General features: G+C 40.4%; 1 long non-coding RNA gene across 1 annotated transcript; it reads right to left on the bottom strand.

Annotated features, from left to right (window-relative positions):
• Positions 1–29,595: 29,595 nt before the first annotated feature.
• LOC311593214 lies at positions 29,596–65,765 on the bottom strand. The gene is made up of 3 exons (XR_014777615.1): positions 65,641–65,765; positions 41,872–41,987; positions 29,596–30,049 (listed from the first exon to the last, which is right to left on the bottom strand). It is a non-coding gene; the product is annotated as an uncharacterized lncRNA (long non-coding RNA).
• Positions 65,766–72,089: the final 6,324 nt, after the last annotated feature.

Below are 72,089 nucleotides of genomic sequence, written 5' to 3'. Positions count from 1 at the left end.
ACCATCCTTGCATATATACACGAAGGATTCTAAGTAAAAACACCATGGAGTATTTCTAGTACATGTATATATCCATTGCTGTACTATTCACATAATGCAGAAATGGAAACAGACTGGGTATCTACAAATAGAGAAATGAACAAATAAAATGTAATAAATATATACAACAGAATTCTATTTTGCCGTAAAGGAGAGAAGATGGTGATGCATACTAAGCAGTAGAGAGAACTGGAGAACCATTATAGTAGGCAAAATAATCTGGAGGCTGAAAGATGAACTTCATGTTTTTCTCTCAGAATCTTTATTTAAATTTTTGGAATGAGTTATGAAACTTTAAAGGTGACCATGAGAGGGGAGGGAGAGAGTGCGTAATAAGATAAAGGGAGGAGATTAAAATATCTATGACATAAAGACAGAAGAGGAAACTTTTTATGGTAGGAAGGGGACCAATAAGAGAGACTCCGGGGAGATGAGATAAAGTAGTGGGGGAAGTAATGAATAAAAAGAAGGTGTAATGAGCTACTTGTATAAACATGCCATACTGAACCACATTGCTTTATATACCAATTTTAAATTTTATTAAAAATATAAATAAATGAAAATAATAGTGAGTCATAAAATATTTTAACCACTGTGTAACCTGTTGTAAAAACATAGTACACACCTGTGTCGTCTCATAAGACTAGGTAAGGACTAAAGTTTCCTCTAAATAGATTACAATAGTGTCCTCTAGTACTCGTTAGGGGTTGGAAAGTTAGGACAGGAAGAGAAGACACCAACTGGTAGCAGAGGTCCAGGTGAGAACGGCTGGTATCCTGGACTGTGTGTAGCAAAGGAGATCAGCAGTTGCAAGACTGAGGACGCACTTGGGAGGTAAATACCAATGGAGTTAGCTATGTTAATATATGCTAATACTCTAATATATCATATGTAAATATGTGAAATCTTTCCATATGTTATATATTTTCATATATATAATATATTATGAGGAAATAAAGGAGTGAAGGACTCTTAGGGTTTGGGCCAGAGCAAGGATAATGATGTCCTTGGTGGAAGCTGTGGGGACAGTGTTTAAACACACATATTTAAAACTGATAATTAATTAATTAATTAACTAAAGACACTTTAAAAACTGATAATTCAATTTTTACCTTTCATGTTTGAGATGAAATTTAGAGGAAAGTTTATTTTTTAATCTAATATTCTTTTAATTTCTTGTATTTTAATTATTTATATTTATTTATTATTTATTTTGATGAGCCAATTAATTTAACTATGTTTAATTATAGGAGCATGAGTGATAGATTATTCATAGGAGCATGTGTATCTTTTTTCTTTCAAATTTAATTTTTCACATATATTTATATATTATTACACATATATACAATAAATGACCCAGCAAGAAGAATCATGAAACAATCAAGAATTATATAAATGTTACATTCATAGTGTTTTGGCTATTTGTATTTGGCAACTTTGAAGAAGACATATTTCCTATTTGGGGGCATCTAAAATTCTGAATGTAAATCAATCATATCTCATCTCTATCAACTTAAAATATCTGTCTAAACCTAAAATCATCTTAACCCCTAAACAACTAATCTTAATTGTAAAACTAAACTATATGACTTCAACTCCATCAGAGGCTTGCAAAGGAATAAAATTAATTACTTGCAGAGACAGGAAGTGCAGGTTAGCAGCTTCCAAAATGAAAAAGTGACAGATAGTTTGCTCTCTGACTTGTCACGTAAAACTCTCTATAGCAGTGGAGCACCATCTTCAGCCTTCTGTCCCAGTATATCTGACATGCATATTTGTGAGACAGGAGCTATCGAGGACTTGCTTACCCTGTCTTGGCAGAGTTTGGCCATCAACTCTGCCTACATCTAAATTTGCCTATGTTTAGGCAGAATTCTCTCTGTGGTAGAAACAAGGACCTTTTGTACAAGGGCTGGCTTGCCACATTTGCAGCCATTTACATAAAGAGGTTCAATAATGCTCATCATCTTCTTTGAGGTAAGTTGGGTGTTTCCAGGAGTTAACCTGTCTTGTTGGCCAAGAATCTTTAAAATATAAAAGCATCTTTAAATGGCATATTCCGTATGTCTCTGAGGTTTTTGATGACACTATCTATTTTACCTTATCTATCTACAGAATCATATCTATCTGTGAAACCTAGGATGGATATGGTGATAAAAATGGACTAGTAATTGACTTGATCATGATTTGATCAACTAACAATAAACTTGTATTACTTAATTATCTTAAGCAGCCTTCAATAGCACTTTCAAAGTATTGAAAGTAAATCTTGTATTATAATTGAGTTGTATGGGTACAATACCACATATTAGAGTGTGTGGATGTGTGTAAATGTGTGTGTGTGTGTATGTATGTATATAACATGTGTGAAGAATAATCTTAAATTTGAATTTATATCAAGTATCAAAATTAAACATATTTTGTATCAATATACAAAATTCTATACCAGTTAATTAAGAATAACCTTGTAACAAGGCAGCAAGTTGAGTAGATTCAATACTCCTTTTTGCCCTATCATCCCTATGAATTTCTATATTCCCCCGTCATCCTTTTCAACCGCAATCTCCAAACCTAAGAAATAAAGATAAGGAAAAGAGGGATATCCCCTAGCCCAATCTTGTTTTCTCTCTGAATAAAACCAATCATAGCTTATAACCAACTCCCAATAAAAATAAACATCTGCGGCCCAAGAAAGCAACCAAAAACCTACCTAACCCCCCTTAGGGGAAACGGTATATCTTAGTTTCTTCTGGCTCTTGGTTTTGTTGAATCCTTGAATTGTTCTCTTTGCTTCTAATTTATTGATATCAGCTCTAAGTTTGAAGATTTCCAGCCATCTACTCTTCCTGGGTGTGTCTGCTTCTTTTTGTTCTAGAGCCTTCAAGTGTGCTGTTAAGCTGCTAGTGTAGAATCTCTCCAATTTCTTTTTAAGTGCACTTAGTGCTATGAACATTCCTCTTCGCACTGTTTTCATTGTATCCCATGAGTTTGGGTATGTCGTGCCTTCAGTTTCATTAAATTCTAGGAAGTTTTCAATTTCTCTTTTTATTTCACCCTTTATCTAGAGGTCATTGAGTAGGGGAGTTGCTCAGTTTCCATGAGTTTGAAGGCTTTCGGTTGTTGAGTTCCAGCTTTAATCCATATTGGTCTGATAAAATTCAAAGGATTATTTTGATTTTCTTTTATCTGCTGAGTTTTGCTTTGTGACCAAGTATATGGTCAATTTGGGAAAACGTTCCATGTGGTGCTGAGGGGAAGGTGTGTTCGTGTGTGTGTGTGTGTGTGTGTGTGTGTGTGTGTGTGTGTGTGTGGTGTGTATTTGGGTGAAATGTTCTGTAGCTATCAGTTAGGTCCATTTGCTTCATGACATCTATAAGTTTCATTGCTTCTCCATTTAGTTTCTGTCTTGATGATCTGTGTATTGGGGAGAGTGGGGTGTTGAAGTCTCCTACTATTAATGTGTGGTGTTCATTGTGTGATTTGAGCTTTAGTAACATTACTTTTATGAATGTGGGTGCTCCTGTATTTGGGGCATAGATGTTCAGAATTGAGACATCATCTTGGTGTATTTTTCCTTTGATGAGTATAAAGTGTCCTTCCCCATCTATTTTGATTAGTTTTGGTTGAAACTGTACTTTATTAGATACTAGAGTGGCTACTCTGGATTGATTCTTGAGTCTATTTGCTTGGAATACAGTTTTCCATCCCTTTACTCTGAGGTAATGTCTATCTTTATTGCTGAGGTGTGTTTCTTGTATGCAGCAGAATGATGGATCCTGTTTTCAGATCCATTCTGTCATCCTGTGTCTTTTTGTAGGGGAGTTGAAGCCATTAATATTGAGAGATATTAGTGACCAGTGCTTGTTAGTTCCTTTTATTTTGATTTTGGTGGTGGTAAAGTCTATGTATGTGTGTGTGTGTGTGTGTGTGTGTGTGTGTGTGTGTGTGTGTGTGTGTTTCCTTTCTTTCAAATTTGTGGATGTGGAGTTATTTATTTCCTGTGTTTTTCTGGGTGAAGTTAGCCTCCTTGGTTTGAATTTTTCCTTTTAGTGCCTTCTGTAGAGCTGGATTTTTGTCTAGGTACTGTTTAAACTTGGTTTTGTCATGGAATATCTTGTTTTCTCCATCTGTGGTGATTGAAAATTTTGCTGAATGTAATAGTCTGGGTCTGTGGTCTCTTAATGTTTGCATGACATCTGTCCAGGCCCTTCTGGCTTTCATAGTCTTTGTTGAGAAGGGTGTAATTCTGATGAATTTACCTTTATATGTGACTTGGCCTTTTTCTGTTGCAGATTTTAATATTCTTTCTTTGTTCTGTACATTTACTGTTTTTATTATTATGTGGTGGGAGGATTTTCTTTTCTGGTCCAATCTATTTAGAGTTCTGTAGGCTTATTGTATGCTTATGGGCATTTGTATCTTTAGGTTGGACAAGTTTTCTTCTGCGATTTTGTTGAAAATATTTTCTGGGCCTTGGAGCTTGGAGTCATCTCTTCTATTCCTATTATTCTTAGGGGTCTTTTTAATACTGTCCCAGATTTCTTGGGTGTTTTACATCAGGAATTTTTTAGTTTTAATGTTTTCTTTGAGTGATGTATAGTTACCTTCAATCGTATCTTCCACACTTGAGATTCTCTCTTCCATCTCTTGGATTCGGGGGTCTATGTCTGTGGTTCCTGTTCTCTTCCCTATGTTTTCCAACTCTAAGATTGCCTCACATTGCATTTTCTTTGTTGCTTTTAATTCCCTCTTTAGGTCTTGAATACTTTTATTCATTTCTTTTATTTATTTCTTTTTCATTGAATTTACCTATAATTCTTTATAGGATTTGTTCAGTTTCTTCATCTGTTTGAATGTATTTTCCTGTACTTCTTTGAATGATTTATTTTCCTCCTTCAAAGCTTCTATCATTTTCATCACCTCAGATTTAAAGTCTTCTTCTTATGCTTTATGGGTGTTCATATCTCCAAGGCTTGCTGTGGAGGATTACTGGTTTCATGTTATATGGCTCTGGGTTTTGTTGCTTGTCTTCTTGTCCTAGCCTTTCAGCATCTGGTTGTCTCTGGTGTTAGCAGGCTCAGAGGTTCCTACAATGAGGTTGCTGTCTAGGTCCCACATGGGCCATGCACATTAGGAGCAAACAAAGAGATCTCCAAGCCAAAGGTTGTTGCTAGGACTCTCCAGAGGACTCTTCAGGATGCTGGACAGTGGATGTTGAAGCCTGCATTCCGCTCAGCTCTGCTAGGTTCCCTTTCTGTATCCCAGTTAGGTCAGGTAGGAGAGGAGCAGGCTGAGAGAGTTCCAAGCCCAAAGCTTCTCAGGTGCCCTACAGTCCTTTTTGAGATGGCAGATCTCTGCCTATCTGCTCTGTGTTCAAAATAGGCTAAGCTGGTAAGCAGTTGGGAGGCTGGGAGAGATCCAAGCCCAAAGCTGCTTGGGTGTTCCACAGATCTTCTCAAGATGGCAGCAAGTGTGGGTTTTGGCCCATGCCAGACTCAGCTCTGCCTATCTGTTCTGTGTCCCAGATGGGCCAGGTCAGTAAGCTCTGGGCAGGTGGAGAGAGATTTGAACCCAGAGCTGCTTGGGTGCTCCACAGTCTTTCTCCAGATGGCAGGACTCTGCCTATCCGCTCTGTGTCCTAAATGGGCCAGGCTGGTATGCAGCTGCTGGGCAGAGAAAGATCTGAGCCCAAGGCTGCTCAGATACCTTACAGTCTTTCTCACGATGGTAGCTAATGTGAATTGTGGCTGGTGCCCAGACTCAACTCTGTCTGTCTGCTCCATGTCTCAGATGGGCCAGGCTGGTAAGCAGCTTGGAGGGTGGAGACATATCTGAGCCCAAAGTTGCTCAGGTGCTCCATAGGCCTTTCTGAGATGGTAGGGCTTTGCCTATCTGCTCTGAGGCTCAGATGGGCGAGGGCAGTAAACAGCTGGCAGGCAGAGATCCCAGCCCAAAGCTGCTTGGGTACCTCTCAGTCATTTTGGGGGATGGCCACTAATGGATTGTGGCCAGCACCAGGACTCAGCTCTGTTTGTCTGCTCTGTGTCCCAAATGAGCCAGGCCAGTTCTCAGCAGGAGGACAAATATAAATCCAAGCCCATAGCTGCACAGGTGTCTCACAGTCCTTCTCAAGATGTCTGCTAATGTGGTATTTCCCCAGGGACTTTTCTGTGGGTTGGTGGGTGGCCAGGGGCCAGACCAAGTGTGGACCCCTATCACCTTGTAAACAGCAGTACTGGTGTTTTGCAGCTCTCAGTTTGGTCTTTAGGTCACTGCACAGTTGTAGCTGTCCTCCTGATCAGACATGATGTGTGATTGACGCTGCCACCTTGGACTTCCTCAAGCAAGTGCATTTTGCTGGTGGCTAAACTACTGACAAAAATGTCTCTCCATTTTTGGTGAGACATAACTATGACTTTATGAGTTTTTTTTTCTATTAGGAAATATTTCTGTGGTCCCATTGATTTGAAAGTACAGGTCACAGCTGCTTATTTAACATCAATGACAAGAAGGGACCTTGTGAACCCCTCTTCTCAAATCCCAATACATATCACCAGTTGTATAATCCTTTTAACCCCTAGATTCTGAAATAATGAGATCGCTTTGCTAAATATTAACCAAACTAGGAATGGCTATCAAAATTGAATGAACAACAAAGGAAGGACAGTAGGGCCTGTGGCACACTCAACATTGCACCAGCAAAAGCCAAAGGTCCTTATGGAAATATGAACCTCAGACAACTTTCAGAAGAGCATGTTTAAAGAAATGCCACTGACAGGTATTACAGAACAATGTTCAGGAAAGGATCCATGAGTCAAATAAGCTTACCCTATCCTGGCTTCACATTCTAAATCACATGGAAGATAGAAGTTTGTCAACATGAAAAGAGACATCCATTAACCCTGTACAATTCTCTAGATTAAAAATAAGTATCTCTGACCCTCACCCCTCTGCAGGCTAGACAAGAGATTCTTTTCTGATGTGATGCCATTGCACCCTCTGCATAGCATGTAGTTCACTGTTTGAAGTCTATTCTCCTGTTGAACTAGCCACCCCAAGAGGGTGATGTCTGTGTCTACCACCACCATGCCCTAAGGCCATCCAAATAGACAAAGAAGATACAGATCTATAGATGTTCAATATTTCTATCCTGTTGGGGGAAAGCTATTCCTTTGGTTGGAGACAGGAACTCAAACACCTTAGCTAAGGAAAGAAGAAAAGCAGAAACCTTTAAGCTATTCAAGTCAGCCCTTTTATTCTGATTTCATGAATATCAAACAGTCTTCATTTAAATATGACTTTATGGATGTTTCTTTTCTTTTAGGAAATACTTCTCTGGTCCCATTGATTTCAAAGTACAGGTCACATATCCCTTTTTTTTTTCTTTTAATAATATTGTGGCTTTTCCCTGAAAGATGGGTTCTCTTTGAACTGCTTGGCAGCTCAGGATCTGATTTCATAGTCAACCAAGGCTGCTTATGCAGACCCTTTGGGAAGTGGCCAATTTGGCACTCCCAGGAGCAACTTGACCTCACTGCACTTCATACAATGCAAACATCCACCTTATGAATTCACACTCTGTGGCTGTTTCACTACTGACTTAGTAAGAGAGAAGAAAAACATTACCTTTTCAAAACTGAGTTTGAAAGAACCATTATTTTCCTTTGTTTACTCTGGGACCTTCACTGCCTTAGAAATTTTATCATATTTTAGTCCAAAACTATATAAAGTGAAGCATACCTCCAATTTAAAGAGAAAATTCCATTTTTCATGATATTGATTCTATTTATAAAAAGCCTTTCTGAAAAACAAGCATTCTGTGAAAATATTAATGCTTATAATGCATTGGCTGGATTTATAATTGGACCTTCTTTTCAATCATTCAACATAACACTTATGAAAGACTATTGGTAGCCCAAAATCATATGTCTTAAATTGACTATGTAATTTTGTATGTAGATGAAGTCATGTTATTTTAAAGATATCTCTCCTTTGGCTGTATTTGTGGAACCAAGAAGTATGCCATGTCACAAAGCAAGTGACACAAAGACTGAGGACTTTCCACTGCTATTGTTCCATACAGCCATTCCATCCCGGCAACATGTCACATATTCATGAACACACACACACACACACACACACACACACACACACACACACACACACACCATATGCTCACACCACACACACCACACACACACACACACACACACACACACACACACACACACATACACTCACACCACACACATGCATGTTTAACAAAATTACAGGAGCCAAAATTAAAGTATTCCTAACCTCTTCACAAATGGAGTTAAACAATCATCCTCCTGGACTATCATCTCCCAGTAGTCTTTCTGAGAAGAGAACATTTGGAATATTAAGTTAGAAAGATGGATCTAGCAATATGAGCACTCATTGCTTTTCCTTTAAAGAATCTACTTTAAAGGGATTTTTGACCAGTACTTTTCTGGAACTTTCAAATGTAATATAGAGTTGTAGTTTGTATTCCCTAATACTTGTTCTTGAAGGACAAACCATTTTCTCCATCTCACCTCCCCAGTTACTGCTAGCTTTGAATAAGGCACGGGAAAGCATGCAGGTGGTGCCAAAGAAGTGCAGGAGTGCCCTCTCGTGGGTCTAGCTAGACACTGCAGAAACATGAAACTCCAGTCACTAAACACTCAAGTTGGTGAATTAATTTTTTTTTCCCCTTGATTAGGTCCTTTTTTTTTTTTATTTTTTTCTCCTTTATTAATTTATTCTTGTTACATCTCAATGGTTATCCCATCCCTTGTATCCTCCCATTCTTCCCTCCCTCCTCTTTTCCCCTTATTCCCCTCCCCTATGACTGTTCCTGAGGGGGATTACCTCCCCCTGTATATGCTCATAGGGTATCAAGTCTCTTCTTGGTAACCTGCTGTCCTTCCTCTGAGTGCCACCAGGTCTCCCCCTCCAGGGGACATGGTCAAAGGTGAGGCACCAGAGGCACCAGAGTGGTGAATTTATAAATCTCAGTCTCCTGGAGCAGTGCTGTCTTGTTCTGTGTCTGCCACTCCAGGAAACTTCATCTCAAGGTCTGGGATCATAGCTAGACTTCTCTTAACTTTTCAGACTCTTTATATGAGCTCAAGATGAGTAACTCAGTCCTAAGAACAGAGGTTCACCCTTGCTTACTGAATTTTCATTTGCCCGGTACATCCTCACACTTCATTTGAAACACATTAGCTCTGAAAACGTAGCATTGTCATAAATATGTGTGTTCTGGCACCAAATGCAACATTCATCTCCTCCCACTCAATGCTTGTTCCACACTCACAGTCTTGCACTTCCTCCCTCCAGGGTGAAAGTCTTTCTCAAGTTTCAGAGTCTCAGATCACTATGCTGACATATAGTTCTTCAAAACCTTTATGCCAAATATATGACTGCACATTGCTTTTTTTCTTAATACAGCCTGACCTCCATGTTTATAGTGTCAGAATGCATGCTGGTTAATGCTGAAATTTCTCTCCACTGTGGAAATATGTTTGAGCACCGTTTAAAATGGTTTGCTTAAATATAGGGCCATAGATGAAGGTAAAATTTTGAAAACAGAGGTATGGAGAGATGACTCAGAAGTTAAGAGTGCTGACTGTTCTTCCAGAGGTCCTGAGTTCAATTCCCAGCAACCACATGGTGGCTCGCGACTGTAACTCCACTTACAGAGGATCCAACATCCTCTCTCTGATATAGGTGCATGAAAAGAGCAATGCAAATAAAATTTTTTTTAATTCTATGAAAATTTTTTGAAAATTGTCTTTTAAAAATTATACCTTTAGGTTTATTCTCCTACATTCACAATTTTGTTTGATTATATAAGAATTCACAGGAAGCTAGGTTGAAATCTCCAGGCCGACGAGGAGATTTGCTGGCTCTTAATGAAGTATTTACAATTCCTACTACATACCAGGAAATCTTTACAGACTCATTTGTGAGAGATCAGTGACATTTTATTTATATCTTGACTCCTCCAGTCCAGTTTATGTCCTCTGTCTGAAAACAGCTCTTCTGCTCCTCCCTTTGAGTTAGTAAACTCACGCTCTCATCTTTAAAGTTAATAGTAAAACTTGCCTCACAGGTTGTGGTAAGGATTAAATAACATAATGCATGAAAATCAGTTCACATATCTGGGGGATTAAAGACACAAGAGATGTAATTCTTAATAGTCCTGTGATTATTACACTGTGAAGCATTCAAACACCTTCAATCTTGACCAAATTCCTAATAACATAATCCTATCTAGTTTTGATCTGTTTTGGCATACATCTCTGTGCACTGCCCTCTTTTCTTAGTCCTTGATTTCTGACAGCCTTATGCACTCTGACCCTCATGGAGATGGGCAAAGTGTCCCCACTAAGCCTCCCTACCAATCTGGCTTCTCTCACCTTGAACATGAGCCCTTTCACATCTTCTCAGGATTGGCTGAAAGGCTGAATCTTGACTGCAAGTGGTCAGCCTTGTACTACAATCACACTATGCATATGGTTAACAGCTCTCAAATACTGCATCTATTTTTGAGAGAGAACCTTTATACAAACTTCTCATTTAGCAACTGCCCAGTTTACACAGGACAAGGCTGCAGTCATTCTATTGCCTGCCTGCTAAATCAAAGTCCAGCATTGCCACTACTTGCTTCTTCCTCAACTCCATACAGATGAGTGGAAAACAGCAAAAAATAATATGATGATGAACACCTGCAATTTAAATCCTTAAGGAATTTGAAAATCTCAAGGAATCAAGAGAACACTACGTGTGTGTGTGTGTGTGTGTGTGTGTGTGTGTGTGTGTGTGTGTGAGATAAGAGAAAGATCAAAACATGTAAAATAAGCAGGAAGCAAAAAATTCAGGAATTCAGGTGTGTAAAAAGTAATTAAAAGAACTGGCATATGGAGCTTGAGAGACTGCTAAGTGGTTAGGAGCACTGACTGCTCTTCTAAAAGGACTTGAGTTCAAATCCCAGCACCCACATGGCAGCTCATAACTGTCTGTAACTCCAAGATCTGACACTCTCACGTAGGCATACATGCAGGCAAAACACCAAAATACCTAAAATAAAGATAAATAAACCTTTTAGAAAAGATTTTTAAAGGATCTGACATATGAGAAAACAGTATGAATTGTATGATAAAGGTATAACGATACTTTATAAATCACATCCATTCAGGAAATAACATGAGGGTGTGCGCAGCGAGTCCCACACATTTCACAGTGAAGGAATGGGTCCTCTAGACGAAGGAAAGTAAGGACAACTTCCAATATTGTTATTTCATCCCATATATAATTACCTGGAACCTTGAATAAAGATCTATGTGGACAATATCATGAAAATATTTGCATACCTGCATTCACTGTAGCATGGTATGCAACAAAACAAGATGGAAAAGCAGCTCAATATCTGTTTAAAACAATTAAATAAATGACGTGTTGCATACAGATGATGGACTGTCTTCAGCCATTAAGAAGAGGGAAATCAGATAATATGCTGTGATGGGTGAACTATTTTTTAAAATATTTTATTAATTTATTCATATTATGTCTCAGTTGTTATCCCATCCTTTGTATCCTCCCATTTCTCTCTCCCTCACGTTTTCCTCCTGCTCCCCTCCCCTATATCTGTGACTGAGGGGGACCTCCTCCTCCTGTATATGCTCATAGGGTATCAAGTCTCTTCTTGGTAGCCTGCTATCCTTCCTCTGAGTGCCACGAGACCTCCCCATCCAGGGGACATGGTCAAATATGGGACACCAGAGTTCATGTGCAAGTCAGTCCCCAGTTTTCATCTGTGGAGAATGTCCTGTCCATTGGCTAGATCTGGGTAGATGTTCGAAGTTTACTGCACATATTGTCCTTGGCTGGTGCCATAGTTTGAGCAGGACCCCTGGGCCCAAATCCGCCTATGATGGGTAAACTTTAAGGGTATTACTAAGTGGGATGAGACAGTCTCAAATACTATATTACTCCATGTATATACAACATCTAAAGTAGCCAAATTCAGAGGGGCAGCAAGAAGAATGGGAGGCAGATTTTCAATGAGTCCTGAGTTTAACTGGAGGTGTAGCTCAATGCTAGACTCCTTGCTTAGCATGCACAAGTCCCGTGTTTAGCCCACAGCAAGTGCACAAATAAATGCACACAGTGTTTTCAGTTTGCAGGATGAAGTTTTGGAGATTTATTACACAACAATATAAACATAATTAACACAATTGAACTATACATTTTCAAAGAGTTAAGAAAACGGATTTTATGCTGAGAGTTTTTTCCCCCATAAAATAGCCATTTGAACTATCTTTAGCCTCGTGTATGTGTCTGTGTCTGCCGGTGTACATGTATTCTTCTGATTAGAGAAATAAGTTGAACAATTGTCTCAAGCAACAGCAACCTATTATGATTCCTTCACTGTGTACAACAAAGTGGCAAGGGGAGTTGTCCATGGGATGAAATAAGAGGACAATGTTCTCTTTCTTTCTTGCCCCAAAGAAGGGAACTTATGAGTGACTCCTGTGGACCCAAGACAGAGAGCCTGGGGCCAAGTTGCAAGGATTGAACTCTTGCCCTGTGTAAGAATGAGTTCTCATTCCTTATGAAAACAAGTCAACTATGACCCACTCTGTAAATGGCATGGCAGGGCATTCTTTTATATTATTACACTACAGTGTCCACCAGTGGCTCGGCTCATGCTTTTTAATATCACCAATCTAGAGTCTTAAATAGGTTTTCTCTCTCTCTCTTTCTCTCTCTCTTTCTCTCTCTCTCTCTCTCTCTCTCTCTCTCCCCCGCCCTCCCTCTCTCTTCTCTTCTCTCCTCTCCCTCCCCTCAGTCCCCTTCCTCTTCTTTTCTCTCTTCTTCTTTCCTTCCACCTCAGTTGCCCTTCTCCCCACCCTTCACTTTCCTCCCATCCACCCCCCACTCTCTTCTATACATCACATCTATAATCTTAGCCTAAAGGTCATATCAAGAATATTGAAACAATTCTGTCTTAATAATAACACTGCTTATTTTGAACACTTTTGAGCAGTTCATCTGTACTTCTCTCAGTTTCTCTCATGGTATTCACATAATAGTGTGTGTGTGTGTGTGTGTGTGTGTGTGTGTGTGTGTGTGTGTGTGTGGAGAGAGAGAGAGAGAGAGAGAGAGAGAGAGAGAGAGAGAGAGAGAGATCTAACTTGATTGTGTTGATTGTATTCTTTTCTTCTTTTTATTTTATTGAAAATATTATTTTCATAAAAATATTTTTAATTGGTTTTCTTCTTGAGTCAAGAGAGCCACATGGATATAATTCATTATCAGCGTACATCACAAGCAGGACTCTTGGGAAAAGCAGAAGTCACTCTGGAAATTTATACAATTGAATTTTTCCGTCTGTAGGTGGTGATTATGTGACTCTCTTTTGAGACAAAATTCATGTTGGGATAAATGACCTAATTGAAAATGGTGGCTTCACCCATCCCAACAGCTGAGTAGCTGGCACTTAGAGCTCAACATGCACCATTTCTTCATCCTTCCTGTGGGCCAGGAAAGCTGCTGCTACCTCTCCTGCCCCGGACTTGTAAACGAGAAAAGTACAACAAAGTTAAACATGCTGCCTATAGTTGCATAATAAATAGAAGAACAAAGATTCCTTTTTTTTTTTTAAGTCTTTTCTCACACAATATATCCTGATTGTAGATAGCTTCTCTACTTCTCCCAGGGCCTCCCCACCTCCCTCCCCTCTGGGTCCACACCCTTTCTATCTCTTATTAGAAAAGAACAATCTTCTAAGAGACAACAACAAAACATTACAAAATAAAATATTATAAGATGAAGCAAAACTGTCATACCAAAGTTGGACAGGGCAACCCAGCAGGAAGAAAAGAATACCAATAGCAGGCACAAGACTCAGAGATGTACTTGCTCTCACACAGGCAGGAGTACCATAAAAATACTAAGCTAAGAGCTATAATATATATGTAGAGTCCTTGAGGGAAATCCATCTAGGCTCTGTGCTTGCTGCTTCAGTCTCTGTGATGAAGAACAAAGAAACTTAGTTCACATGGCTACAAACTTAATGCTTTTTCCAGCTGGTTCTAGAAAACTCATTCCACTAAGACAGATGTTCCTTCCTCAGGATATTCTTAAAGCATTGGCAAATTCGTTCATTGGTTCAAACACTGCTTTACCCACTCAGTAAAAATCTCTCCAGGTTCTAGATCCAAGCAAAGTTATAAGCAAACAAAGCTTTACCTCTGGTATACTGCTGCCCTACTCAAATATGGTGGGATCTGGCATCTGCCCTAAGGAGAATTCTGACAGAGTCAAAAATGTCTGTCTCATCTGAGGACCAGAGAGCCAGGACACACAGAAAATGCATGTGATGTAGTGTAGTGAGTTAAACCAACCACTTCTTGTGAAAACAATATGTCCATTTGCACATTACTTACAGACTTGACTTTCATATGCTCCAAGGGTTTCACAAAAGTGTTTTGTTGTGTAGATTAATGTGTGTAGGAATGTATGTGGCTGTGTGTCCAATTGCCTCCTTTAAAAAAAATCTGATCTTCTTGACACGCTCTTCAAGCTGTGATTAAGACCTTAATCTAATTATCCTAAATGGGTATGTGGGTCTCTATTTCCCCGAGTTGTTTTAATGCTTCCATTTATGAAGTTCACAGAAGCTCCATGCCCAGCAAGTGGACTGTCACAAAATGTGAGACATCAAACAAAGTCACTATCTTGAAAAAGCAGAAGCTTCTTTCCTCATCACAACTTATTTGTAAAGCTTCAGCCTCCCAGTTCTGGGAGGGAACCTGCAGGGAAGCCATGTGTAAGTTTATAAGTCTTAAAACTTTAGGATTGCCAACCAGGCAACTTTCATACCCCATTAAGTGTGCAAACTCAGAAATGCTGGGTTTACCCTTGTTCTGTTGCAAGGGGTTTCTCAGCTTTGCAGTAAAGTCATGTATTTCTTGGGCTTTGCTCTGAGAGAGAACCAGCTACTCAGTGCCATTAGAAAGTCTTCTCTTCAGTATAATAGCCTTGTCAGTTAGTTTCAGCTGGAAAAAACAGACCGTATCTCACAGCACCATTTAGCACAGACTTAGTCTATGAGGACACCACGGAGCAGACAAGCCTCTCAGTTTGCAGTTAATGAATCAAAGTTTAAGGCGACAAATTGGCTTGCTAAGGCAAAATAGTTAATTAACTTTTAGCCAGAAATATTCATCCTACTTTCTTGGCATAAACAAGTCTCATAAACTCTGTTTACTTACCCAAGTGTTTTTCTTTTCTCCTGCATCCCAAGGCATCATTCAGGGTTCTTAATGCCTTGTGTCAGAGGAGTCTTATAATTTGAATTCATATTTTAAGTGTTTTCATAATCCAAAATCAAAAGGAAATTATATATATATGTATAACTTCCTCATTAATTGGAGATCTGTAAACACTGAAAATTAACCATTTTAAAACACTCTCCCACATTAAATGCTGCAGTCTCTATGACTCTGGATGCTAATTGAGTCAGACTTTGTGTTTTTTAAAATAAACACATTAATTCCAAATGTGAGGTTAGCTGTGTTTATCCTGTCAGGTGAGGCTACAGACTAATGCTGTAGCAATCTGTCATGCCTAATTAGCCAAGAAGGGTGGTGGCAACCACTCGAGAGTCTCTTGCCTCTGGCACTTTATATAATTTCCTCTAAAATGACATCTTAAATATTAGCTAATAAAAGAAGTATGTCTGCAGCTTTGTTGAATATATATGTGAGGTCCATTATCTTATATGTTCTCCAGGTCATCTTCCAAAATTACATTTTTGCTCGTTTTTCCTCAATTATGTGAAAAGACCACTTAGGTTTTCTCTGAGAAGAGCATCTATTTGTTACCTCTTCTTGTTGGCCTGTTTTTAAAAGGAAGGCTGTCTGTCACCTTGGATGCTTGGGTTTAACTCCATCTGACAGGAAGTGTTGCTAAATTTTGTCCTTTGCCGCATTGTGTGTTTACTTTCTTCTTTCTCTGGGCCAGATTTCTTAATCCCAAGTCATTATCATTTTATGAGATGATATTTTTTTCCAAAGGCAAATTATAGGCTCATGATTTAAACAAGTGTTAGGCCAGAGATGTTGCTTATTATTGAATTGCTTTGTTTGTGTATATGACACATCAAGGTAAAGTCTTTCTATATACATTTAGAGATAAAAGGCTTATGCTAGAGAGGGAGCCACTCCTCTAAAAAGCCCAGTTCCTAGAGCTGCCCTGGAAGTTAAGATACATCCCCATAAGTAATCTACAGACATTTAACCTGTGTGAGCTAGACATCGTTTTCTCCGCACTAGTCCTAAAGAAGATTGGTCATATTAACAAATAGTTATTAGATTCCTACAGGCCCCAGGTAAAGTTCTAGAATCTAGGAGCCTCAGAAGAATAGCATGTAGTTACCATAGAGTTATGCAAGATACTTATAAACATACTTCATTTTTGTGTCTTAAGTTTTCTCTTGGGAGTCTAGGCATGTATTCCTCACCATACTCTTAGGCTCCACTTTTCTCTCTAGCTACCACTTCCTTACACCTGGAGCAAGGCCACAGCAGGAGGAGGGACAAGATGGCAGCACACAGTATGCACCACATCTAGAGAGCAGAGGACCAGAGGAGCAGAGGCTGGGAAATAAACTGAAGGGAACAAACCAGGAGAGCCAAGCTCCCACCTCATTGCCCCTGGACAACGCCTGCTTCAGAAGGCACAAACTTTGAGTGTTCTGCGCTCTTCCATATACGGAAAAGACCACTGGGAAACAGAGGCTCCATGGCGGCAGCACAATACAGCAAAACAGGTAAGCAAACGGGCTACTAAATACAAAACAGTCTTGCGGACTTCTCAAACTGAACAATTAGATAGGTTCAGAAGAACCCCCATCGCGGCTGCACATCCCCCGGGTTTGAGAGTCACAGACCCTGAGCACCCTGCACTCCTCAAATACTGGAAGGAGTGCAGATACCCTGGGGAACAGAGATTTGGAGGCTCACAATACCCATGACTGAACAGACTGCTGATCCAAATCACAGTCTTGGGGAGTTCTCAAACTAAACAATTGGGGAGGATAAGGAGGAGCCCCTAAGCCCACACTCATCCCCACCTCAGCTGGACTTCCCAGGGTTGAGAATCACGATCTCCAAGCACTCTTCTCTCTTCTGAGTACTGGAGCAATACAGACCCCCCACAGAACAAAGGATCAATACAGGGGAAAGAACACAGAATTCTGGCCCCCAACACGCTGTTCTGCTTGATGGCTGATTCCTTTAAGGAGAACAAGTAGACAGAGGAACCTAGGTGGCAGAGCTCAGAGGAAGCTAGCTAGCTCCAGGAGGTCAGTGTCTGCCAATCCAGCAAATGAAGCTGCTTCCTTCCAAAGGTACTCATGCTTATGCCCATGACTGCCAGCTTACAAATCCCAAGCCCTCTCAGCAGATACCTACAGGAAAAGGTAAAAAGACAAACAACCAGGACAACATAGCTCCACCAGAAAGCCCAGACAACAACAGATATTTTAATGCAGCTAAATCTCAGGAAAATGACCTTTAAAGCTGTACTTATACAGTTATTTGAGAATTAAAAAGAGGAAATGAATAGATCCTTCCAAGAATTACAGGAAAATACAAACAAACGAATAGAGGCCATTGAGGAGAGACAGGAAAACACAATCAAACAGGCAAAGGAAGTGAGTAAAGCTGCTAAATACATGAAAATGAAAGTAGAAATAACTAAGAAAACACAAACCAAGAAAGCTCTCAAAATGGAACAATTAGAGAAGAATCAGGAATTGAACCGCTAAGTGTAACCAACAGAATTCAGCGAATGGAGGAGAGAATCTCAGGGGCTGAAGATACAATAGAAGAAACTGATACATCTTTCAAAGAAAACATTAAAACAGAAAAGTTTGTGACACAAAGCATCCAAGAAATCAAGGACACCATGGGAAGATGTAACCTCAGGATTATAGAAGTAAGTGAAAAGGAAGATGCCAGGTCCTAATGACCAAAAAATGTTTTCAAGAAAATCATAGAAGAAAATCTCCTCAACCTAAAGAAATAGATACCCTTGAACATATAAGAGGCCTACAGAACACCAAAAAGGCTAGACCAGGAAAGAAATTCATGCTTCCACACAATAATCAAAACACTAAATCTGCAGAAGAAAGAAAAGATATTAAAAGCAGCAAGGGAGAAAGGCCAAGTAACATATAAAGGCAGACCCATCAAAAATCACAGAGACTTCTCAACAGAGACCATGAAAGCCAAAACTTGGGCTGAGGTCATCCAGACACTAAAAGACCACAGATGCTAACCCAGACTATTATATCCAGCAAAATTTTCAGTCACTATAGATGGAGAAACAAGATATTCTATGACAAAACAATTTAAACAATATCTAAACACCAACCCAGCTCTACAGAAGATAGTAGAAGGAAAACTCCAACACAATGAAGTCAACTACACCCAAAAAAGCACAGTATATAGATAACCTCACAATAGCAAAAACAAAAGCACAGCCACACACAATCACCACAACCAAAGGATTCAACAACCACTGGTCACTAATGTCTCTCAACATCAATGGCCTCAACTTCCGAGTGAAAAGACAAAGACTAACAAAATGGATGCAGAAACAAGATTCAACATTCTGCTGCATTCAAGAAACACACCTCAGCAACAAAGATAGATATTACCTGAGAGTAAAGGGCTAGGAAAAGATTTTCCAAAGAAATGGACCAAAGAGCCTATCTGGAGTAACCATTCTAATATCTGATAAAGTAGACTTTCAATTAAAATTGATAAAGTTGGAGAACGACACTTCATTCTCATAAAAGGAAAACTCCACCAAGAGGACAGTACAATCCTGAATATCTATGTCCCAAATACTAGGGCACCCGCATTCAACAAATGGTGCTTTACTAACTGGATATATATTTGTAAAAAATGCAAATAGATCCACATTTATCACCCTGTACAAAACTAAAGTCCAAGTGGATTAAAGGTCTCAACATAAAACCGGACACCCTAAATCTGTTAGAAGAAAAAGTGGCAAAGAGTCTAGCACTCATTGTCACAGGAGACAACTTCCTGAACAGAACACCAACAGCTCAGGCCTTAAGCTGAGTTTAACAATTAGTAAATGGGACCTCATGAAATTGAAGCTTCTGTAAGGCAAAGGGCACTGTCAACAGAACAAAGCGACAGCCCTCAGATTGGGAAAAGATCTTTATCAATCCTATATCCAACAAGGGGCTAATATCTAAAATATATAACGAACTCAAAAAATTAAACACCACCAAACCAAATAATCCAATTTAAAAATGGTATACAGAGCTAAGCAGAGAATTCTCAACAGAGGAATATTGAATGGCTGAGAAACATTTAAAGAAATGTTCAACATCCTCAGCTATGAGGGAAATGCAAATGAAAACAACTCAGAGATTCCATCTTACACCTATCTGAATGGCTAAGATCAAACACTCAAGTGGCAACTCATGCTCGTGAAGATGTGAGAAAGGAGAACACTCCTCTAGTGCTGGTGGGAATGAAAATTTGTACAACCAGATTGGAAATCAATCTGGCACTATTTCAGAAAATTGGGAATAATGCTACCTCAAGACCCATCTATACCACTCCTGGGCATATACCCAAAAGATGCTCCACCATAAAACAAGGATATTTGCTCAACTATATTCATAAAAGCTTTATTTGTAAAAAGCCAGAATCTGGAAACAACCTCAGTGTCCCTCACCACAGAATGGATAAAGAAACTCTTGTTAATTTACACAATGGAATATTATTCAGCTATTAAAAACAAGGAAATCTTGAAATGTGCAAGCAAATGGATGGAACTAGAAATGATCATCCTGAGTGAGGTAACCAGAAAGACATGCATGGTATTTACTCACTTATAGGTGGATATTAGCCCAACATGGATGTCCTCTGAGAGATTCCACCCACTGGGGGACCAAACAGGACAGATATTGTCTCTAGAAGTTGGGCAGCATGCTGAAAGTAGTAGGGAAGAGTGTGTGGCGGTGGAAGGTCCAGGATGGAGCAGGAGCAGGGAGACCATCAGGGCCTGCAGATCGGGGGACAAGGGAGTCTGCACAAACTGACACACCAGTCAAGGACAATGCATGCAGAGAACCAAGGCCCCTTTTCCAGATGTAGCCAATGAACTGCTGATTCTCTGCATGAGAGAAAGGGGAGAATGCTGCTGAACTCTGACATGCACACAGGTGCCCACTATTTGGTCACTGCCCCTTGGCAAGATGGCCTAAGTGGGCACACAGTGGAAGAGAATGTAGGCTATCCTGATGAGACATAATAGGATGTTTCCAGAGGTCTAGGGGAGGGGAATAAGCAGAAGATGGAGGGAGTGTGCAATGGGAAGATAAGAAGGAGGGGATAACAATCAGGAGGTAATCTGAATAAACTATAATAAATAAAATATACATTTAAAAAATCCGGGCGGAGAAGGGGGTTGCTGCAGAGAATGATGCACCAACCAAGGACCATGCTCAGTGTTAGTAGACAGGCAGCGTGTAGAGTCTTCTTGTGGGTCCTACAATATGGGGAGTAGGGACTGATTCTGACATGGACTCTGGCCCCCAACTTTGATCACTTCCTCCTGGCTGGGTGGCCTTGCCAGGCCACAGAGGACAAGGATACGGGTAGTACAGTTGAGACTTGATAGGTAGAGGTCAGATGTTAGGGGAGGAAGGTTCCCTTTTCTGAGGACTAGAGGAGGGAGGGAGAGGGAACGAGGGAGGGAGGGAAAATCAGGAGGGGATGAGAGAGAAAGGGTGGGATGGGGAGATGAGAGAGAGGACTACAACCAGGATGTAAATAATTAAAACTGTAGAACAAGCAGGTAACTCATATTCCTAAGCCAACTAACATGGGAATAGCTCTGAGACTGGCTGAGACGTGGATGTCTATGTATAGACAATGCTTCTTATTGGTTACGGAATCCCTGTGATTTAGGATTAAATGCAATTCTTCATATGGCATGGCACGAATGAAGATTTACAGATGTCTTTCCTCTGCTTATAGAGCAGAGTACTAGCCTTAATTGTTATGTGCACCCCGCACACCTCATACATTTATAATTTTAGGACTGCATAATGCTTGTGAAAAATTATGTTTTCAGAACAAAAGAAGTGGACTATGAAGCTGGATAAGACTTGACAGGATTCATTCCTCTCAGCATGCTGGACTCTGACATCCTGCATCCTTCATGCTCCAGCCCTAGGGACTTCAGTTGCTGTTACCCATCAGAACAGGGCAGCTCCCAGACAACTTCGAAGAAAGCGTCTGTTCCCAATTGCTCCAGAGTTTCAGACTATCACACACCGCACTTCTATTAAGCCTGGAATTTCCCAACATTTAGAAATTGGACCACAAATGCTATTCCCAGCTTGTTTAACCATTTTCCCCAATTTTATTTGGGCTCTTACAAAGATATTATTCTTTTCCCAAATCAGGCAGAAGAAACCCTAAGAGAATGACACCCCATTTCCCTTAATGGGGATTGAGTAGGTTTTTGTTTGCTTTCTTGGGCTATAGAGGTTTATTTTCACTGGGAGTTGTTTATAACTTATTATTGGTCTTATCCAGAGAGAAAATGAGGTTCAACTCAAGGATATCTCTCTTTTCCTTTATCTTTCTTTCTTAGGTTTGGAGGTAGGGGCTGAAAAGAAGGAAGGGGGATTATAAAAATATAGAAAGAAGATAGGACAAAAAGTAGATTATTGAGTCGACTCCTCAAGTTAAGGCCTTAATTGTCTGTCTCACAAGATTATTTTTAATCCATTAGTTTAGAAATTTGTATGTTGATACAAAATAAGTTTAATTTTGATACATTTGTATAGAATTCAAATTTAAGATTATTCTTCACACACATTATATATATTTCTACTCTAATATGAGGTATTATACCCACTCAAGTAAAATACAAGGTTTACCTCCAATACAGTGAAAGTGCATTTGCAGGCTGTATAGGATAAGTAAGTTAGACAAGTTAATTTTCAATTGATCAAGTCATGGTCATGTCAATTACTAGTCTATTTATATCACAAGAATATACATCATAAGTATAACAGATAGGTATGATTCTATAGACCAATAAGGGAAAATAGTTAGATAAGGTCTTCAAAAACCTCAGAGTCCTACAGAATATGGCATTTAAAGATGTTTTTGTTTTAACGATTCTTTGACAATAAGACAGCCTAACTCCTGGCAACAATCAGCCTACCACAAAGGAACCTCCTTATGGAGATGGCTTCAAATGTGGCGAACCAGCCACTGAACAAAATGTCCTCATTTCAACCACTGTTATAGTTCTGCCTAAAAACAGGCAAGCTTGGATGCAGGCAGAGTCAACAGCCAAACTCTTCCAAGACAGGGTAAGCAAGTCCTCAATAGTTCCTGCCTTGCAAATATGTAAGTCAGACATAGTGGGGCAGAAGGCTGAAGATGATTCTCCACCATTATAGAGAGTTATGGGAGACTGTTCAGGCAGCAAACTGCCTCTGTTGGTTTTTGTTTGTTTGTTTGTTTTGGTTTTGTTTGTTTTTCAATTTGAAAGCTGCTAACCTGCACTTCCTGTTTACTCAGGTACTTAATTTTATTCCTTCTCAAGTCTCTGATGGGGCTGAAGACCAAATAGTTTAGTTTCCCAATTAAGCTTAGTTCTTTAGGGGTTAAGATGTTTTTAGGTCTAGATAGATGTTTTAAGTTGATAGATATGAGATATTATAGATATTGATTTTCATTCAGAATTTTAGACTCACCAAGATAGGAAAATGTTTTCTTCAAGGTTGCCAAATACAAATAGCCAAAACACTATGAATGTAACATTAATATAATTCCTGGTTGTTTCATGGTTCTTCTTGCTAAATGTAGTTTATTTTATATATGTGTAATAATATAAATGTATATGTAAAAAAATAAAAATATTATTTTTTAAAAGCCACAGAAAAATGATACTGAAGCAAAAAGGGTATTTACACAGGAAGGAAAGGGGTGAAGGGATCAAACATGGATTAAAAAATTTTCCTGAAAGAGATGACATATAAATAATAAATACAAAGAATTTATTAAACAATTTTTTCAGGCCCTCAAAATAACTCAGGAGGTAAAGGCCACTAAGCTTGATGTCCAAATGTTTACCCATGGGACCCACATGGAGGAAAGAGAGAATTGATTCCCACAAATATTCTGTGACCTTCAAGGGTGAACTATGGTGTGTGTGTGTGTGTGTGTGTGTGTGTGTGTGTGTGTGTGTGTGTGCATACACATGCATGTACATGCACAAATACACAGACAGTAAATCAATAAACAAATGTACATATGCTTTTAAATTTTATTTGCCCACTTTTGCATCTATGGTGATTTTTCTGCTTGTACATTTATGCACCACAGCGTGCCTAGTGCCCACAAAGGCCAGAAAAGAACACATGCCCTGAGACTGAAGTGACAGACTGTTGTGAGCTGTCATGCGTCCTCTGGGAGAGCAACAAGAGCTCCTAACCACTATCTCTCCAGCCCAATGTTCTTTAACTATTGATCTTTTAAAGTATATTTCTCACATCAGTAACATCAATATAATCTAGAAACTTAAAAAATATGAAATATTGGGCCACTAGTCAGACTCCTGCATATAAGCGAGCCCTCCCGAATCTCAAGGTGATTGACACACATTTAAAGTTCTGAAGGCAAGCTTTCACAGAGTGAATTACAGCAGCACTTTCGGTGTTCTAGACCATCCACCTGTTCTGCATATTGACTGTGAACAGTCCACAGCTGTACCCTTCTGAGAATTAGCCTCAGCCTAAGAGAGCTCACGTAGGAATGCCTGGAAAGCTATGCCCTCCCCAAAAGTGCCCCCACACCCGCATCCTTGAGATACAACGAATGGAAAGGCCCTTCCCCTCCCTTCATGGTGGACACACTCTGTGGTGTTCTTTGTGTGCCAGAATTACCTCAAGGAATCTACAGGACCCATGTTTGCCTAGACGCCTTTCTGCCTTCTCTTGCTCCCTTCCACACTTCTTGTGAGAATGCTATCGTAATGCTTTACCAATACAGGAATTCCTATCATAGGAAACACACACACACACACACACACACAAAAAGAGTGGCACAGTATGTCTGCGCAGTGTTTACAGTGTGCGAGTGCAAGGTCTGCACTGAGGAGCAGAAAGTGCAAGTTGGCAAGGGTCAGGGAAGCCTGACTGTGAAGTACTTTATGAATCAATCCACAAAGTCATCTAAATACACACAAGCATATCTGCCAAGTCAAGTTCAGTACACAAAGTATTGACAGGAGAGGAGAGCAATCATTCTGGCTGTACACTCAGGAAAACACTCCCCTATCTACAATGGGCAATATTTTATTACTTGTATGATATTATGATACAAACAATGGCATTTCTACAATGAATAATAATACTGGAACAGGTCCCTAGAACTTAGCACAGGTGAGGCCGTGACGGGAGCGCCATGCAGGTTATAAAACTCAGCACACAGCCCCACGGGCTCAAATGAGAACAAAGGCCTAATCCGTCAATGTCCATAGTTCTGGGAAAGTTTGTGAGTGTACTAACCTTGCTTTTTGGGTTATACAGTTCTGCTTCTGACTAGCTGGTTTTGTTAACTGAAATATATCAACCCGGGATAAAGTTTTTGTGCTCACTCTGAGAAAGACTTGGGGCTACACTGGGATGCTGAACACCAAGTGTAGTCGCAGGCCTGCTAGTAGGGACTTTCTATTGTGTCAAACCCCTGTTAAACAGCCCTCTCTGGTGCATTCCCCACAGCATGAAGCATGAGAAGTATGCCGGCTTGGAAAACCACAGAGATTGGGAAACTACACAATCACTTCCAGAGATAGTCTTTGGAAAATCTGGAAAAGAAAGAACTAGTAAAATGAAGGCCTGAGCCAATGCTTACATGGTGGAGAACTGTGAGGCAGTGGATCCTAGACTGAGGAGAGACAGTGGAAGCCAAAAGAAGGTTCAATAATGACTGTCCCTGAATTCCCCACTGATGCCCCCATCTTTAGCAGCTTCTTGACTTGACCCAGTAAGCGCCTACTAGTGTGAGTACTAAGTATACTGAGCTGGCTTAATTTTTCTTCTAAGATCTTCCATTTTTCTTTTCCTCATGATGTTTAAGCATTGTGTGTTACCTTTAATTAGCTTCAGGATGCTCAGATGCCTGGGATAGCATCACTTTATGGATGTGTGAGAATTCCAGAAGAAATTGACATTTGAAATCAGCAAACTGAGAAAAGATATTCTCTCACTCTTGTGGTTGTGCACCGTCTAGTCCACTGAGACCCCAGAAAGAACAAAAGGTCTCTCTCTTTCCTCTGATGGGATATCCACTGTCCTTTCTCTGGAAGGTCCTTAGCTCCTTGTTTTCAAGCATTTAGATTCAATCCAAATCACTCCACCAGGTGCTGGGTGCTCTGTCTTGCAAATGCATGTCCTCGAACTTCTTGGCCTCTAAAAATGAATGAGCCAGTTCCCATGATAAGTTCCCCCTTGGATGTGTGTTGTCTGTACATCTTCTCCAGGAGAGTTAATGCTCTGTCTTATTCCCTCAAGTTATTCCATTGTGAAACCTTGTTTCTAATGAGTAGCCATGGGACACGATTACATAAAAACATGGTTCATAAGTGAATGTCCAGCAGTAATTCAAACCTTTCCTACTCCAGAATTCTCGGGTTTTAGGAAGCACTTGATTCTCTTTCATTGCTTTCTGAGCTTTCCTCTGCCGAGCACCAGAATCCTTCTTTGTGTAAGATCACGGTTGGAGACCAGTGCATTTCTGCTGCTTCGCCCCAGCACTCCAGCACAAGGCAGGATGTCTTCACCTCTACACAGACCATAATATGCTTAGTTTTTATATTCTTTGCTCTGCATGGTATACATTTGCTAAATTTAAGAAGAACGTGTTTGTTTAGACTTCTGAGCTACATTTATTAACTGGAAAACAGTGCCCCCAGAACATGAACACTACTCCACCATGCCAATTAATTATCTTGAACACATCTCAGCAGAACAGGCTTTAGAAAGTCACGTAGAAGGTTTTGGCTGTTCTTTCTGAAATGTTTTTGATGGGGTTTTAATGTTTTAAAAGTCTGACAGCTGCTTCTGAAGAGGAAATTCTGTTTGTCAGCAAGCTACAGTTAACGCATTTCAATAAATAGGTAATCTGCTCCTTTAGAGAAGGGTTGGAAGCATTCACTGACATTTCAGTGAAGAAGAAAACTGGGCAATTTGCAGTGGTTAGAGGAGTGAAATCTCAGCTCAGACCCTGTGGATGTGAGAGAGAGAGAGATTGGGCACCCAGCAGACTGCCTTGGCGTCTCTAATGAATAGGATCAAATTGCAAATAATTCTTGCCTACCACCTGACGTGGAAAAAAAAAAGATACCACAACATGGAAATCTAAATCTAGTTCCCCTATAAGATCTTTCTTGCTTATTTTTAAAAGACGCATCATGTATAGCCGCTTCCTGAACTTCACGTTTCTGTGCATTAACAAATATTCTTATTGTGGATAATATTAAACCAGACATTATTTTCCAAAGGCTTCTCAGTCAAAGAAATGTCTCTTCTAGGAGCTGGGGAGCTGGTCCAGTGGATAAAGTGCTTTCCAGGGAAATAACAGGACTGGAATCCATGTAAATCCTTGATGGCATGGTGACCCCCCTGCAATTCCAGACTCAGGAGGTGGAGATGATTCCCAGGGCAAGCTTAGTCGTAGCTGGCAGCTCCAGGTTTGATTGACAGACCTTGGCTCAATAAACACTATGGAAATGCAGTTGATGATGACTCTCTACATCAACATCAAGCCTTCACATGGGTGCATGCACTCGTGCATGCACGCACACACACATACAGACACACACATAGACACACACGGACACACACACACCACATATGCAAGTATGCATATACACACAATCATAGTATATGCATTCACACAGATGTGAAAATGTAAAAAGAAAAAAATAGTCTCCTCTGACTATTCCCTGATATACCCATCAGTTTGCTGGACCAGACTAGCAACTACCTTGCTTCTTTCCACATTTGGCACTTTTAATTGTCTATTGATCTACAATTGACTCCTGACCTTAAGAACACAAAGCACATGCCATCCACATCTGGTTGCAAAGAAAAAGAAAGAAAGAAAACATAAACCACAGTTCCTTTTTCAAAGAGGACATTGTGCAGGTTCCAAAAGGCATCCAATAGGATGACTGAATGAGTCAAATGAAAGCACTACATAGCCCTGTGGGGAACCAGCTAGAGGCAGGAGCGTAAAAACTCTGACTTAGTGAAGAGAACACACTGTTACCCACAGCAAATAGCACCAGGGTTTCTCTGGCCTACAGTTCCAAATGCTTCCAACAACACACCAGTTGAAAGGGGCCACAGAGCGCATGATAGTGTTTGTCACATCTTCGTTCATTACCAATTTTTATATTAATTAGTTTTCTCGTTGCTATGACTAAACACCTGATAAGAAGAAGCTTAACAGTTGAAGGGTTGTTTTTTTTGACTAATGGTTTAAGTGTACAGTCCATCACAACATGGAGACACAGCAAAAGGAATGGCTCTCAGCTGTGGCACTGAGAGAGTGAAGCTGCTTGTTCACATCTGGGTGGGGAAAAGGGACAATCAGGACAGAAAGTGTGTGACCCAATTATAAACCTGAAGGCCTGTGTTAGCAGTGACCTACTTGCCCCAGCCAGGCACCACATCCTAGAGGTCATCTGAAAGCAGCACCACCAGCAGGGAGCTAGTCTATAAAGGCATGTGCCCGGGGTATATATTTCACACCCAAACTATAACATGGAGCAAGCTATAGTCGTGCCAAGCTCCCAGGAAAAAGCCATCGACTTTGGGCCAATTGCATACCTTCCCTGGGCATTGGTTTTCTTCTGTGAGGTTAATCCATCTAACACACATGCTCATGAAATACTAAGAATGAGCATACAAATGGATGCCCTGAGCATGGGACTTACTGCAGTGCAGGTCTAGAACTGACACACAGCAAACACTAGCTGACTTCCTTTCTTCCCCCCCCCCCCCCACCTTTACTCTTTGTTCGTTTTATGGAAACAAAAGGCTCTATTTTATTTATTTAATTTTTGTTACAGAAATTGTAGGCATCAGCGAGCACGTGTAAGATCACTGACAGGAAAACTCACCCTACGAGGTTTTACTAGTCTGGCAGGTCAGAAACTCGAGAGTTCTAAGGAAGGGATACACAAGCAGCTTACAAGAATGGGTTTATTGTGAGGACACACAGGAACAAGAAGGGAGTTCTTTAGACCAAGGGCCTGGCAGGGGTGTCCAATCTCTTGGCTTCTCTGGGCCACATCGTTTTCTACAAAGACTACATTCAAGAGCTGCACAATCAAATGACACACAAGCGGAGTGGGTGGGGAGTCTCAGTGTTTTAAGTAATTTATTATTATGTGTTGGGTAACATTTACAGATATCCTGGACTGCATGCCGACTCCGGGGCATGAGCTGGAAGTCCCCGAAAGCACAACAACTTACAGCAGATCCATAAGGCCCTCAAGAATTCTACCTACTGTACACAGCAGACAAGAATCTGAGCTTTCAGTCAGATTGGCTTACCATCAGGAAAAGACATGATGACTGATGATGAGGGCTAGAGAGAGAGCTCAGCAGTTAGGAGCACACTAAGTGCTCTTGCGGAGGACCTAGGTTAGGTTCCCGGAACCCGCCTGGCAGATCACAACTGTCCAACTCCAGATCCTGGGACTCTGATGTTCAGTGTTAGCCCCTCAGACTCCTTATGCATGTGACGTGCAGGAGCTCACGCAGGAGCACACACACATACACATCTAAAAATAATTTTTAAATAGGTCTTGGGGCTGGAAGATGACTCGGTGGTTGTTTAAAAACTTGTTCTTGCAGAGGACCCAGGTTTAATTTCCAGAACTCACATGGTGACTCACAACTGTCCTTAAATACAATTTCAATGGATTTGACATCCTCTGATCTCCTTAGGAACCAGGCACACATGTAGTACACAGACATATATGCAGGCAAAACACACACAAAAAATTATCTTTTGTAAAAAGGAAAACAAATAACTACCACAAATGATGAAAAAGTAATGAAGATGTGATATATAGATATAGATATAGACATACAGATATGGATATAGTTGGAGTTTATTAAGCTATGGAAAAAATTTAATTATAAATTCACAGGAAAAATTATAGTGAGGTGACCCAAGCACAAGAGGACAAAACCCACATGTTCTCTATCACAAGTGGATGCTAATTTTTACTTTAAATGGTGAAAAATATAAACTGAAAAATATTTATTTTTATTATTAATAAAATATTTTCTTTTTATTTTATGTATTTATCATTTTACATTCTGGTCATATCCCCATCCCTCCTCACCTCCCAGTTCCACCCTCCCTTCCTCCTCCCATACCCCTTTCTGTATTCCTCAGAAAAGGGGAGCACCCCCTTTCCCACAGACCCCAGATCATCAAGTCACATCAGGACAGAGCATGTCTTCTTCCTCTGTGGCCTACTAAGGCAACCCTGCCAGGGGGAAGTGATCAAAAAGCTGAGTCCATATCAGAGAATGTCCCATTCCCCATACTAAAGGACCCACATGAAGCTTGAGCTATCCATTGGCGACATCTGTGTAGGGGGCCCAGGTCTCGTCCATGCATGGTCCTTGGTTGATTTCACCAAGTCCCTCAGGGCCCTGGGTCGTTGGTTCTGTTGATCTTCTTATGGACCTTCTGTCACCTCCAGGTCCTTTTTTCCTTTCCCAACTTCTCCACATGACTTTCTATTCTTCACCCAATGTTTGGCTGTGAGTCTCAGCATCTGTTTCGAACTGATGCTGGGTGGAACCTCTCAGAGGACAAATCTGCTAGGCTTCTTTCTGCAAGCATAGCAGAATATGATTAATAGTGTCAAGGGTTGGCTCTTTTCTGGTCTAGCCCCATCTCTTTTGATCTCCCAGTCCCACCTTCCCTCCTTCTCCCCTTCCCCTCTCCCCTGTTCCTCAGAAAAGAGAAGCCTTCCCTTCCCATGCATCCTAGGTCATCAAATCACATCAGTACTGAACACATCCTCTTCCCCAGTGGCCTAGCAAGGCAGTCCCACCAGGGAGAAGTAATAGAAGAGCAGGCAACAGCATCCATGTCATAGGCAGCCCCCGCTCCCCTTACTAGAGGACCCACATGAAGCCTGAGCTGCCCACTGCTACTTTATCCTATCCTGGTATGAAGAAATACTATCACTTCTTTGTAAATTCTGCATTTCTCAGAACCATTTTATCTTTAAATGTGAGGCCATGAAGCATTCCAAGCAGAGTACACAGAGAGACCACAAGGAAAGTGAGATTTGAGAAAAGAAAATACTTTACCTTGTAGCCATATCATTATTCAGATCTCAGAAGGGAAGTTGTTGCCTAGATTCCTGAACTGAGCAACTGAGTAACAGTGGTAATATTATCAGAAATGCATGCAATCATTGGGTTCCTTTATGCTAAAGCATGTATTTTAAAACTTGCAGAAGGGATTTGCTTACATATTCAAGCACAGATACAATGAAGATAACAACGTAAGAGAGCAAATAAATCCTCCTTTTAATTTATTTGAAATGCAGAAATATGAGATTTGGTCAACTAGCCACATTGGAAAGAGGAGCAAATGAAAAGACACACACACACACACACACACACACACACACACACACACACACACACACACCAATTCCATCTTATGTGTGTGTGTATGTGTGTGTGTGTGTGTGTGTGTGTGTGTGTGTGTGTGTGTGTGTGTGTGTGTTTTATTGCTTTGCTTTCTTGCTTTATTTGTTTTGGATATATTTTGTCAATTTTTAAGTGTCATATATCATGCTGCTTTGTAAGTAAAGAAAACAAGAATGATGTTTATATGTTGTCATGTCTTGACATGTCCCCCAAAGCTCCTGTGTCAGAAACTTAAACCTCAAATTTATGTTAGCGATGTTAGGATGGAGCCCTTGGAAAAGCACTGAGATACAATCCTGAGGGTTGGGTAGGAGGGTGGGCGGTTATAATGGCCTTAGTGGCTTCTAAGAGGAAGATAAGTGAACACATTCTCCAGTACCCTGCCTGAGCAAGAGAGCCTTCCCTCACGCTCCCTTTGAGCTTTTCAACCTCTAAAACCAAGCAAGCCTCTACTTCGTCTCCTGTATTTTCATTATAGATAGGAAAACAGATTAAGACATCTACAGATAGCTAAAACTGCAAGCACACCTTTAGGAAATTCTTTCAACTTCCAGGTGAAATCTTACCCCACCTCACTTACTGGAGAAAAGATTTAAGAGAGAGGACTCTGAGCCCTGAGTCTTTATGACTCTACATTTTCTCATTTTGTGGCTCACCTTCCTCACCTCAAACAAGCTGAAATCCTACATGTGCCAAATATCCTCTCGCCTGGCAATGCTTTTCGGAGATAATGAAAACCAAATCAGGCAAGTCGATGATAAGCGTTTCCAACTTCTGCCAGCCAGAGAGAGACCCAAGGTGTTCATTTTCTCAATTACTGTAATGCTCATTTTCTTGTTGGATGGGCAAGGGCTTCTAAGCAAACCTGGAGGCTAATTGTATACATCCTGGCATATACAGTGTGCCCGGAGCCCAGAGGATGCAACTAGCAATTATATTTCACTGATTAATGTGCAATCGTAAATTTACAGGATTGATGGTCCAAAGAGGCTCCCTGCTATGAGAGATAATGAATAGGAAATTGTCAGAATAATTAGCCAAGTCAGACCTTACAAATGTGCCTATAAGTTGAAAGTAACAAAAGGAAAGAAAAAAAGGCCATCATTTACAGATTAAAAGATAAAGTTTATGAGAAGAACAAGGTATTCAAATATTTCTTCCTGCTCCTCTTGGCTTCATTTCTTTTTACCGGTCTCAGTGTCTGAAGAGCAACAGATTCTGTGCTAAACTTCTTAAATCCCTTCAGGGAGGCAGGACTATTCTACCAGCAGCTGTGGGTCCTGCTGCCCTGATGGTCAGTTCTATATGGAATTTGCCTTCCACAGAAATGAGCCACCTTGCTGCTGGTCAAACCACTTTCCAGGGAGAAAGGAGAACAGCCAACAATGGTCAAAACCACACTGGAATGCCCGGACCTCTTTGTGAAATGAGACTCAAGCCAAAAAAGCCAACTTTCTTCAAAGCTTTCTGGGGATGTCGAATCCTGACATTGTTTTCAGGAGTCTGCCTCCTTCCTAATCCTGGCTCCTTCCTGAAGAATAGCCTGCAGCAAGCCTCAGCACTCTGCCTGTAATATGGCTATTTCCCAGTAAACCCAACTTGCTATGGGGATGACAGGATGGCTCTAAAAGAGCCTTCCAAAGAAATGTCCCAACATAGGAACTGCTTCTTCAGTCCAATGTAACTAAAATTTGTGTGTGCCAACTGCTCAGATGGGAACTCCAAATCTTTCTTTTTGTTGTTGTTGTTGTTGTTGTTATTGCTTGATTAGTTGGTTTGGCTGTCTGGTCCGAATTAAATACATAAAGACAAAAATCTTCAAAGGTGAATCTTCTGAATAAATGCATCTTCCTTCAGATTTTCTCTAAAATAAAATGTATGTATGATTTTTTTCAAACTACACCAATGGAAAAACTATTAATTTTCCAAACTAGCAATATTATTGTGCTGCAACTGAGCTATGTGGTTATATATACAGCTTGACTATAGAGTCACGTGGACCCAGAGAAGGAATGAATGAATTTATTCATTGCCTTGGTTTGATGTCTTATTCCCATTTATTAATACAATCAAGACCATTACATCCTCCATTAGAGACCAAGAGAGGCTCACTGTGGGATGCTGGGTAGTACAGATGGGCCATTCTTCAAGTGACAGGTGAATATAGATTCAAATGATGGGGCCTAACCTACATTAAGCATACTCTAAGTCTAAAAGCCCAGGTGATCATAAGTGATATAATTATAGGCTTCTCTAACTAGCTCTTTTAAAATATTCCCCATGTTTTAGATTTCATTTATCTTCCATTCTAGCATTTGTATCTGTCTTAATACTTGATACTACCTTTTTACACCCTGTATCTACTATAAACAGTTTAAGCTGTACTGGTGATTTCATTTATTATCCCATTATTTTTTCATTAGTTTATTTATTTAATCACATTACAGCTTAATTGAAGCCTCCTCCCTTCTCTCCTCCCAGTCCCACCCTCACATCACCGTTCTCCCCCCCCCCCTTCCCTCTTCCCCTTCTCGTCAGAGAGGGGGAGGCCCTTCATGGGCACCCACCCACCCTGGCACATCAAGTCACAGAGGGACTAAGGACACCCTTTTCCACTGAGGCCAGAAGAGGCAGTCCAGCTATAAGAAAGGGATCCAAAGGCAGGAAACAAACCCAGAGACAACCCTTGCTCCAATTGTTAGACGCCCCACCATGTTGACCAAGCTGCACATCTGCTGCATATGTGTAAGGGGCCTAGGTCTATCCCATGTGTGCTCTTTGGTTGGTGGTTCAATCTCTGTGAAGCCCCTGGGCCCAGGTTGGTTTACTCTGTTGGTCTTGTGCTGTCCTTGATCCCTCCTGTCTGCAAGCATAGCAGATGATGGCTGATAGGTCAGCGTATAGCTCTCTCCCATGGGATATTAGCCCATTCTTGATGTTCACTCTCTGGTCACTTATGATCAGCATAATCTTGGGTGAACTATTTATCCTCACAAACCCTCAGTTTCCTCAGAATTGGAAGTCCTCAAGAACTATTGAGAAGACTAATAAAAACTGTGTGAGAAAATGCCTCTGGCAGTCCCTACTGGTTATTTGTTGTCAGCCTGTAGTGATTGACAAGAATTTCTATCCAGAGATTTTTGTTAAAGGAGTATATTCAAGTGATGGAATGATTTAGAACACATTTATATCCCTTGGATCTTGGGTGGTTATATTCCTTTTTACCCAAAGAATATTTTTAAAGGACCTAACTCTCCTTATAATGTCTTGGTTCAGAGCCTCTCACTTCCCCTTCTTCAAAATGATTTTAAAAATTAATTAATTAATAATAATAATAATAATAATAATAATAATAATAATAATAATGAAGCATTTGACGGGTTAAGGATATCTGTGTGAATCTGTAGACCCTAAGTACAAAATGTTCCCTTTGCATGTTGAAGCTTGTGAGGAGGAAAGGGAACTGATGAGAAATGGCAATTGCCCCACTAAGTGCCCAAGTATTTTGTAACCCAAGGATTTAGCAAGTGTGCAAGACCTTAAGCCATTGTTCTAGAAGAAACTCTGTTTACTAAATAATTCTGACTGCTGGGGACATTTACTTTAAAACTGAATTTGCTGAAAAGCCTGGGGCACAATTTTACGGCTGTCCCAAAGCACTGTAATGGGGCAATCAGTGCCTAATGATATAGAAGGGTGCAGCACTAGCCTACATCAAATTGAGAGAAAGGTATTGCTTGAGCTGTTAAGACCACAAAGGCATGCATTTTCCACTGTCAGCATTACAGGGCTCTGTGTGTGTGTGTGTGTGTGTGTGTGTGTGTGTGTGTGTGTGTGTGTGTACAGCAACAAAAACATTTCAGCTAGAAACAACCCACCAATATTTTGAACCAAATGTGTAAAAAGTGGTTAAAATGTCTTGAGTTTTAATATTCCTGAAATGTTCAATTGTGCTCATAAAAGATCTGCATTCAGTGAACTTTCTTTTACCTTTTTTCTCCCGAATTTTCTCTAGTTTGTGCTATGCATGATTTCAGGTTTAGGTATGTTTTGGAGGTTCTAGTTTTAAATTTTCCCCAGGTTTTGGCTTTTTTACTGTACATAGCTGTAAAGTTTAGAAACTTTGGGAAAGCCTTGCTTGAGGTTTTTCTTTTTTTTTTATTTTTATTTATTAATGGATTTTATTTACTATGTGAGTTTTTTCTCATTTTAATTAATTGAACATTTTTATTTTTACATATACATTTATATTATTACACATATATACAATAAACTATCTGTAGCAAGAAGAATCATGGCATGATCAGGAATTATATAAATGTTACATTCTTAGTGTTTTGGTTATTTGTATTTGGCAGCCTTGAAGAAAACATCTTTCCTATCTTGGTGCACCTAAAATTCTGAATGTAAAGCTTGAGGTTTTTGTTTTGCTTTGTTTTGTTTCACTTGAAACAACTGGAGAGGGTTTTTTTGTTGTTGTTGTTTTTTGTTTGTTTGTTTGTTTGTTTTACCACATTACTGGGGAAGTAATGGAATTGCCAGCAAAAGTTCCCTAGTTGGGAGAAGTCTTGTTTGCTTAGGAGAAGACACTGTGCGCTCTACCCCCGTCCCTCATCCCTCAGCTCTATTCATGCCTTTTAAGTGAGGACAGTCCTGATTGGTCAGTGTTCTGGTCTTAAATGGGTTTATAATGCTGCACTTCTGTGATATCCAAGTTATAGGCCATTTTCACAGGCCTATGATACTGTACCTTCCAGCTGGTTCTAACTGGAGCAGAACAGGGCTATTGTCTTGTTTGGGGGTCACTTCCTGGACCAAGGCTAAACTGGGGGCCTGTTTTCTCTCTGTTTTCCTAATCACAGCCTTGCCTTTACATTCCACCTTGTCAGTGCAACAGACCTGTCACCAGGGAGCCAGCCGACTGAAGCCCTCTTCCTCAGTAGCTTCTCTGAGCCAAGCGGAAGGAACACACTGGCCTCGATGTATCATGTGTTACTCTGGCAGGGCTTCCATGCCGTGCCATAAAATAAGAATTACACTTAGGAGTGGTTTTGGCAGAAGGTCTGCATTCCTGGCCCAGGAGACTTGGAGAAAGTAAGACTTTCTGAGGGTAAGGGATAAAAGCCTTGGAGACGGACCTGCTGAAGCATGGGAGAAGCAAACTTGACAAGTAGGTTAAAAACACAGGAACAAAATGTAAGAAGCAGACAAATGACTGCAAATGCCCCCAGAAGGTGAAACAACCAGAAACCACATTATCTCATCTGTTTCAAAGCCTCGCCATCCAGTCCCTTAATTCTTGAGCCCAAGAGTCATCAGCATGCCTGATAGTGTTCTGTTGATTTAGTTACATTTGTCCAGATCTGTTACCGTAAATCACCAACGTCCTGACTTTTGTTTGGTGCAGGGCCTACCTTGAGCAGCAGCCACAAACCCAGAGCCCAGCAGCTCTGAAAACCAAGTGCTGTAAGGGGCTTAAACACTCCTGTTACCTGTGGAAGTTCTTGGGCTAGTATTGTCATTGGGTTGGTGGGTTCTTGGGAGAGTCTTTGGGTAGTGAAAGGTGGAGGTCATAAGACCGCTGTTCCTGTCCACATGGTGAAGGGGAAGTGAGGTCTATTAACAGTGAAGTCGGCACCACTCTTTTAGTTCAGGCAAGAGAAGTCTGTCATAGCAAGAGTGTGTAGTCCTGATTAAATGTGACTCAGGGAAGGACGGATGTCACAGCCCATGATCCTATTCAGTACCTGAGGAGGCAGAGATAGTCTCAGGCCTATAAATAAATAAAAAGTGTTTGGGTCTTCAGCAGACAGTAAATGAAAAGTTGTAATATGTTATGTTTCTCACAGAACGCAGCAAGGTTGAGACTGTGACTGCACATTAAAGTGGATAAGACACCCTGCAGAGGAAGGTTCTGTAAACGCGTTTGCAAGTAGTATTTGATTCCCTGATTGGGCCCAGAATGCATGGCCTGTAAAGACTCAGAAGCCCCTGGAAGGACTTCCAAGGCATTGGTGAGCCTGCCCAGTTTCCAGACTTCTAGAACCTACTTTGGCCAGGGGTTGTCATACCTGGAATGGAGAGATGAGAGTTTGGGCATAAGCAGTCTAGGTTTGGAATCAGAAAGAGGGTTTGACTTATATCATAACTAAGGATATCTCCTATTTTCTTCTTCTAACTTCAATTGCATTTTATAGAAAATGAGTCCTGGGCATGGTAGTTCCTCCAAGACTGCCCCTGAGGTGACAAAAAAAATGTGGTTGCAGATTCTTTTAAAGAGTGGTTTATAATCCCACCATTGTCGCCCATAATAGGACTCCACTTGGTGTGAGTTGTATCTGGACCTTAAATGATCAGAAGGTAGGGGATGCTGGCAGCCCCAAGTGTCCTCCTCTTGGTACCACATTGGCACAACTTACATAGGCTCTATTGTTGTATTAACAAGCACTAGAGTCTCACTGATGGTTGGGCAATAGGGATGCACTAAGAAAGAATAGGAGAGGGGCAAACAGCCGTTTTAAACCCAGCATGCAGTGTGCTGAGGAAGACAAAGTGAGCTTGCTGGTGGGACAGGGATCAGACACCTAGGAATAGGCTCCTCCTATCATACCGTGAGCACAGTCTTGGAGTTTTAAGAAAGTTCCAGAAACTGTTTTATCTCACTCCAAGTGAAACCTTGAGGCCACCCTCATATAAACAGATGAAGGGTGAATTTTCTAAGTAGGGAGCCGGTGCTTTCTTGTCAGGATGAAAACATGAGAAGAGATGTTGGGAAATGGTGGGAAAGTTTGTGGGCACACAGGAAAGAGCTTGATTCAAGGGTTGGGGCCTTGAATCTGTGAGTCTTGGGGAGTGTGTTTACATTACCAAGAGTTTTATAGAATGACAAGCACCCAACCCTGATACTCATCCCCAGTCCCTGACCCCTGATGAACTCACACAGGACAAAGATGGATCAAGAGAAAAAAGTTCTCCAGTGTGTAACTATCATGCTGCTTGTCAGAACCTGAGATGGTCTAATGTCACAGGACAATCCTCAGGAGAGCACAGTCTCGGGGCTGCTGGCTGAGGAGAGGGAAAGAGAAACACAGGAGACTTTGGATTCACCCAACAGTAGCCACTAGAGCTGAGAAAGAGAACTTTTTCCATACAGGATAAACAAACAGTAAGCCCACCCTGTCTCAAGCCCTTAGGTCCCACCAACGTGTTGTGTTGGAAGAAAGACATTACAACTGAAAGGTCCATTAAACAGACTGGGAGACCCTCACCATTTATGGTAACAGGAGATGTCTTTAGGAAGACTGGTCATCTGGATTTCATTAGAGTATTGCCTAGGCCAGATACTGTGGCTCCTGTAACCCAAACGAGTCCTCTGGAGGGTCAGAAGGAGGGAAAAAAAAGTCCCTCAGCAGCCCTTCATGCCACAAGAGGAAGGCCTCACAGCCACACCAAGGTAGCCTGGCCAAAAGGAATCAGGCATCTCTGACCCCACAAGACATGCCGGTGAGAATCCCTAGTGCAGAAGAGAACCCTCTAATAAGACCAGGGATGCACCAGCCTGAAGCCTGTGCTGGGTCTCCAGCCCCAGGGGTTGCCACTTCTAGGATCCTGAGAGATGAAGTTTCTGTTCCTCATGCAGTCTCAGGCAAAAGCATAGTGGGTGGTGGGCGTGTGAAAGATTTAAGCCTTTCGACCAGAAGAGAAACAATGAGCACATGTTCTTCCCTACACAGCAAACAGGACAGAGTGTTGGGAAGGCAGCAAAAGATGAACCACCTCCCAAGAAATGAGTTGTTGGTCCACAGAGCCTACCGGTAGTGTTCTGAGAGGATTTGGTTAGGCAGGCATCCCAGTGCCATGCACTGTACTAGGCACTAAGGATATAGACGTGGCAGCATTTGTTGGTAGCAGAGACAGTCTCTGGCGTTCTTGGCAGTAAGGTTCTCTTTATAACTCTAACATCTATACATCTACACAACCAGCTCCTGTGAAATGAGGTGACTCTTCTGCTAAGCCAATGTGAAATGACCTTTCATGGATGAATTGTTCTTCTGAAAAGTGACAGGAAACAGGTGCAGTAATTCATACAGAGATCATAAAAACAAAAGAACTGTTTTCCTCATGAGAGCAGACTGGCTCTCAAGCATAATTTAGACTAATTTTGGTCAAGAATCCATCTGAGAGAAAGGTGCTTAGCCAGTGAGCCAAATTGAAATGAGGACGAGACCCAGGAAGATATTAGACCATGATGATGACACTCATTGCCAAATATTATATGTTTCAAGTGCTCTTTCAATTTAGCACATATGTATAAAAGAATAAAATAATTTAAAAACATATTGAAGAACTTAGGTTTCCAAATAAAGGATGAAGGGTGTAAGGCAAAGATCTCTGTCGTTATCAACTTAATATCTCAACTCTGTAAGCGTCAGTGTCCTTGAGTGCAAGTTTGACATAGGAACCCGGATGCTTTACTCAAATTACAAAAGCTTTCTGATGAATGAGAAGTGTGAGTTGGCCTGACCTTAGCAGTCTGTTCTTATGAAGCCACACGTATTTGATTCAGATAGTTCAAGGTTCCAAGCCACAGTCCCTATAACTGATTATGGAATTATGCTCAGCCTCAATTCCACTGAGACACACTTCACATGATTCTATTGATGGCTGAGGAAGAAAGGAACGTAATAGTTTTTAAAATGAAATTGGTGTGTTCAGGATGTGAACCTATTCTGAAGGAAAAAGTGGAAACTAAGATCCTCAGTTAAAGACCAAGAAGATGTGTGCTTAGAAACAGGAAATCTAATGCCTCAAACAAACAGGGCTCCCTTTCCTGCCCCTGGCAGGTTATCTGGCAGGAAGCCGCAAGGACACACTGTTCTCCTTACAGGCCATTCTAAAGGCAATAGCCAACTTCTTTGAGAGTCAGATTCTGTTTTATTAATCTGACTATTCAACCAGATTTTGAATACAAAGAATCTTTTTCCTTCATGTGAGTAGAAAAAAAGCTAATATAAGTAGTTGTGCTTCAGTGGGCAGTCCTTGTAGAATCACAGGGTCTCAACAATTGTGGGTTTCTGCCCTTGCCAAGTCCCAGACTCATATAAACAGCACTGAACAGACTCAGTGAGTTCTTTTTTTTTTAATGCATGTGTGTGTGTGTGTGTGTGTGTGTGTGTGTGTGTGTGTGTGTGTGTGTAACAATGATGATCAAAGTAAAGCTGGCCATCATTTTGACAGGGAGTAGGGAGCTACTTCAGAGGAACTAGGGAGAAGACAAAGGAAGGTTAAAAGGAGAGGACATAGGAGGGATTGGAAGAAGGGAGGGAGAGGAATAAAGTGATGCAATAATATGTTAATTAAAATGCTAAAGGTCACATTGAGAAGCTGAATTCTCCTTTAGACTAATCTCTGGAAACTGAGCATCTTGACTTGCAGTTTAGTGTCTGAACTCTCAGGGCAGCAGGAAGGGTGCTGTGGCAAGAACCTTGCAGCGGAGTTTAAACTTCTGTAAGTAAAAGCACCGCCCCAGCCTGCGTCCTGTTGCTGTGATTAGCACCAGGACTGAAGAAACCTGAGGAGGAAAGGGTTGATTTGTCTTACAGGTCCAAATCACAGGCCATCTATGAGGGACGCCAGGACAGGAACTGAAGTAGAGGTCATGGAGGAGTGCTGTTTACTGGATTTCTTCCCATGCCCAGCAACCTTTGTTAAACAACCGAGAGTTGGCTTGGCCCTCCCATTATCAATCATTAATCAATAAAATTCCCCACAGAGTTGCCTATCAGCCAATCTCAAGGAGGCATTTCCTTAACTAAGACTTCCTTTTCCCAGGGATCTCCAGTTTGTGTCAAGGTGACCAAAAAATAAGAGATAGAGAGATGCGTATATAGATGATAGATAGATAGATAGATAGATAGATAGATAGATAGATAGATAGACAGACAGATAGATAGATAGATAGATAGGATGAATCAGTGCAAAACTGTTTCTGGAGAAAAAATCCATTTGTATCATCTGCCTCTCGGGTTAATCTAAAGTACACAAGGAAACTAGTCCTTACCCTGGACTCATTGATAGTGAAGACCTCAGGGTTGTCATGGCTCCTGAAAATACTCTGTATATTTTATATAAGGGGCAAACTGCTAAGAAAACCTACTCTTACCTTGGGTATATTTTTAAAGCCTGACTTTTCTCTGTAATTCCAAGTGATGATGAAGAAATCTGAATTAAACAGGAGCAGGCAGTGTATATATTTGGGTTGTAACCCGCCCCATCCCTCCATTGAGCGTTGGCTACTTGGATTAAATACATAACTGTGGAGATTCACCCTGTGTTTAGGAAGAGTTTTTGAAATTGTTTCTCTGACTGATATGCACTGGTATTTTTGTGATTTTTTTAATTGTATACAAGTTACTGCAACTTTTCTGCGCCATGCAGAAATGAAACATTCTAGGTTAGGAAAAACAGTTCTTTCCCTACTGAGGGAATTTTCTCCTCCACTTTCCCAAGAAATTTCATGGGGTCTGAAAGTTATTGTCATAACTCAGATGTTTGAGATTGGAAAAGAAGAACATTTCATTTTTAACATTGGAGAAAACGGTTCTACAGTCTACCATTTATATACAGAGTGATAGATTGCTGTGGCAATCACAGCAATAATTAATACTACAACTCTGGTACTTCTCCATAGTAAAGCCCTGTTTTTAAGTTATATCTTTATCTTATTTTCACAGAAGCAGTGTGGCATTACCCAGTTACCTATTTTGCAAAAGAGAAAACAGATTCCACCTGTGCTCTAGATGCTCCAGCCTTGGAAAAATGTTCTTACTTAGACTCTTCAATTACCAAGACACATTTCTTCACAGTATTATTAATCAACCACGAGAGGGAGAGAGGGAGGGGGGAAGAGTGAAAAAGAAGAGATGAAAGGGAGAAAGAGAAGCAAAAAGATCTTTCCTATATACAAACGGCACTTCATAATCTCTTACCTGTCTTTAATCCTTGACCCAAACAGTCACGTGCACTGCTTCCTGGATCTCAGCTCTATGCACCGTTCCACTCGCCCCATCATGGCTTCCAATGTGGCCACATTATCAGTGCCCTCCTGGGTAATCAAATAAAGACAGTAAACTGCATGTCTGGTCTCTTTGCAACTTTTCAAGCACATCTTCCCCAAATTTCAAGTTTTGACTTCTGCACTGCCATTCTTATTTAAAATCTGAGAGCCACTTCTGAGGTGATGACCCTTTTTATTCTTCTCTGCCTTTAGATGCTCATGTACCTCAGGAACATGAATCTGCCCTCTTCTCATTTGGCTTTATATTTCTATCTACACATTGAGTAATTGTATCTATTTTAAATTTTTTTGAAAATGCATAAATGGATATAATGTATTTGGATCATGTTTGCCCCTCACTCGCTCCCCTCCAGATCCTCCCAAGCACGCCCCCCACTTTCCCCTCCCAGCATCATGTACTCCTTTTTAAACCCACTGAGTCCACTTAGTGCTGCCCTTCTGTGCATAGATGTGTGGCTTCTAGAACAAGGGTAGCCGATCAGTAGCTTCATTCCTGCAGAAAAGACTCCCCCCACCCGCCAGCAGCCATGGGTTGCCAATAGCTTGGCTAGGGCTGGGTTTTCATAAACATCTTTCCCATCCATGCTGGAGTGCCTCAACTTAATAATAAACAACTTAAGAGTTACCTTTTTTCTTTTGAAATTTCATTCTATTGCTAAGGTCAGTACACCGTATCTCCACGGCCACCTGTGCTACCCCTGGAGCACTCTTTATAGCATCTGAGTCTAAGGAAGCTTTCCCATCAATGCTCCAAATGCTTTGTGTATTCACACGCCTGCTCCTCACAACAACCTCACTCCATAAGTATCACTTTATAGGTGATTAAAATGAGCTTGAGAGAGGCTAGTTAGCATGTATAAAGGAACATAATAGAGAGTTCGGAGTTGGATGTGAATGGAGGATTCAGATAGCTTTGGGACCCCCTTCACCTAGGTATAAAGAAAAATAGTCTTAGCATGGAGAACAGTGCAGAAGATGGCTGGGTGAGTTATATCTTAGCCTACTAACTAAAATACATGGTAAAAAAATTATATCAAAAGTATCTACTAAGTATTTTGAACACTGAAATACATGAAAGCTATTAAGATTTCTTTGGTTCAACATCTCACCCAAGGTAGACAGTGCAGAGAAAGTTAAGTTTTGGTCAACTTTCCCAGTTATGTCCTGCTTCAATATTTCTATTTAACAGACATATGCAGAAGGTCAGAAGCACTAATGGAATAAACTGCACATATTCTGTGAAATAGTTAGAAGCCACACCACCTACCTCATGAAACTAATTATAGAAATAACAACCTAGGATAGCACTACAGTGAAACATGAATGCTTTCTATTCTGTTCGTTTAATTGGGTTAATTAGGCTAGATAGTAAATCTGTATCCAACAAAGAACTTATGCCATGAAAGGAGCAATGTGCTGAAGCCTCTGCAAGGGTTTCTCACATTCCAGTTTTGCATAAGTCATGAAGAGTCAATTAAAGCCCACAGTTAACCAAAAATATAATGAAAGTCCAGAACGTGGGCAACTAAAGCATGAAAGGTAGTCAATGAACCATGTCAAAATTCAGGGGCCAACATTAAGAGAAATTAGAATATAAAAATTTAATTTAAAATATCTAAGAACACTTCCTTTAAAAAGTGGAGAAAGACAAAGATGTCCATTTCATCTCTTACAGTACCGTTGCCCTAAGTCAGAGCAATTTGGAAAAAGAAAGAAAAGGGATTCCAATGGAAAGAAAGAAAATTAAATTAACCCTATTACATTTAACAGCATTTCACATATAAAGAAATCAATCTACTCACTAAAATACTGTTAAAACTGATTTTAAAAAAAGATTCAGTTAATTTTCACACAACACAAAACCAACATGCAAAAACTGAAATTTTTTTTTACAGTAAAATGAACCGGATAGAAAAGGAATAATGAAAGTAATTCCTATTGTAACAGTAGCTACAAGAAATGCTTGCGATTATATAATCAAGGATGTAAATTATCTCTACTTAGAACATCATGAAATCAGTAGGTGAATTCAGTAGCAAGCATGAGGACCTGAGACCGAGCCCCAGAATCCATCTTTAAAAGGCCAGGTTGGAAGCATGCTGGTAATCACAGAACTGGAGACATGGAGACAGGTTTGTCCCTGGACTTCACTGACCCTAGCCTACTTGATGGGCTCCAGGCCAGTGAAAAACGTTGACTCTAAAAAAAAAAGAGAGAAAGAAAGAAAAGGAAAAAGGACATTCACCTAAACAACAACATCTGAGAATTTCCTCTTGTCTCAGAATACACAGGCACACACATGAACATGCACCCCCACAACCACACAGACACACAGATGCACAGACACACACACACACACACACACACACACACACACACACACACACTATCAAGTTCTGGTGAAAAAATTAAATAAAACATTAGAAAATTGAAAGAAGTCCCAACTTCATGGATTAGGAGAGTTAATATTCTTTTTTTTATTATTAATTTATTCTTGTTACATCTCAATGGTTATTCTATCCCTTGTATCCTCCCATTCTTCCCTCCCTCCCATTTTCCCCTTATTCCCCTCCCCTATGACTGTTCCTGAGGGGGATTACCTCCCCCTGTATATGCTCATAGGGTATCAAGTCTCTTCTCGGTAACCTGCTGTCCTTCCTCTGAGTGCCACCAGGTCTCCCCCTCCAGGGGACATGATCAAATATGAGGCACCAGAGTACGTGAGAAAGTCATATCCCACTCTCCACTCAACTGTGGAGAATGTTCTGACCATTGGCTAGATCTGGGTAGGGGTTTAAAGTTTACCGCCTGTATTGTCCTTGGCTGGTGCCTTAGTTTGAGCGGGACCCCTGGGCCCAAATCTGCCTATCATAATGTTCTACTTGTAGGTTTCTAGGACCCTCTGGATCCATCTACTTTGCTATTCTCCCATACTTCTCTCATTTAGAGTCCCATTAGGATGTCCTCCCTTCTGTCCCAGTTTCAGAAAGACTCAAATGGTATATACTCACCTATATCTGCATACTAGCCCAAGGGGCATGTCCCACAAGAGTTAATATTCTTAAAATGTCCAAGCAACTCAAAGTTACTTACAAATGCAACTCAGTCCTCACAAAATACCAGTAGTATTTTGCATAGGAGTAGGAAAAACAATCCTAAAATTCACATAGAATCATAAGTGACCCCCAAGTAATCTGTTTGACTGCTATTTCTGTGCACTGTGAAACTGTCCCTATACATTCAAATGATGATTTCTGTTCCTGCAGATATGATTACAGGACATACTTTGGTATTATCATCGTTATGAAGCATTTTCGGCATGTGTGGAGGTCAGAAGACAACTTTCAGGAGTTGGTTCTCTCTTTCCATCATGTAGGATGGAGGAATCAAACTAACTTCATCAGATTTTGCACCAAGGACCTTTACTCACCGAACCATCTTGCTACCTCTCACACCTTTATGTTTTGAGACAGAATCTCATGTAACTCAGGGTGACTTCATACTCACTGTGTGTCTGAGAAAAGTCTTGAACTCCTGAACCCCATTCTTCTTCCTCCAGAGTGCTGGGGAAACAGGCATCCTACTTGTTACTTAGTTTCTTTATGTCTGTGATTTATAGTGTGGTTATCCTGTGTTGTGGTTAATATCTGCTTATAATGTTAAGCATGTACCATGCCTGTCTTTCTGTGTCTCAATTGCCTCACTCAAAATAATCATTTCTAGTTCTATCCATTTGCCTGAAAATTTTCAAGATTTTCTTGTTTTTAATAGCTAAGTAGTATTTCATTGTGTAAATGTACCACAGTTTCTTTATCCATTCTTTGGTTGAGGGACACGTAGTTGTTTCCAGATTCTGGATATTACTAATAAAGCAGTTATGAACATAGTTGAGCAACTGTCCTTGTGATGTGGTGGAAAATCTTTCGGGTTTGTGCCTAAGAGCAATATAGCTGGGTCTTTAGAGAAACTATTGCCAATTTTCTGAGAAAGTGCCAGATTGATTTCCAAAGTGGTTGTACAAGTTTGCATTCCCACCAGCAATGGAAGAATGTTCCCATTTCTCCACATCCTTGCCAACATGTGCTGTCACTTGAGTTTTTTATCTTGGCCAATTCGAGGAGTATATGGTGGAATCTCATGGTTGTTTTGACTTGCATTTCCCTAATGACTAGGGACAGTGAGCATTTCTTTAAGTGTTTCTCCACCATTTGATATTCCTTTCTTGATAATTCTGTTTAATTCTGTACCCCATTTGTTAATTCGTTTATCTAGTTTGGTGATGTTTAATTTCTTGACTTCTTTATACATTACCCCTTTGTCAGATGTAGGGTTGGTAAAGGTCTTTTCCTAGTCTATAGGCAGTCGTTTTGTTCTGTTGAGTCTTTTGCCTTACAGAGGCTTTTCAGTTTCATGAGGTCCCATTTATTAATTGTTGATCTTAGAGCCTGGGCTGCTGTGTTCTGTTCAGGAAGTTGTCTCCTGTGCCAATGAGCTCAAGGTTTTCATCACTTTCTCTTCTAACAGATTTATTGTGTCTGGTCTTATGTTGAGGTCGTTAATCCACTTGGACTTGAGTTGTGTGTATGGTGATAAATATGGGTCTATTTGCATTTTTCTACATGTAGCTATCCAGTTAGATCAGCACCATTTGTTAAAGATGCTATCCTTTTTTCCATTGTTTTGGCTTCTTTGTCAAAAAAACAAGTGTCCACACGTGTGTGGGTTTATTTCTGGGTCTTCTATTCTATTGCACTGGCCCACCTGGCTGTTTCTATATCAGTTCTGTGCAGTTTTGATTACTGTTGCTCTATAGTACAGCTTGAGATCAGGGATGGAGATTCCTCCAGAAGATCTTTTATTGTATAGGATTGTCTTAGATGTTCTTGGTGTTTTGTTTTTCCATATGAAGTTGAGAATTGATTTTTTTCAAGGACGGTAAATAGTTATGTAGGTATTTTGATAGAGATTGCATTGAATCTGTATATTGCTTTTGGAAAGATGGCCATTTTTACTATGTTAGTTCTACTGATCCATGAGCATGGAAGATCTTTCCATATTCTGATATCTTCTTCAATTTCTTCAGAGACATCATGTTTTTTTCATACAAGTCTTTCACTTGCTTAGTCAGAATTACATCAAGATACTTTATGGGTTTTGTAGCTATTGTGAATGGTGTTGTTTCCCTAATTTCTTTCTCAGCCTGTATGTCTTTTGTACAAAAGAGGGCTACTGATTTTTTTTTTTAGTTGATGTTATATCCAGCCAATTTGCTGAAGGTGTTTCTCAGCTGTAGGAGTTCCTTGGTAGAATTTTTTGGGCCACTTATGTATACTATCATGTCAGCAAATTTAAAATAATTACTAAATTATTTAAATAATTTTAAAACTATTGCTAAAAGTAACAAGGACTGCCAAAGATTTAAAGAAAACTATTGTAGTCTTAGTAGAAATATACATTAGTAGAGCCATTATGAAAAACGGTGTAAAATTTTTTGCAGAAAATTAAAATAGAGCTACCATTAATTCTCATCTCTCACTATCCTCTCTCATTCAGTGTGTGTGTGTGTGTGTGTGTGTGTGTGTGTGTGTGTGTGTGTATTGGAAGCAGTATATCAGAGACCTCTGTATACCCATGTTCACTTCAACATTATTCACAACAGCCAAAACACAGAAGCAACCTAAATTCCCATCAAGCAGAACATAAGTAAAGAAAATGTAATGTGTATACATTGCAAACCTGACACCACTCAACTGCTAAGAAAAGATCCAGCCATTCAAGACAATATGACTGTAACTAGGGGTCCTTGGGTTAAATGAAAAAGAAAAGACCACTACAGAAAGCAGGTATCATGTGACCTCGCTCATATATAAACTTAAAAACGTTAATTTCATAAGAATAGAAGACCAAATGTGAATCGCAGAGACTAGAAGGAGTCGGGAGAAGAGATGTGGGGAAAGATGACAGGTACCAGAACATGCATAGGAACAGAACAGTGAAGTGTTTACAGATAACACTACAGCGCTATATGCCTCAAATATCCAGAAGGAAGAATAGAGAATGCTTTTACTAGGAATAAAGAATAGATGTTTGAAGATAATATATTTAAGCTGATTTAAAGATTATATAATTACGCATCATACAATGTACACGAGTGTCCAAAAATTACATATCATATTGTCAGTGTGTACATTTTGTGTTTTAATTGTCCGCGTTTAACAGGAAAATCAAAGGTGGAGTCAACTCAACCTTGGAATTGAACCCATTGGCAATTTCTGATATTCTCTGTAACCAACAAAACATTTCTTAAAAAGAAAAAATAAAAATAATCTTTTTTGTTTTGCTGCTATTTAGTTGTTTGGGCTTTCAATTTTCTTTTTCTTTTCTTTTCTTCCCCCCCCCCCTTTTTTTTTAACGGCAGGACAAACCTACAGCATCTGTCACTATATTGAACATTACAAAGTAAAAGGGAAGTCCAAGTAGGGGTAGAGCAAGATCTGGAATACTAAGTCTCAAAACCTAATAAAGTCTTTACCCAAATATTAAAACTCTGTCTCTAAGTACTAAGAAACTGGGAGAAATAAATTATAAGGCCTTTCCACTTCAAAAATAATAAGATAACCAGTGGAGCAAAGAATGCACCAGGGGGATGAATGTAATTAAATAGCTGGCTCAAATAATGCACATTTGCAAATCTTAAGAAAAAATCTTTAAATTATTTTGAGCATAAGCTGAGAGTTAATAACATAGTTCAAGTCTCTTCTGGGCATCCCTGAGAGGCTCCTTGGCACCACCTAGTGCCAACCATCACTAAGGACACAACTGCTGCCAAGGAAAATTTAACATCTGTGCTGATTTCTCCTTTTCCTTAGAAAAATAAGCTTCCAGGAGAGGAAATGTAGGCTCCTTCCCCATAATATGATCTGTGAAGAATTTCAGTTCAATATAAATGGCCTCATAAGGACTATATATTCATTAACCTCCCCCTAGAGAAAAAATTCAACATATGCCATTCTTTTAGTACCTCCTTTGTCCCAGACCCTGTATGGTGGACCAGGCTTATCATTATGGTGAAGAAAAATGCATAATCAATACAATAGAGTATAGCAGGTGTTTACTTTCTAAGTGTACTTTTATGAATAATAGAATCTGTCCAAATAGAGAACAACAGAAAACAAAATGACCTGCATAATGAGCAGCCATCCTGGTGGCTTTTCAGGATAATGAGAGAGGGTCTTCCAGGAGTTGAATATGGCAAAGGGGCTCTGAGAGATGTGTTTATTCCAGTTTAACAAGGATGAAGCTAGTCTAGCCTGGTTATAACTTTTCTGTCTCATTTCTCTGTGACTTCGTCTTCATCCTTGTTAAACTGGAATAAAAACAGCATCCTTCATATAGAGTAGCTGCATGGAACATGCATAGAAAATAGCTGTCATGTGCTGCGAGTCCAACCCGAATTGGCTGTGACTGTTTGGACTGGAATTTAATCACTTGGACCAGCATAAAAGGGAACTGAGATATCACTCTGCTTCCAGCATGTTGTGTGGACTCAGCCCAGTTAGCCGGAAATTCATTTATTTTATCTAAAGGCATGATGGGGCACTCACAGGTGACCATTTTTATCCTTGTAGCCCTAATATGAAAAGAAATGATTCTAGAACTTTCTCTTGATCTGAGGTGTGTAATGGTCACTTGTGACTGAGAGTTTCAGTATGAGGAATCCTGTGGTTCCTACAATCTCCTCTCTGTAAGTACAGAGTGGGCTTGGCAGAGTGAACATAAAACGTCACCCAAGGGCCATAAGTCAGCTACTATTTAAGTGGGTCTATGTGCTTGTGCCTCTTACGAATCTTGCTACATTCTTATCTTCTACACCTCAGGAAATTAAGGGTGAAGAGGAGAGAAATAAAGAGGGGAGGGAGAGAAATGACTAAGAGAAAGACAGAATAAATTCATCGTATGCTTATGTCCTAGCACTTTCTATTTATTAAGCCCACTTTATTAACACGTACATCCATGAAACAGCCATATTTTCCTTCACAGTTTAAAATGGGAAATATGAAGGTGAACCCCAGGGAGTTGGAATGTCTTCCCCAGAGCTGCACAGTTGCTAAGTGAGAGGCCGCGCTTCTGCTACACCTTTAGCACTACACTTACTGTCACCCAAAAGCCATCAAGCTTCCCAAGAACCCAAGGAGGATGAGCTTAGCTAGGGTTAGCTTCCCAATCAGATGAGCTACGTTCTAGTATCCTGCCCCCATCTGCCCACTGTTTAAATAGTTATTCTTGCAGGACACTTGAATTTGGCAAGATTCCAAAAATAATCACATATCTGTGTATACGCATTCAGTGGTATCTTAGCTACTGTTCTATTGCTCTGAAGAGACAGCATAACTAAGGCAACCTACAAAGGAAAGCATTTAATTTGGGTCTTGTTCACATTTTTCAGAGGGTTAGTCCATCATCATCATGGCTAGGAGCGTGGCAGAATGGCACTGCAGCATGAGAGTTCGCATCTAATCCACAAGTTGAAGGCAAGGCCAGGGCAGGGAGGTGAGACTGGGCATAGCATTGGCTTTTGAAACCTAGAAGCCTCCGAGAAATCCACATCTCCTAATCCGTCCCAGCCACACATTCAAATTATGAACACATGGAAGCCATTCACATTCAAACCACCACACGTGGTATTTGGATAAAGAAGAGTTAAAATCTCTCCCAGCAATATATGACACAACACACACGGCACAGCCTGACTCTTATCTTTCCAGAATCCTGTGACTTCGGAAGACTGTTAACTGAAATGATTTGTGCCTAAAGAATGTTTATAATCTAAATTTCTGTTGATAACCACTCCCCTTATTTCTGCACTTTTGTCTTGACTCAGCCTTAAGATAAGAACTTTCCTTTAGCCACCAAACTGACATGCCAGTCATTTACTGTGTTTCAGTGGTGATCAAGTATCACTTCTGCTTTAGAAGTTTCACCTGCAGAGTGGGAGGTAAGCTTTTCTCTGGGTAGAGGCTCAGCTGTAAAATATGCAAGATTTCATTTCCTCTACAGCCAAAGAGGCTAGACTTCTGTGCAAGCAAAACACTTTAAAGAAAAGAGTATGGGTCAAAATTCAAGAGAATTATTATTTTTTCATCAAAAAGTGGTTCACTCTATCTCTGTACTATCTTCGTGCATTTCTTTTTCTACTCATAGGTACATATGTTTAGCCTATGTCCATAGCACCCTGGACCAGCCCAGTCTTGTCTGATCTTAGAAGCTAAGCAAGGTCAGGCCTGGTTAGCACTTGAATGGGAGATAAGGTTTACAACATGGGAACCTTTGATGTCTAAAAATCTTCTAAGCTATAAAAATGGAAAGGGAGGCGATGCAACTAAGTATTAAGAGGGAATACTGGGGAGCACAGGCAGCTTTGCAAAAGCTTCAATGTGATCAATTCAAGGACTCCCTTTGTGCATTAAATATAAGATCATTTTCTCTGCTCAGCCAAGTGTGCAGCAAGGCAACGTGATTGGTGAGTACTGCTACACACAGGAGAAATCGCAGATAGACAGAGGTGATCCATAACATGTGGACTTTCAAAGCCAGTTTCTCATCTTGTGCATAACTTGCATGTTTTCTCCTTTCTCACTTCCACTGAAACAGCCTGAGTCACTATTTTGATATAAAATTTACAAAAGAAATGCTGTCTGCAGACACCTGGCTAGCTGAGTCATTGATATTTTTAAACCTAGGGTTTCTTAAACAGAAGTGTTACTTTCTAAAGGCCTGAGTCAGAGGTACTGTAATAGTTCCATTTTCTTACAAAGACAAGAGAAAGGTGTTTAGGGGTTCCCCCTTAGCATCATATAAGCATATTGTCGTGTTACCCTGAGAATCACATATATTATCTCTTAGGTTACAGATCTGAACACCTAAGTGTGGAGCTGAAATACACTGATTATATTGAATACAGGAGGTATAGCTTCAAGGATCAGGGGGGAATTAGAGACTTACTGATTAAAATAGTTGAGAATAACCAGTTTTTTAGAAAATGGGAAGGCACAACCCACAAAGTAGAAACAGCACACAAATGAGAGCCAAGCCAAATGTCTGATCGATTCTGCTGGATCCCACTAGAATTTTATCACAAAAGCCTAAGAAGGTTTTAGAAAGAGGAGAAACTACTTTTGATTAGAGAACCTTGGAAAGGTACCTCAAAGGCAATGTTTGTGAATCAATAAGACCAAGACCACATACACACAAGCTCAGGTCTGAGAGCAGCAGTAGGAAGGAAATTCTAGTTAGTTATGGTGTTTACAAATATCAGAGTTGATCCTTCTTTGACACCTGCATTAATAGTTTGTGTGTAAGGCTTAATCACAGGTAAAGAGTAAAGTGTCTGGACTTGCCCACTATTTACTGTTGAAGCCTTAAAATCAGAATTGGTTGCTATTGTTATTGTTTTAATTACTTCTCAGTTCACAAATTCTGGGCATGAAGAAACTTACCTAATAAGGCAGTAAACTGTCCCCATGGTATTTGAACTATTAAAATTTTACACAAGAAATATAAGTTGAAATTGTGTCAGGATAAAATCATGTACTTTCTGAATTAATTAATCTTGTTTAAAAAGAAAAATGGTTCTAAAAAGTCAGTTACTGTTCATTCTGCTCATTCCAAACTCTCAATAACCAAGAATAATCTCTGTGGAAAACAAAAGTTTTAGCCAAGGAAATGAGGCCATGTGAGCATGTGATAATGAGTCATAGGTTCTTTGGCTTCTATTATTAGGAATGTCAGACTTCATCTGCTCAGTGCAGAATGCTCTTTACAAGCTGTGCACCTTGCTTGGCCTGGGAAACAAAGTAGGAATATCCCTACTCTTATTAGATATATTGTGAATGGAAACACGTATTTTGTGGCGGGGGGGGGGGGTTGGTTGGTTGGTTGGTTTGATTTGGTTTGGTTTGGTTTTTTAAGACAATGTTGCTCTCTGTTGGCCAGGCTGTCCTAGAACTCAAGAGATCTGCCTGACTTTACCCACCTCGAATGCTAAGATTATAAGCCCCACAAACTGCCTGCTTGGTTTTGGTTTTTTTAACCAAAGACGTGTTGTTGGAAACAATGATTGGTGTTAGGAAGGAGAAATAAGGAAAGAAATTAAATTGGGATTTAGGGTCAGGGCACAGCTCTCTGAGAAAGTAATACTCATGAAAGAATGAGTAGGAAGCAGACAGGTGACCATACGCTGATGTCACAACGGAGCCCCTGAGATTTGAAAAGTGAATGGCCACGATTCTAAGGAGCAAGGCCAAGTGTGACTTGAGAAGAATCTGGAGATATGGGTAGAGAGGTGCTTAGCCAAGTCCTTGAGGCCATGTTAAAGTGTTTGTGTCTTGTGTTAAATGCAGCAGGAATCTCAACTAAACACTCACCAAGTACAAGACAAACAGAGAACAGCTTTCCGGTCACCCATTCTTGACCCTACAACTGCCATGGATTTTATTGTTGGACAGCTGGTTTCAAAGTCCTGTACTGCAACTGCCTGCTCAGAATTAACTGGTGTGAGTTAACTTTGATCCTAGAGAACAGGAATCCGGCCTAGATGTGAACTGCAAAGGAGACTCGTAGCCATGAGACTCAAGAGGGATGGATCAGTGTGCCATCCAGAGAGTTCTGTGTGAGGTGGGGAACACCTCTGTCCAGAAGACAAACACAGGGAGAGCCACACTCAATCCCAGGGGAAAGAAACAGAAGGCGTGATTTTGGCATCTTCTAGATACTGTCCAAGCTGCCTGCGGTGCTTGTATCAGGTCTCCAGCTAATTACAGTCACTTCTATTGATAGATGTGGAAAAAGTCACTCACTGCCTCTGGGGACTAAGGAGGAAGCACTTCACTGTCATCAAGTATGAAGGCAAATAAGGCACTGTCCCCCAAAGATTCAAGCTCAAAGGAAATACAGAGGTCAAAACTCCCTCTAGAAATATTGCAGTCAGGTCCAAGGGTAGCAACTAGACCGGATAGCAGTGAGTCAGGACCCTAAAGCTGAAGGACTGATTAACTGGGAGTAGGCATGGAAGTGGTATGGCAGGGCCATGTGAGCCAGGCAAAAGCTAATACGCAGTGACTAATTAATGCTGATCTGTACACTTTCCTCATGGGTGAGATCCTGTTTTCAGTTGTGCACTCACTGGATGGAGACCCAACATTGCTCCAATCATAGCCCTGATCTGGTGGTCACACAGACGGTCCTGACTAGCAAATAGGACAGAGAAGAAAACCAAATGTCAGAAATCTGAGAAAAGGATACATAAAGAGGAGAGAGGTGATGGGGTGAGAGGGAGATTAAAAAGTGGGATAGAGGAACCAGAATGCATTGTATAGATGTAGGAAATTTCCAAAGCGCCAACTTATTTAAAAGACACAGTGTATGCATACATACAATTGTCCAAGAATAAAAATATGGCTTAAAGATTCAGAGATCCACAGCCAGACTTTAGGTGGAACTCAGTGAATCCTGTGGAAGAAGAGAAGGAAGGATTGTAGGAGCCAGAAGAGTCAAGAACACCCCCCCCCAAGAAAGATGCCACAGAACCAACAAACTTGGACTCACAGGGCCTCACTGAGACTGAATCAACAATCAGGGAGCCTGCATGAGTCTAACCTAGGCTCTCTGCATACATGCTATGGCTGTGTAGCTTAGTGCTTTGTGGGACTCCTCGACGAGGGAGTGGGGGCTGTTTCTGATGCTTCTGCCTGCTTTTGGGACCCTTGTCTTCCTACTGGTTTGCCTTACCCAGCCTTAATATGAGGGGAGGTGCCTAGTCTTAATGCAAATTGGTATGCCACATTTGATTGCTATCCCTGGGAGGCCTGCCCTTTTCTGAAGGAAAACAGAGGAGGAGTGGATGGGGATGAGGGAGGAGGAGCAAGGAGGAAAGAAAGGTGAGGATAAACCGGTCAGATGAAATATAGGAGAGAAAAAAATTAATAAGAAAAATAAATATGTGGTTTGAGAAATTACATACTAGATTATGTATAGTAGTTTTAAATGAAATGAATTAACCTTAACTTTTATTTTTTTTTTACACAAATTGTATTACACTAAATTTTCTCTTATTTGAAAGAGCTGACAGAAAGAGCTATCACCCCAAACCAGGGGTCAGAAAACTACAGCCTGAGGCTAAATCTTGCGCTCAGTCTGTTTTTATAAATCAATTTCTATTGAAAGATGGAATAAAAGAAAACCTCTCCAAAAAGTCTTAATTTCTGTTCTCCATTAGCTGCATTTTCAGTGATGAACAACTATTGTTTGTGCGTTTATTTTAAGGACATTTGTTACTAACACCTTGCACTCCCAGAAAAAGCAATATATAGCCTAGTAAATCATTACAAACAGAAAAAAAAAACCACTATTTCTATTACCATAGAATTCTTCCTATCTTTGAGTCTCTCTCAAAATGACTCTCTGCCTATCTGTTGAGTTGAACAGATATGGCCACTCAATTGCAGTCCTCAATTTCTCTTATGTGACACAGTAAATCCCCCACAATTCACTTGTGAAACAGTTAGGCCGAGAGAATCCTGTCCAAGGAGAGTGAAAGGCAGAAGCGAGTATTTAGCTGACTAGTCCACCACGCAGTTTTCTCTTGAAGCTTCAGGCAATTTCTAGTTGCTCTGTGAAGATGTTGTGAATAAAAAGAAGTTGCATCAGAGCTACTAATTACACCGATGTTTTTTCTTCTTCTTCTTCTTTCTGTTTGCCTTTGAAGAACACAACCAACAAACAGCCACTAGGTGTCCTCAAAATCAAACGAATCCTCACTTCTGCGCTTTCAGAGTCGAATTCGTGCAGGCACTGGGCTCAGGGGCTCCCCGGGGATAGATTAAAACTGCGCGTGCTCAGCCCTGCTCTAAGTGAAAAGGAGTCCCCAGGGAAGCTCTCGGATGTTTAGCACTGAAGGAAGGCCGGATGATAGGGTGGAGAGCCTCTTAGCGCTGAAAGGGAACAAGAGAGGCCAACTTGCAGCCACCCTGCCACTCAGTCATTTCAGAGGTGCAGAGATGTATGCTCTGGTTTTCTTTAGTCATGGCGTTCAGCTAAGTAGATCTGTCCTTTGATTTTGACAAAAAGAGAACAGCGCATCGCCAAGTCTTCAGGCAGAGTCACCTGACTATTCACCAACTCCTCTCCTCTATCCGGACCCTTCTCTTTTTCTCTTCTCCCGTTCTCCCCCGACACCCCCCCCCATCTCTCTCTTTTCAGTTTTCTTCTAAACGGCATCTACACACACACACACACACACACACACACACACACACAAACACAAACACACTTTCCGGACTTAAATATGAAATTTACATATTCAATGGGAATAGTATTTCATGGCTTCTGAGGGTCAACGAAAAGGAAAACGGGAATAAAAGAAGAGAGAGAGAGAGAGAGAGAGAGAGAGAGAGAGAGAGAGAGAGAGAGAGAGAGAGAGAGAGAGAGAGAGATGCTAAAGAGAGGCTCAGGTGTTGTTGAGTCCTTGCTGCTCTAGTAAAGAACTTGGGTCCTATTGGTTGTCCTATTCCCAGGACCAACATGGCAGCTCACCACTTCCTGTAACTCTGGTTGGGGGCGGAGGGCGGGGGAATCCCATGATCTCTTCTGTCCTCCGCGGGCTCTAGTATGCATGCCCATACTCACGCACAAATTATAAAATAAAAAGTAAAAGAGGCAGAGGAGGTCAAAGGGGGAGAAAGATGAGAAAGCAAGCAGGTAACTGCTCAGATCTATCCAAAAGTTCCGGAAAATAAGGTCACATGGTGGGAGCTGGTGGCCGGAGCTGCACAGGGCACCTCCCTTCATCTTTCCTGCCTCAGACTCCGGATTCTTTATCATGTGTTAGGAATTTCTAATCTTACCACAGCCAGATGACTCAGACCGGCTGACTGGCTGTCTAGGCCTCTACAAAACACCTGTAAAGATAAACCGTAGTGAGAAAACAACACTCGTTGCAGGATGGCCTTTTCAGATAGTCAGGGGGATTTTCAGGGTTGGTTTCTATTTTTCCCCCCGCTGCAACGGCTCACAGACCTTGATCTTAATTTCAGACATATTTGTGTCTGAAAGCCAGAGGCTAATTACAAACAAGGAATAACCTCCCATGGACTGAGGCCTGGCTTCTGCTCAGGAAGGGAAGCAAATGAGCAACACAACTTCAGTTGAAGCCACAGAGAGTTCTGGTTTGCCAGTTACTCAGACCAACCTTCTCTTCTCTCACTTCACTGCCCCAGGATGCTAGGAACATGTAATTCTCTCTCTCGTTCAAGATCAACTCAGAGGATCTTCCTAACTAATGTCTCTGGATGCTAGGCATAAGAGGACAGTGAGCCACATGATCTGATTCAAATTATAAATGCTAATTAGATAAATACTAACAATTACATGCCACTATGTGTCTTTCCATGCAAATGATAAAGAAACAATGAAGGAGCTGTGATTTCTGTAGGCTTATGCAGGAATAAAGTCCTGCACATTGAAGTAAACCATACATAAGTAAGTAATAACCTGTCAACTCTTGTTTCTAAGCCTTTAAAATATCCTTAGTTCCCTTTTAGGAGTTCTAAAAAGCATTTATTCATTTAATATGTTCAACAAGCTTATAAGATACATATAATTGTAGAACTAATGTTCACAGAAGTTTAATTTTTTCTTTAAAATGAATAGATTTTTTTTCTTTTGTTATAATTTGAGCAGGGTTCAAGTATGGCAGAAAGCTTGAAAGATATGTGAATCAAAAAAACAAACACACAAACAAAAAACCAGTCAGGAAATGTTGCTCAGGATGTGGAGAAAGGGAAACACTCCTCATTGCTGGTGGGAATGCAAACTTATAAAACCACTTTGGAATCAATCTGGCACTTTCTCAGAAATTTGATAATAGGGCTAACTCAAGGCTTTTCCACTCCTTGGAATATACCCAAAGATGCTCCACCACACAACAAGGACATTTGCTCAACTATGTTCATAGCAGCTTTTTTCATAATAGCCAGAATCTGGAAACAACCTAGATATCCCTCAGTCAAAGAATGAATAAAGAAACTGTGGTACATTTACACTATGGAATACTACTCAACTGTTAAAAACAAGGAAATCTTGAAATTTGCAGGCAAATGGATCAAACTAGAAATTATCATCCTGAGTGAGTTAACCCAGACCCAGAAAGACACACATGGTACACACTCACTTATAATTGGATACCAACCAACATGGATCACGTCTGAGAGTCTTCACTCAGTGGGGGATTGGGACAGATGCTGGGACTTGCACTGGGACTCCAGGTGAGAGAGGTATGGGAGAATGAGGAGATAGAAGGACCCAGAAGGTCCTGGAACCCTACAAGAAGACCATCAAGGCTGGCAGATCTGGACTCAGGGGTGCCTGTCAAACTGCTGCACCAACCAAGGACAATACATGAAGTAAACCTAGACCCCCTATTCAGGTCTAGCCAACGGACAGAGCATTCTCCACAGTTGTGTGTAGAGTGGGGATGACTCTCACATGAACTCTGGTGCCCCCTATTTGACCACTTCCCCTTGGTGGGGAGGCCTGGTGGCACCCAGAGGGAGGGGAAGCAGGCTACCCAGGTGAGACCTGATAGGTTATGATCATATGGTGGGGGAGGAGGTCTCCTTTCACAGATCTAAGGGAGAAGAATAGGGTGAAAGAGGGAGGGAGGGCGAACAGGAAGATACAAGTGAGAGGATGACATTTGGGATGTAATCTGAATACATTATTTTAAAAATTAAAAATTAAAAAAAGATCCCATTCATTTTAGCATACAAGACAAGAATTTCCAGAGGTCTTGTAATGAGTGGTGACATCATTGACCTGATAGAATATGCATTTGTTATCCTGATATTTTAAATATTTCTCAGTTTCTATTTCTATCACGATAAATACCAGTATCTATAACCAATGCCAATGTACATAATCAAAGTTCTTTGGCCTCCTCAGCAAATTAATGATGTAAAAGTTGCCTGATACTGAAAATGTTAAGAACTGCAAAGGCTTTTTTTTTTTTAATGTATTGAACACAACAGGAACAGGAGGAGAGGGCAGAGCAGAGACTGCTGGCAGAGGCGTCCATCTGAGCTGCATGTAAATGTGCAGAGTACGCATGTAAGATGTGGCAAGGAGGCCAGGTTCCCTATGACTGACTCTACTAGAGGTAGCTAAGCCCAGCAATGTACTAATGTCTGCTTTGTCTTCCACAGAAAAGAGATACCAGCTCAATAAAGAATCCTTTACTCCAACATGGAAAAAAAAAGCTAGTCAGGTAATGTTTCTCAGGTACCTTCCTGTTTTCCACCATGTATAATGATTAATTATTAATTATATTTAATATTAATTATAATATAATATCAAATACTTATATTATAATTCATATAAAATATAATTTGTGTTTGTGTTATAATTTAATATTTAGTATTATTAATTCTTAAATATTAATAATATTAAATGTGATTAATATATAAACATTATATATAAGCATGTATGTATATAAACACAAAGTCTCTCATTGGCCTGAAACTTGTTAAATAAGCTGGGCTGAGTCCTAGGAATCCACCTGGGCTTTCCAGCCCTGTTCCCTAACACCTATTCCCAGGCTTTTGCTTTTCTTTTTGTTTTAAGAAAGTTCTGGGGGTTCAATTCAGGTTCTGGGGCTGGTAAAATGAGAATTTTACTGAGTCCTTTTCTCAACCTTTGGAAATATTTTTGGAGTTTAAAATTACCAATCTGAATCCAGATAAGGAAAACATACCTATTGATTACCTTTCTTCTTTCTTTCCTTCTTTCTTTCTTTTTTGCTTCCTTCCTTCCTTCCTGTCTCCCTTTCTTTCCTCCTTTCTATTTTAGAAGACTAGGCTTGTTCTCTTCAGTACATTCTATTTCCTGGTCTTCCTAACGCACAGTGCTTGAGGGCAGAGACTCAAGGTTTGAAGCAAGAACAGCCTAGCATTTTCTACTCCTGGAACTCGTCACACCACTGCTAGGGAGACCAAGGGTGGAGACTGAAAGTCTGGAAACTGGGGGGTGGTGAATAGATCCCCAGGAGATTGGGTGAAATGCCAATGGAATAGCAGAAAACTGACTCTCAGAGTTTGTCTGGAGTATTGTTTTATTCCCAAGGGATTATGACTCTGAGGCTCCTCAAAGTACAAGCTAGGGTCATCTGCCAATCATAGATGTATTAACCATCAGCAATGAGATAGAAACAAATTTGGGCATGGGTAGAACCCATTCATAATACCTCATCATAAAAGCAAAATAGTTTATGTTCCCAAATAGATGTGTGCCATTGGAACAAAGGCTGTTAGCGCTCAGAAAGCATCAGTTTACTTCAGCAGGGTCCTAAGTGGTGTCTACAATCTCCTCATAAGATAAAGGTTGATTCCCTGTCACAGTTTTAGTTCAGAGACCACAAGAACCAGAGTCAGTTGTCTCCTGCTGGCCACCTTGTCACTCTACTACCTGAAACAGTCTTCCTTGTCCAGCTCAGAGCACCATGCCCAGAAAAAAATGGGGAAATATTTTCTGCTCGTTTTTCTTCATAAGCTTCAGAATCATTTGGACATATTTGTAAAAATGTTCCACTGAGGCCATGGTTGGCAATACTTTAAGTATAAATTTATATATCATATGTATGCAAATAGATCTAAAAATGAACACATTTAAGAAGTTTGTAACTTTCCTCATAATTATTCTGAAGCTGCTCTCTAAAATGCTTTGTTTTTGAAGTTTCTACCCAATGCAGGGTCTCTTTTTTTAATTTAACTGAATGCTTTGTCAGTCAACTTAGGTCCTCCTTTACTCTCGTATTTTCTATCTTTTGGCATAAAGGAATCATCTTAAAGCTGTTTGTTTCCTTCCCTTAGTTGTGTCTCTGATTTAGGTTTCACTTCTTCTTACTACCAATAGAATGAATTTTTTTCTTAATTAAATCTTTATACTGGAAGACATTTAGAAATGAAACAGTATACAAAACAAAATTGTGAAGGCACTACTCTTCCACTGGGACACTGCCAGGAGAAGATTTGGGGATTAACAACTGTGAATGCATGCATTATTGAGGAGAAAGTAGAAATAATAAATTGCATTACTATCCAGTGAACTTCTTCTCGTATTAAGGTAAAACCAAGCCAAAGACCAAAAAAGGAAACAATAAAGTTAAACAAAATAGAATAGAATGGGCCATTAAAACAAAAATGTATCCATCACCAGCATAGCTTAGGAAGCACTAAGTTAGACAACGTGTTTCCATAGGCCTATATCCCAGCACTTAGGACATATAAGCTGAGCCAGGCCGAGAGGCAGCTTAAGACTCTCTGGAATACGTAGTAAAACTGCCTCAGAAAAGTAAGGGCAGAGGTCATAGCTCAGTGGTAGGACACTTGAGTGAGTTCAATCCCACGAACCTGCACTTGATGAAGAGGAGAAGAATGAGGCAGAGGGGAGAGGAGAGGAGATGAAAGGAGGGCACTTTACTTCATAAACGTCTTGTGTCTTGCGTGTCCCTTTTGAAGTTAGAAGCACTAAGCAAATGCCACTCACAGAAGGCTTTGACCTTTAATCTCTAGAGAGCTTCCTACAGTCTCTGGGCTCTATAGACCTTGAACATCAAACTAATCAGTCCTACCACATAGACTTTTGTATATCAGCTCCACTACTGTATTGGAAATGATCATAACCTATGTGTCCTTTAAAACTAAATGGGGAGCACGCCTGTAATCCCAGCACTCAGGGAGGCAGAGGCAGGTGAGTTCGAGGCCAGCCTGGTCCACAAAGTGAGTCTAGGACTGCCAGGGCCACACAGAAAAACCCTGTCTTGAGGAAAAGTAAAACCTAAGTGGGGGGATTCTTACACTCAAGCAGCCAAGCTCCAGGCACCTAGCTATTTTTCATAGGTGTCAGAGCTACAGAGGACAGAACCCCATTTCTGCAGCCATTCCTGAGAGTACTAAACCCAAAAAACTGTCTCTTTCCTTGTAGTTGAAGAAGGCCCAGCCAATCTCGGAGGCAGGGAGACGGTGGAAGCTTCCCTGGCCCACTTGCCTGCTGACAGCTGCACCTGACCCTGGCTGCAGTGTGAGCAAGAGCAATTTGTAAAATGTTCCCAAGCCTTTGCCAAGGGATGAAAAGTTTTCCCTAAGAAATCTGAAATCCTCAGCAGGAAATCAGGCATAAAGGGGAACAAGGGATTTAATTTATTTGTCTCGGAAACCCTGGAACCACTCATCCGATGCATGTAATTAAATGTGGCTCTAAGTTATTAATACCACAGGATATTGTCAAAAGGAAGTGCAAGTGCTTTCTGGAACATGGCCATCATTGCCCAACTCCCATCATAGCCCAGCTGTGATCATCCAATATGAGAAATAAGGAGTGAGCGAAAAATGGACAAAAGGATGGAACAAAAAATCAACAACTTCCAGGAATTAAACTTTTAACTGCCAACATTAAAGCCTAGCCAGATAATTTAAGCAAATTAAGATTAAACTGGCCAGCTTTGGCATTCCTAAGAACAAGCAGAGATTGAAAGACAGGAAGAAATGAGAGTCACAATAGCTCAGAAGGAGATGTTGCAGGCAGGAGGACACATTAGTCTTACATTTAAACACAGAATTCATGCACACAGCCAATGGACACCAAGAACCACACAGCCAATGGACACCAAGAACCACACAGCCAATGGACACCAAGAACCACACAGCCAATGGACACCAAGAACCATACAGCCAATGGACACCAAGAACCACACAGCCAATGGACACCAAGAACCACACAGCCAATGGACACCAAGAACCACACAGCCAATGGACACCAAGAACCACACAGCCAATGGACGCCAAGAACACCTGCTGTGTAAGAGCCAAGTTCCTCTCTCTAGAGACAGACTCGATACTCTATTTGTCTTTTTTTTCCCCCCTGACAAGGGAGAGAATTTAGAAAGAAGGGGGTACATTGGAGGAGAAAGTATGATCTACAGTATTTTTAAGCTTTAAGACACAAATGTATATTGGCAATGATAACCATTACATTTTCACAAGAACCTATAAATTAGAAGCAAAAATCTGTATACTTTGTATGCCCTTTAGTGCATGAATTCAGAAATCATTTTTAAAAACAAAATTAATTTATTTAAATTTTTAAAAATTCAGAAGATTCAGAGTCATAAGCAATCTCAGATTTTAATTCAGCCACTCAACTAGAAATCTCTAAGTGTCAGATGGAAAAAAGAAATGGATCTGTTTAAAACTTTTCATACTAATGTAATTTTTTACAATGTCATTCAATAATATTTTGACAATTTAAATACAGAAAAATGAAATTGGAACATTTGAACTTCTTTTTCTTAGTTCATCTCTTTTATTTTAAATTAAAGAATAGTTAGATTACTTTGTCTCTCCCTGTGCTCCCTCCAACACCTCCCCATGTAACCCTGTTCTTTCTTAAGTTCATAGCATTTTAATCTTCGATTAATATAGTTTTGTGTACATGTTTTTTTGTGTACATGGATATTTGTGTGCATATCCATATATTTATGGATAAATATCTAAATACAACCTGCTAAGTCTGGTTAGTGTTGCATGTGTGTGTGTGTGTGTGTGTGTGTGTGTGTGTGTGTGCGCGCGCGTGTGTGCTTCTACTGATTCAATTTTTAAGTAACAAAAAAAATCTCACTTTTTATCTTCCATATTCAAATGTATTCCCATAAGCAATAAATCAACAGGATGTTTGTCCTTTTAATGATTTACTGGCTTATCCAAGATACCCCCTTGTTAGCTTTTTATGAGGCAGCCTCCAAAATTAGAAGATCTGAAATGGTTAGCTGCATGTCTGGATGTGCAGCAGCTGAGAGGGGAACACTAGTAGATCTCGCCTCACTCTCCACTCAGCCAGGTGATTAGTGTGTGTCCAGTGGAGCCATCTTGTAGCTTAGAAACCATTCTGTTGATGTGCTGGATGTAAGAATCTAGAGAAATCATTGTCCACATGGCTTGAAAAAAAAACTCATAAAACTGCTTAGGCCAGCCACATTTACACATTGCCAAGCCTATTTTTCCGAGTGATCTGCAGACAAAGGTAGATGCTGATCTTTATTTTCTACTTATATCAAGGCATTTTCAACTACAGTGTCAGATATCACCTACCTGGATTCAAATCCCACCAAATTTGGAAGTAAAGGCAGTACTTAAGATATTTGCTAAAAGTATATCTTTTATAAGAAAATACTGTTCTAAATCTATTTTTAAAATATGTAGTAAAGAACTCAGAGATACTTCATAGATTCGGACAGAGAAAAAGGTTTTATATACCTCAAAATTGTCTTTTAGCTCAATGTGGATGTGGAGATATGTATTAGAAAGCATAAGAATGATAGTTAATTTATATATAGATGATAATTGTTGGAGAGAGAGAGAGAGAGAGAGAGAGAGAGAGAGAGAGAGAGATATGAAATGTTGAGTTCTTGAAAAATGAAGACAGTCCTCAAATTTCTTTACAGGCGTAAAACTTAATATGTCTGATTATCTCAGAGTTGATCAGTCTCCTGAAAGCAAATTTGACTCCATCAAAGAGAGGGAAGGAGGGAAGAGGAGAGGAAAGAAGACAAGAGCAGAAGGGCAGGGGAGGAGAGAGAGAGAGAGAGAGAGAGAGAGAGAGAGAGAGAGAGAGAGGGAAAAGGAGGGTAGAGAGGAGGAGGAAGAGAAACCAGTGTGTAGCAGTGAAGTGTATGCAGGCAATCTAGGCAGCAGCGTGTAATCTGTCTCATCCTTTGCTATGTTATCCTGAAAACAGTTCGAGACGATTACAATAAGCAAAGCCAATTCCAGCCTTTGAGGGATATATATGTGAGAAAGGAAGAAAGGCTTTTGGGCTAAGCCATTAAGATGTTTAAGTCATTAGTTACTGAAACAAAACCCAGCCTACGCTTCCTGTTGTGAGATACAACCCAGAATTAAAAATTGCTAATTCTAAAATGAGGCACCACCCTCTTAGAGTCAGGATATACTCACAAACTGATTAGTGGTTGGAGTTTGACTCTGTTGCATGATTAGAGCAAAGAGAACTAGAAAGTGAGGGCATTGTGAGATACTTATGAAAGCAGGATGGATAATTGCTGCATCTACCTATGTCTCTGGCGAGTATAGCAAATCTGCCTGTCAAACACCAGCACACATTCCCTTAGTCACACAGTGTTTACTGTGTAGCATCTGTATACACTAAGAACCCAAGCAAATTGTACTTAGTTTTCTGATTTAACTGCAAAAACACCTCATCACTGACTTTGAAACTAAAGAAAATTTCTTTTAATCCCTGACCAGTACTTTTTGTTGTTATACATGACGGAGTAGACTTAGTCCTAATCTACAATGACAGTGTTGGCACAGTTACCCAACAGCCTCGGAGAAATGCCTTGGCCCCTGGATCTTCACGTACAGCACAGACGCTAGTGAAAAACCAGCCCTCTGTCCATGGCCAGTGAATTGCTCCTACCAAACACCTGCTCAAATTGCTACGGTCACTACATGAAGCTGGGAAGGTGAGCAGCCTGGACTTACTTCTGTGTGGAACTCCCAGAGATGGACACACAAGCAAAGTCTCCACAACAGCAGAAAGAGCCACAGGAGTGCCTTACCTAAATCTGAACTCGTGTCAAAGAATTTTTCTTTCCAACTTGCTGTTTCAAATAAGTGTTAACCATTCGGTGTCTTCTCTTTCCCTTCAGGATATACAAACCACAGAATTCCGATGACTCATCTCAAAATAGCTTGTGAGTGTGCCAGAGGCGGAAGGGCATGCTGTTTGGTTCTTTAAGACTTCCTGCCAAACTGAAAAAAAAGGGGACACTGAACATATGAGGATATTTTGAACTAACTGTAAGTATTAATGAGAATCTAATCTTTTATCGTTCTCAGCTTAGCCTCAGTTGCCTAGCATGTCTGGTTGCATACACGTGACTCCTCAAAATAATAATAAGCTAACACTAATAGCACAATGTTTTTGTTGTTGAGATTGCTACTATCTATGTTAATTTGTAGACTTCTTGGTAGAACCATAAAGGAAAAAAGATATGAAATAGATATACCGTTATGTGTCTTTAAAATAAATAGCCACTGCTGGGCATGGTGGCACATGCCTTTAATCCCAGCACTCGGGAGGCAGAGGCAGGCAGATCATTGTGAGTTTGAGGCCAGCCTGGTCTACAAAGTGAGTACAGGACAGCCAAGGCTACACAAAGAAACCCTGTCTCAAAAAACCAAAATAAATATAATAATAATAATAATAATAATAATAATAATAATAATAATAATAATAAATAGCTAGGATCTAATGTATAGAATTACAAATCATCATAAAGAATTGTACTGGCTAGTTCTGATGTCATCTTGACACAGGCTGGAGTCATTGGGCAGAAGGGAACCTCAATTGAGAAATGGCTCCCACCGGATTGACCTGTGATGCCTTTTTCTGGTTTGATGATTGATGTAGGAGGTCACTATGCACGCTATTAAAAGCAGCACTCTTCTAAGGCCTCTGCATCAGTTCCTGCCTCAACTACACACTATTAATGAAAATAAACTCTTTTCTCCCCAACTTGCTGGTGGGCACAATGCTTCACCACAGCAAAGGAAAGTGAAAGTTCAATGAAGCACATTCATTAAGATGTAAACTTTGTTAATCAGTCCACAAAACAACTCAGCTACCATCCTCTTACTCCACAGACCCCAAGGTCCCCAGCTTTCCATATGCAGATTCGGGGTGATAATAATATCTGGGCCTAGGAACTTTTTTAAATTTTATTTAAGTAGTTTATTTATATTACATCTTAATTGTTATCCCATCACTTGTATCTTCCTGATCCCCACTCCCTCCCTCCTTCACCCTGTTCCCCTCCCCTAGGTGGGCCTAGGAACTTTAAAAGGATGGGATTAGAGGTGTCAGCAACCAAAGAATACTGCCAAAACTAGCAATGGTTCCAGTGAATTCTCTTCTCAGGAATGATAACTCTGGAGGCTAAAGCCACTGAGTAACACTGGAGGGGCTGCCAGCCTACCAGGGCAGTGAGAAGCAGCCTGTTCTAGTGCTGTAGGTATAAGCACAGAGCCAGTCAGCCAAACTGCACTCAACTTCTCAGCTGCATAGCCACCTCTGGAAAGTTACCTAGACTTTCAACTTCAACCTTTTAACTGAAATAAAAGATAATTAGTTGTAGCAGTAGCAGTAATAACAACAACAACAACAACAACAACAACAACAATAATAATAATAATGCCTGTCTCATAGGGTTTTGACACCTTAAATGCATAATGGGTGTAGCAATAACATGCTATAAAGACAAGTCAGTAAATACTTCTACAATGCAATAAAGCTGGGAGGTTATGGTTTCTCCAAAAACAAATATTAGAGCAAAATAAATGTCAGCAATGCCAGGCTTTACAGTCCATATGCCTCAATGCAACCCAGCTTAAAAAGCAAACAACTGAAAAGCTTGTTTGAGGTACTTTTTCCATGGGATCAAAATATTTGTGCAGATCTTTCCAGATCGAGATGCAGGTTTTCCTGAAACAAATGCATTTTTTCTGTTTCCTTTTTCTTCTAGAGGAAGGACACAAGCAAACAATTTAAAATACTTCAAACAACAGCTCTGTACTCAACAGCCTCTTGGAGTTTGAAAAGACTGCCAAAACCGAAAAAAGCAGGAGGGGTGGCCCTCACCAGGAGAGAGCACACCAACTGGCTGTCCAGTGCCAAGTAAATGGTCATCCCTGAAAACATACACACAAGTAACAATGTATGGACTGGCAGGTTATGTGTGGAAATATATATGTATATATGAATGTATCACAATTAGTGGGAAAAGAGGTCAAAAATTTTAACAAGGCCTTTGGGGAATATACAGTAGGGTAAGGATGGAGAAAAGAGAACAAAGAAACATTGTAATTACATAGAAATAAAGTAAAAATTGGCAATACCCAGGTGTCCATGGCATTTATCCATGAAGCTTCAGGGTCATTCATCCATCCAGCCTCAGGGCCTGCCTCCAGACCAGCTACAGTGAAGATGCCACACCTCTGCCATCCATAAAATGAGGACAACAATACATCTACCTTATGATACATCTCGATAGAAACAGATGTGTGATATGATTCATAAAATATAAGCTACTTTTCTCATTTTAATTGACTAATTTTTTCAAAACTATTCTGATATCTGAAAAGAAATAAAAATATTTATTTATGTATTTACTCATTTATTTATATTATTTATTATGTGCCCAAAGATATAGAGAAGGTCAAGAAACAATAAAGAAGAAACTTTCAAATTGTGAAGAAAGAAACACTATATTTTCATACATTTTGGCAAGAGCTATAATAGGGCTACATACTAAGTAGGTTCATGTGTTTAAAAATAGAACCAAGTGTCAGTATTTATTATATCCAATATTGGCATGACAACGCTCCTATTCCCATCCAATTCGGATTTAATTTGAAGATCACTGGTCTAGGCAAAGACATCAAGTACTTTCCTAGAGTTAAGTGTCTGTGTCAGCACCTTGGTGCAAAAGCCAAGATGGTAACAACAGTACAAAGGTGACTCTAACCTGTGACTTGGTTCCTAGCACACTGTCTTTGCACTGCCTTAGAACTGTGCAAATGATTGAAATCTCAAACTGAGGCTAGTTGTCCACAGGGCATTAATTGCTACTTACTGTCCTAAATACAGTTTCTTTCAAAGGGAGAATGGCACATATGCTTTGTTCCATGTAAACCAGAAAGAAATATAACATAAGATCAAATGGGATCTTTTTATAATGTTGGAGATAGAAGGGAGCATGAGAAGGTTATGGCCCTTCAAAACTCTTTAAACTTCCAGAAGAGAACTTCCTGAACAGACTTAAGTTTGAATGTTTGAGGCAATACTACAGTCAGACTGTACCACGCCCCAAACACATCACAGTATCTCCACTAAAGATGAACTGGAGACTATCTCGAGATTCCTGTCTGCTACCAGGACATCTGGTGTTTCAGAGCCTCCCCTGATACAAACTCATCAGATGAAAATAAGAAGAAGAAGGAAAAGAAGGAGGAGGAGGAGGAGGAGGAGGAGGAGGAGGAGGAGGAGGAGGAGAAGAAGAAGAAACAAGGAACAAGGAACAAGACATGCAGACGACATGCCAACGACCGTTTCCAGCCAATGGTACCAAACTCCAGACATTGCCTGAGTTACTTTCCCCTTACATTTTAAAATATTCTGAAAATCATAGTCATTGGCATTTGGACACTCTCTTGTCATTCAGAAGGTTTGGTGTTGTCTGACAGATCCTCAACTCACAGCATCCCTGTGCCAGCTCTACTGCGGAGGCTGATAACTCTCAGCAGGCTCTCAATTCACGAAGCTTAGCTCAGAGATAACAGACGGCAAAGACCACTAGATTTCCTAAGTGCATCTGAAAACCATTGTCTGGCAGCACAGATATTGGAGGTTGTTTCCTCACAGGGAGAAATGTTTTTTTCCTCAGAAAGACACTGTGTCAGGCTTCGTGTAAATATAATGCGTGTCTGTCACCACACTGGAAACGTGTGTGCATCAGTAACAAAAAAGCCCCCAAGACAGTAGATGACTCACACATCTCAGAGTTAAACTAAATGCATACCGGACACAGCAGTATGGGATGTGATCCTCTTTTTTTTTTTTTTTTTTTTTTTTTTTGCCCTTGACATATTCAAACGACATGCCTTCCCCATCTCCATGGCAGGCTTTCCATCCTACTATGTCACCCTGCACCTCTAAAGTGCCAGGAACAGTGATGAACATGTGGAATATTTTCTCCCAGGTATAGAAAAATGCTTTGAAGGAAGAAAAGGGAAGGGGCCAATGGTGTAATTAATTATATTACAATCTCAAAAAATAGAACTAATTTTGCAATATTAGCTTTGTAGGAAGATCAAACAACTCATATAATGAAAGACCAGCAATACTTTTGAGGTGTGGGAAAGAAGGAGGGTTCCTGGGATGCTAAAACACAAATAAATAAGCAAGTGAAAATAGTAGGCAGGCATGAGCTGCTGGGGCTGGAATATATATAATATAGAAAAGACAAGTTAAGGGGAGATGTGTTTGTATGATGAAGCACTTCAGTTATTCAGGATGAGGGACAGTGGTGACATCTAGCAGTCACTATGCACGTGCACAGAAAAGAGGACAAGAATGAGGAAAAAGAAACACCTTGAGGAGCCAGCAAGGACAGCTGGGGATTACCAGCAACAATAAGGCCAGCAGAGTAGAAAGGCCAGTGCACACACTGAGAGCTGGATCTGGACACCTCTAAGGTCATTTGCACTTAGCAGTCCTAACAGATGTGTTACTGATTCCCTTATTTTTCCCTGCTGATTTTATCACCTTCTATCATGTTGTTTGTTCATAGCAGGTAATTAGAAAACACTTGCTGATTGAAAGGAGGAGGATAGAAACCTTGACAAAGAGACAGCTTGGGCTTAGGAGAGAGTAAACTCAGCCTGGTGCAGGCTTCTTTAGGATCCCAGCCCTGTGTATTACTTTGAGCCTATTTCGCAGTAGCCCAAGCAAAGAAATTAGGCAAGAACAGCCTCCCAACCTAGACAAAGCTGGATGCTTATCTTTCTTCGTAACTATAACTGTTTGACTTATAAACAGACTGCCCTTTTGCTTTGCTTCATGGTCGGCTGCACAGCAGAAGAAATGCCTAAGATTGCATTTCTGTTGTGATTAATCCCAACAAGGAACATGCAGAATGAAAGAGACAGACACCCCACTGCCACCCAGAACCAGGAGCAAGGAGCACATCAGCCCGCGGCACGTAGTAGAGATGCAGGAACTTCACAATGTGACTGACTTTTTTTTTTAATGATAAAATTCAAAAGAAAAAGAAAAGGAAGATAAAGGGGAAGAAGAAGAAGAATTATTATTTTAGCAATATAAGAGAGGTGGCAAATGACAAGACAATAATGGGGCCCTTCTGGAGAACTTTCCACTTAAAAGACTGTTTATAATGATCATGTATACAGATGTAAGATAATGATAACAGAAAATAAGATAAGATAATAAGGTACCAGATGCCAGATATTATGATATAGAGGAGTTTATTAAATGAGCATGGGGGGGAGGGAAAGGGGGTAGGGGTACCCCAGAGAGCGATACAGAGACAGGGCAGAGACAGGAAGAGTAAAAAGAAAAGAGAGAGAGAGAGAGTAAGGGGGACTGGAGAGCAGAGAGAGAAAACCATGAGGCGGGTTTGTCCTTTAATGTAGCCCTGGGCAGGGCCATGCCCCACGGTAGGCAAGCAATGACATCACAAGTAGGAAGACTGAAGCAGAACCCTAACATAGAATGCTTTTATTTATTTATTTATTTATTTATTTATTTACCTTTTCCTAGAACAAGTTAAAAAGGCATCCCTCTCTCAGAAGAGGGTATTCCTAATTCATCAACTTAATAGCATGTTGCATAGCCTCAGAATATACCATTATTCATCTATGTGGAAACCTAAAAATTCACTTATTTATTGATCAAACAAATGGCTGCCAGCCTTCTCCTCCCTCCAGCCCCTGACCAAGGTAAAATGGCAAACTCAAAGCAAAGGTTCTCACATGGGCTCCATAACGCCTTCAATTCATAGGACCTACCAAAGAGAGTAGGAAAATGTTAAGGATTTATTTCCATTACTGGAAACCAAACATTTCTTACTATCATGAGCATAAAGAACAGAAATCATGCTCATGACAGTAATGACTGGTATTTTCTCAAATATGTTAGGTATTTTCATATCGTGAAAACTGTTATAGCTATCAGTAAACATCATTTATACTTATTAAGATTATATTATTCATTTTAATCAGCTTGGAGCCTCTTCTTACTTCATGTATTTATTTCTTAAAGTATGCATATTCACCAGTCTTTGTGTCAGAGGCCTACTTAGAATGCAGAGGCAGCAAGTTCAGGTTTAACACTAGCTTGGGCTACAGAGTGAAGTAAAGGCCATCCTAGGCAATTAGTGAGACCCCATTTTAAAATAAAAAAGTAAAATCAGGTTTAAATATAATAGCC

Source organism: Acomys minous, assembly GCF_964271855.1.
Source record: "Acomys minous genome assembly, chromosome: 1".
Classification (NCBI taxonomy): domain Eukaryota; kingdom Metazoa; phylum Chordata; class Mammalia; order Rodentia; family Muridae; genus Acomys; species Acomys minous.
This window is presented reverse-complemented; position numbering and strand designations above follow the sequence as displayed.